Here is a 72089-nt window from a genome sequence, read left to right as displayed (position 1 = left end):
TCAAAGTCTTTAAATGTCTGGTTGTTGCCAAATGTCTATATAAATATATATAATGGTTTATCATTGTGGAGACTTTATTTTTATACAAACCCCGTCTTGGACATGAATAAGAACCTGCATATGAGGACTTTGTACATTCTTGAACAGGGATATAGGCAAAACTTGTAGATGTTGTCTTAAATGGTACCTAGGGATCCAATTACTTCTATGCATTTGTGTGTTCTCAGATGTAACTTGTTCGTTTCATTCTACTGGAAACCACCCCAAGGAAGAACTGTAGTACCCGGGGTCTGATGTATATGTTTGTTTATGTGGGAAAAAAACTGTTTTATGTCTTATTTATTCTGTCTGATAATGATGATGATGATGATTCCTAATTAAATGGCAGGACTTTAATAAATTTGTCACCTAAATCAAAATGGGATTCAGTCCTTTTTGGTTGCTGTACAAAACAGTGCACCATACCTTATGAGACAACGAGAGTAATGAGCGCTCATAAAAGTAATTGAGTAAAGTGTTCAAAGAGGTTATTTGGAAGAAAACTGAAGATGAAATTTTATTGTTACATTTTAGGTTATTTTTAGCACTTGAAAAGTTATTGTTAAAACAGGGAAACAAAAACCAACAAACAACGCAGTCACCCTTTATTCATCTTACCTGCAGCATTTTTTATCTTGCATATCTATAGTACATATCGCCACACTGACTGTGAAACCAGAGCAAGCCTGCAGTTCTGCCTGTGTCTGCAAATTGAGTATCTGGCTAACTACCAACACTGTATCAGGGGTTCAACAGCTCTTTAGTGAAGAAATTTGATGCAGTCAACCCATCAATTCAGAGATTACTGGGTCTTGTTTGCCCAAATGTCCCTATGGGAAAGGAATCTCCAATCCATTATCCAAGAAGGGATCAAGTGCCCCTTGTGAATTTCCTCATTTGTTTAGTTATTCAAAGTCAGATTCAATTAAATAGATTAAACAGTAAATGTGTGCGTGCATGTGAGTGTATATGTGTGCGGTTCTTGTTTATGTGTTTCCTTCTATAAGGGCTTGTGATACATACGCATGGAAACACCTTTGCATCATACAGGTTTTAAATCTTTATGCTTTCTGTAGTTTTTTTTTTTTTTTGTATTGATATTTGTGCTCACTATCTATAAGCCATTAGCGGGTAAAGCCATTTTGCTTTACCTGTTTGAATTTCACTTCAAGCATCCTAAATATGTAGATCAATAAACCACGATGGAAGCAATACACTCATGGACACCTTTGAAAACTTTTTTTTTTTTTCATTTTATTTTTCCATTTTATGCTACATCATGTAGTTTTGCTTAAAACATTGTTATTCGCTACACTAAAAGAGCCAGTGAAAAAGGTTAAACTACCAAGCAGAATGTAAAATATTTGCATTCTGTCCATTTTCGGATAATGCAGTCAAAGTAAATACTGCTGCATGCATAGAGACTGAATCTGAGTCTTGTGCATCGTTGTGCGTGTCTGTATGCAGATTTGTACAATTTGACATGCACGAGGACAACAGCCAGCTGTCTTCATACCCTTCTTTTGTTTTGAAGTATAACCTCCAACTTCCTCCGCCGCTAATGGCTGCCTGATCTGCTCCTCAGGTTCCAACAACAAGGGAAGGAACACCAGAGCTGAATCCTTCCAGCTGAGAGGCAGGTATCATTGTTGCATCCCAGGTGTGTAACCTGACCCAGAGAGTGTTTGGCAAAAAGAGAGTAAGGGGGTGAGAGTGAACAGTCAAAGGCTCGGTCAGTTTACCGGGTTGTTTGCATTTGGGTTAGAAAGGCTTATTTGTTGCAGACTTTGCTTAAACGAAAGGTGTTAATGAGTGCACTAACGTGGCACCTGTGCTATAGCTTCATGCATTTACACTCTAGGAAGTTCTTTGAATTTCTTGGCCCCATCACATTTTCTTCCTTTCTTTCACCTTCACTTCTCAGCTGTCACTCTGCAGGTGTGAGATTTTGGTGACCATGGGGTGAACTCCTCTAAGCAAATAACTGGGATTATATCACCCCACTCTTTCAGATTGAGTTGGAAATTCACTATTTTCTGAGTGAAAAATTAGATTAGGGTCGTTTATGCAATTTGTCAAATGGGTTGTACAGGACTTGCTAAGGAAAGCGTATTCTAATGAGGTGTAACGATTCAACAACTTAAGTTGAATGAAGAGCGTAACACGTAAGTAAATGGTGGGAAAATTCAGAGGAAATAGAAGTAGGTGGGGAAACGTGTAACGTGATACAGTGGAGTGTACAAAGGTTGCACGCAATTTAAGGAAGAATATGACTGAGACAGAAAGAACAATAATTAAATCAAAATTAATTAGGAAAACCAAACTATACTTAATTGTGTGAATCAGTAGGATTGTTGTTGTATTGTACACAATTAAAAGCAGTTGAAGATTGCATGATTTTTGACTTGTGTACAGGATTTCTATAAAAAGCAGCTACATTTTTGCCAAAAAAAAAAGAAGAGAAAGAATAGGGAGGGGAATAAAAGCATCTTAACCCATTTTTATAACAGTTAAAATCTCATCATAAATAACAAATTATTTTATTTCAAAGTCTCCAGGTATGTAAATAATCAACATTTTTAAAAAGTTCTTCTTAAATGTTTCAATTTTTAAGATGAGCATCCAACAAGAAATTAAATGCCCTTCTCATTTCTGTCTGCTGTTGCATATGAAGCTACAAACAGGACACAACTAGTCCAGCATAAAGAATGAAAACCAAAAGACACAGTGCAGTTGGTTTAAAAACATCTGCTATTCACTGCATCTGAAGCTTATTATTGCAGCGTTATGTATGTTTCTTTGTTTTAGGGTTTTTTCTTCATCATACAAAAAAAATGTAAAAACATCAGATTATTGTTTGATGTGGATTTTCTCTTAACCAGTTTCTATGTTAGCCAACTTCAGTTTATGAGACTGTCAATGATGCTTCAGTCTTTTCTTCTAATTTCTGATATCACAGCAAATAGCCCAAATACATCCTTTAATAATGTATATTTTTATCACGTCTGAAAAATAAAATTTATAAAACCAAGACGTAAGTTAATTCTGTAAATTACATTATAACATAATGCACATTATAATTGTTATTTTCATGGCTTTTTCAGTGCTTTACAGAACTTTTTTTTCAGTTACAATGAGTTATAATTACACTTACAAATGAAATTTAGATACCGTTTTATGACTGCCAGTTCACAGTCATAAACAAGAAAAAAAATTATCTAACAACAGATCAAAAGATTATTTGTGCGTTGCTCTTTCTCTAAAGCACTGCAACCACACCTCCACTTTCCGGAGTAAATATCAACAAAATATCAACTCGTTTTCTTCTTTTTTTTCCATTCACCATTTAGTTTATTAAATTGTTCGCACCATTCTCATAATGGAAATTGTTTTTTTAAAATGAGAACATCACACTTGTCTAGTATAAGAGATCATCAGTGAGTGAACCTTCTTTTTTTACCTGATATTCACTGCAGTGGGAAACAGGAAAAAGCAAACAAACAAAAATGTTGCATATAGTATTATATACTATGAAAACCATTTGTGATTGGATGAGTCATGTTTCTCCCAATTTCAGACCTTTTTATTTATTTTATCTCAATTCAAATAAATATAATAAACATTTTTTCACCAATGATTGTTAATTGGAGGAAGAAATAAATTTATAAATATAATGCATTTTCTCTTGAAGCCACCAGTGTTGGCAGCGTAACACTCGTAAAATATAAATTACAAGGTGTAGAATATGAAATCCTGATGAGGTTTAAGGCTGCCCATCGCTTTGTGGTTACTGTTAAACTGTTGCTTTTAACAGTCCTTTCTGTGAAGGACTCTAAGCCTGGCAGAACGCCTGTTGTCTCTCATACACGGCCTCACACACACACACACACAGGCCCCCCAGCCCCATGTCAGATGGTGCTGAGTAAATCAGGGCTGACAATAACACCTCCCCTGGGTCCCACACATCACAACTACAATTCAGACCTAATGGAGCAGCAACGGAGGGCTGGCTGGCTGTGTGTGTGTGTGTGTGTGTGTGTGTGTGTGTGTGTGTGTGTGTGTGTGTGTGTGTGTGTGTGTGTGTGTGTGTGTGTGGATGTATGCATGGGAGAGGCAGTGTGCTCTTTTTCATTTTGGGATCTCAGAAGAGGGGGGAGATGAAGGAGTGAGGGGGAGAGAGGAGGAGCACAGGGGATTATCTGTGGTACAGATATCAATCAATTAAGGCAATGTGTTAATTGAATAAGGTCCTGCAGTGGGAAGGGCTCTTTAGTTTTGAGGAGGCAGAAAATAGGAAAGGAAAAAGTGCTGGGAAATAAACGGTAGGTAAGGAATGAAATTAAAAAGGATTTTTTTTTTCAATATAATACTTTTAACTATATTTGTCAAATTAAAATATGCACTATCCCCAAATAACAGGCACACAAAAAAACTTTGTGTTTGACTGGATAGTATAAAAAAATAGAAAGTGTCTCCATGATGGTAGACACACACACAAGCAAACAAACTGCAAGCACAGCACAGACCAGCATGATACTTTTGTTTATACTGCAGATTAATGGCACCAGCAGCAGCATTAGAGCAATGTAACTAATCAACACAGTCATTAGCGTGTGTTTTCTCTGACAACTTTAATCAAATCCATCACTGCTCCACCTCCCCATTACCCGCAAGCTGCATAATTATTTCTTCATTTTATTATTAGACAGGATTGCAATATCTAGTAATCTGTCTGCAATGGCTGACTGAAATGCATTCAGGAGCGTTCATATTAGAAATGTATTGGCTAATGTATCACTCAGCTCTTCCTCTCAGTGCTGGCATATAGGTATTTGTCATCTTTAATGCAATCATCAAAGCACTTCATACAGGCATTAACCCGGGAGCGTGTGCATGAGATACATACTGATTTTCATGTGTTGTGTTTGTTAACGCATCATCCTTCACGCTGGTTTTACAGCTGCATATGAATGCAGTGATATTTAACATCAACCAATAAAAGGCCATCTTGTTTCAGAATAGAATCACAGGTCGGTCTTTTTGTTTTTCAGTATTAAGTATTAAGTTGCAGCTCAGAGTGGACCAAAAAAGTCAGAATTAATAAGAAATAGTTGAAGTATTTAAAAAGACAAACAAACTGTTTGTGATTTATGGAAAAAAAATAAATAATTATCAAACGTAGATGGAATTCATTTTCTGTGCATCAGCTGTGTAATAATTTCAGCATTAATTGTTTTCCTGGGTAATAAATTTTCCATCTGCAAGTATCCTAGTCAAATTCTCCCAGTTGAACAGGGATAATTTAGCCCATGAAAAACTTTGTTTGCAAACTGGAAATAGTGATGCTTTAACCATATTTCTGCTGGGTTTTGCCTCATTAGTACTGTTGTCAGGATTCATCGCAGCACGTGCTTATATGATTATCACAGTGGGATAATCACCTTCTTTCTCATTAGGAGCTTTGGCTCTGCAAAGGGCATACTCCGAGCCTTTTGGCTTCTATGAGGTGTTAACAGCTCCCTAGGGGAGGCTGTCTGGCTCTCACATAACCCTCGACCTCCCCACCCACGAGTGCAACACGTACCAAAACCACTCAGACTCACAGATGGTCGCTACACCAGCAGCCAGCCATCACACTTTTCAATTATTGCTTCGCCCGCGAAAGGCCATTGCTCAGCTGTCACCTCTTAGTGGCACTGCAGATAGGAGAGAAGCCAGCCAGGGATGGGAGACATACAATTCCTGCATAGAGAACATGGAAAGCCCAAAGATGACAGAAAAACAGCCGCAACATGTCTACAACAGCCATGACAGAGGATCTTTTCAGTACAGATGTTTTCAGAGCCTGCTCGCTCGCTGTATAAGGTGACAAATCACTTAGTATAATTGTTGATTTTGAAGCCAGCATTTAAAGTGGCAAATGAGAGAGAGGGTAGCTGAACCACTTAAGTCTTACACAGTTTTAGTTGCCTGCATGAAAAGAAGGGAGGGGTGAAGAGACAAGGAGGGCAAGCCCTGAATGTTTGCTCTTTAGTGTTTTAATATTGAGCTGCAAAGAGGGGTGGTGGGGTGGGGGGAGAGAGATTAAAAACATCATGATTTGTTTCACCAAAAATAAGAATATACACTTGTGCGTTCAAACAGAAATAAGTCTCTTGTCTTAAAGCTACGGCCAGGAGATGGCTCCTCGGTTCAGGGAAAGTGTCTGCCTGGTTCTATCTGAAGAATATAAAGTTTTTCTATTATTTATTTGATTCATATGTCACTCAAAGTATAAAAAATATGTAAAGAAATACTGCAGCATGTAACTCTCAATTAAACTCTTTATGTGTTTATACATGTGGAGAGCTATGCTACAGATACAGCTTGACCCTGCTGCAAACATACACACAAAGACTATATGAGGCAAAAACAGAAGTGTGTGAACTTCGAACAAGCCTGAAAGTATTTGGTATAACCACCTTCAGGAATAATTCTCCAGGCTTCTTGAAGGCATTCAAAGCACTTCTATAAATGTTGGCTTCCTTTTTTTTCTTTCTGTTCTCTGTCAAAAAGGTTCCCACGCTGCTTCAATAATGTTGAGGTCTGAGCACTGGGGAGGCCAAGTTTTTCTATTCAGGTACTGTATGCCTTTACTCCACTGACAGTGTGTTTGTGCAAAAAATGAATCCAAATACTTTCCACTGCGTACTGCATGGTGGATCAAAATCCAATTTATAATTTCATCATATTAATGACGTACACACTGATGAAGATTTGAACCAAATATTTAAAATCTGGATGCATTGCTCCATACGACCTGTTGCCACTGTTTTTTTCAGTTCTTGAGAAATTTGACATACCTCAGCCTTTTCTCCCTGTTCCTCTCCTCATGAATAGCTTGTTGACAGCCACCCTTCCACTAAGATCATTTCTGATGATGCTTAACGTAGATGGATGAAGGGCCAGATCCATCTCTCAGGTCCCGTGTCAGGTCATGTCATCTGTTAAATATTGACAGCACAAATTCATCCTTTGAGTTCAATGCCTTTTTTATGCTCGAATGATTCACTGGTTAGTTTTAAGTGTCTTACCAAACAAAAATTGCACAACAAAAATTGCACTTTCAAAAAGATTTAAAAGTCTGGCTCCTTGGAAAAGAAATGAAGGGTAGCTCAAGACTTTTGCACAATATTCTAGTTTATACTTTTTGTTTTGTTAATCTCTCATTTTTTCCTGCAGCATGAATAAAACTTAATTCCTTCATTATTACCATCTACAGACAGACTGGTCCTGACCAATCAGTTCCTTTAATGTCACTGCAGTTGACAGTTGCAGAGTGAATAAAGAGCAAATTTGCTAAATCGATGTTATTTTTCTCACTTTTTTAGAGAATTTCTAATCCAAACTATAATTAACAGTCACCTAACTCACCATGCCCATTTATGTTAAGTGCTTCATCAGGTAATCAATGTGGCCAGAATTGCAATGCAGGAGTCGTGTCTTCCCTCATTAAGCCTAACTGCTAAGAAATATTCATCACAAGATAAAGCAATAACAGGTTGTTCATAATCATTCTAGCAAAAAGAAGTACTGTTTAGTGGTGGTTTTACACATTAGAGGTAAGGCTCTCTTTTTTATTTCTAATATCATATAGCATACATGTTGTAACCATCTGAAAATTTTACTTATTGCGTGCCAAGGTTTCTATTTGAGCACGTCTCCAGCTATGCTATTTGTCTTTCCCAGAGGGAAGAAGTAATCCCACTTGAGCCTGGCGACCCCCTCCAAGGTCGCTGCCATCATTCGCCCAATAGTCAATCCAGGTTGGAACATTTGTTCCAGCTCCTGTCTCTCTCTCTCTTTCTCTCAGCCCTTGGCTGTTGTTTTTCTTTTCCTTTTTTTTCATAATTCATGTCAAAGGATCTCTGGAGAGATGAGTGAGGGTGGTGTGTGCTGGGGTGGAGGGGGTGGCGCGGGGTGATGGAGGGTGGGTGGAGAGGACAAGGGGGTGGAGAGGGCATACACTTAATCCTTGGGTCAAGATGTATTTATTGAAGATTAATAACCAAGCAGCAATCTCATCATGCTCTCGATGATTTTATAATTTGGTTTCTGGGGGTAGGGAGGGAGGGGAGAGATCAGGGACAAAGACAAGAGGGAGAACTATTGTTAATACAGGAGCAGAATACAGTGTGGCGTACAACTCTTCATGTCGTCCTTTCTGAAACGTCTAGGTTTTTGTTTTACGGGGTGAAAGTTGGAAAGTAATGAAAAGTATACGTGCAAGGAGCTTTTATGTTGTTATATATTGTCTTATAATGTTACTTTAACCACCTTCACAGATTGCAGATTTTACCGCATCTATAATGTCGATGTTGGGAGGACTTAGGTTATTATACATATAAACACTGTATGTGTTATAATGGCATTGAAGAAGACTATAAAAGCTTTAGGTTTGTGGTGTTTTAGGTATAAGTTTGTTTGTTTTTTTTGTCAATGTATGATGTTATTAGACTCATTAACATTTATTACAACTGGAAATTCAAATGCTCAAAGTAATTAGGCACATTAAGTATTGCAAATTTTGCTGAAAAAAATCTACTAAGCTAAATATTTAGCATTCCTCTGAGCTTTTATTTATATACTCCATACAACACATGGACATGCTTTCTTAATCTTTTTGGAAACAAATTTGATGAGCCATGGGTCGAGCTGACTGAGAAACAAAGGGAAACTGCATGTAACTTGTCAGGTGGAAGGTAATTCCACTTAAAGCATATTCTCCTTATTTATATACACACGATGTTATTCACAAAATGAACATCATGATATATTCAGTCGATATATTCAGATGTGAAGCCAGTGACTGATAATATGACCTCATCAGAAAAGTGTTCATCAAGTTCGTGGCACTTCTATACCAACCTGGTTTGTGATAAACAGTGTTTAACAAATTTATTCAACTATCAACCAAGGTTTATGCTACATCTGCCTTAAATTAACACTATTTATTTTTGGTAAAACAGTCTCTCACCCCAATCGGTCATGGCAGATGGCCGCCCCTCCCTGAGCCTGGTACTACCGGAGGTTTCTTCCTGTTAAAAGGGAGTTTTTCCTTCCCACTGGCGCCAAAGTGCTTGCTCATAGGGGTCATATGATTGTTGGTTTTCTCTGTATGTATTAATGTAGGGTCTACATTGCAATATAAAGCGCCTTGAGGTGTCTGTTGCTGTGATTTGGTGCTGTATAAATAAAATAAATTTGAATTGAATTGAACTGAATTATTGGTAATTATCAAAACCAATTTTATATGTTTCTGCAAAGGTTAATCCACCAATATGCAAAAGCTCTTTAATTGAAGATATTTTTTATCGTAAAATAATAAATAAGTAAATACATACATACATACATAAATAAGTATCATTATTGCTTTTATGATTGATTTAAATTCATAAATTTTCAAATGTACCGTTTTACAAAAATAAGCAGAATTAATAGCAAAAAACATTATTATTTTTGTGATTAAGATACCACATTACATATGTTCATTTGAAAAATTAGTTTTAGTGGTTGAATGTTATGTCTGATTAATTTCTGACTTCTCAGAATAGTCCAGGGTGCACGCTCAAATTTGGGTAGAAAAATCCTATGTTTTCTTCTTTTTTGTGACAGATGGAATAATACATTTGATAAGCACTGTAGTTTTGACCTTTTATTCTATTAATTTGTCTATTAATTTGAGTGTACAGACCGACTGTCTGTACAGTTTGCAACCAGTTTTGCTGGTTACAGGAATGATTCCAGGTGTAAGGCACCATCTACTACAGCCATCTTTTATATACAGTCTGTTGTTCTTCTTTTTTTTGTATTATTTTGGGGGCTGTTTTTTATAATTTAAATTCAGATTATAGCAGACACACTTGCACCTAAAAGGGCAAAGGTGTAAACAAAAAGTTCCAGGACCAGGCCTTTAAAAATCAAAAAGCTTAACTGATTTAAATTTGGCTGATCACCCCTTCACGGTCATTCTCTTGGCCTAGTTTAGACAGTTTCCAGCATGCTATATTTCGCTGTAAGTCCTGTTCTCGGTACTTGCACTGCTGCTCTGTTGCTGGCTACAACCAAGCAATTTTTACATCCTGGGGAAAAAAACAGGAAGTAAGATGATGAGCCAGATTTGCTCAGACTCATCATTTTTTCAATATTCACGTGCTGTGCACTGTGACTTCATCCACCAGGATGAAACTTTTGGTGGAGTTTTATCATAATGTCCTGAGTTTGAAACAGTAAAATTCCCTAATTTTAGCGGACCATTCCTGTAACCTTTTGATAAAATACTTTGTAGTGTTTCGTATGCAGGCCTTTTGGGAAAGCTAGTGTGTTGCATCTGCAAATGATAAGTTATTATGTTGAGTTCAGTTAAGTTGAACTCAACATAATAACAGTTAAGTTGCCCAAGTTGTTACATTAACCTAAATTTTAAAATAATTGTGACAACATGAGTGCAGTGGGTTGCTGAATTGTTGATGAATACTGCAGTTTCATAAAAAACAAATAAACAATGAGATAGATAGTTGTATTATTTAATTTGGGTAAGTGATAGCTGCTCAAATATTGGAATTACAGTTCTACACTGTTAGGTTACATTGCTATTAGTTATACTATAAATAAACACAAGTCAAAAAGTACATCTAGCACAAAATCCAAACACTTATGTTTTGGAGATAATTGTTTATTTACGATTCATCAGCTTAGACAAATAAAAACAGCTTTATTTTTTAGGTTCTGTCAACTTATTTAGGTTTAGAGTAAATTACATATACATATATATATATATATATATATATATATATATTCATATTCATATATATACATAATTTATTTTTATTTTTTAATTCTAGTCTAAAAACATTACCTTTGAATATTGCATATGCAGAGTTGGAGTATTCATCTCATTCAGCTAATGGATTTGTTGCCAATGTGGAGCAGAGACCACAGAATACTGGGAGATAAAGAGGCTGAGGAAAAGACACCTTTCATCACCAAGCAACAGGGAAAAACGGTGGAAAGATAAATTTCAGCCGAGGGTAAGGGTTCAAAGTTCAAGGAGCAGTCTTCCAAGCAAATTTATTTATACCACTAATAATAATGAGTGGATTGAATAGATTGTTTGTCCCTGACCTTGGTCATCAGGAAAACCTTATGCCACTATATCAAAGCGGACAGGCACACACGTCTGTGCAGTGTGACGGCTGCCACCAAGGTAGGGTGTAGGGAAGGAAGAAAAGGGAGATGGAAGGAGAAAAGCATGTAGAGCAGCGAGATGAGAGGTGAAAGGGCATCTTCTTTGCATTTTGCATAGAATAAGAAGGATGCCTAAGGATGTCTGAAGGACACATGCTTGTGTTTGTTTGTCTATATCCATCTGCATAGACTTCTGTGATGGTTTTACACACTGATTTTAAAAAAAAGTGAAAATACTAACAGTACTTTCTTAAATCTATACACCAGTATGTAGTATATAAAACTTAGAGCTCTGGTTTCATTATTCCAAAAATTATATTTGGTTCGTTTTGGTCAATCTTTGGCCAGGATATGGATGAATTGTTATAGGAAATGGTTTTAGTGATTTTAGTCATGGATTTTTTTGCATATCAGTTGAAAAACTAAAAATCTTCTTGTACAAACAGGTTCAAAGAAATAAATAAATAATGCTCATTGTGCAATTGATTCCAGCATCAACCGGCCAAGCTTTCACATCAAATAAACCAAGTCATCACAAAATGACGTACTCAAAAATCTCTTCGGCGGTGCATCCCTCCAGAGAGAAGGCCATCACTTGAATCTTGAGTGTTACCCATCAAACAGCCATCCCCTGCTACATTAAATGTATTTAGATCTTTCAAAGTGCTCCCCCTTGAGTCCATCACTTTTTTAAATGACTTAAGAAGCAAAAAAAGGCAGGAGGGGGGAGAGGCCGGGGTGAACAGGAGAAAAGGGATCTTGGGGATTTACTGTGACAAAATGCCAGGGTCAGGCAGGATGTGTGGCAATAGTATTGATCAGCGAGGCATGCAACGCACACACGGCCTAAACCCTGACCCTTAAATAGCAAATGAATCTCAATCCAATAGACTGAAGTGTCTGGTACAGGTTACACACACAGTAAGAGACGCATAAAACACACACACCCCACAAATATTTATGTACAAATACACTCTTGGTCTCGCTGCCACACAGCGCACTAACCCGGCAACCTCGATCAATACCAGCAGAGCATGATTTCCACATTATAGATTGGCTTTTTATTAATAAAAGAAAAGGTTCAGAACTGATGTTTGTGCGGTGGGTTTTGTCCTTACGCAAGCTGGTGACATTGAAATGGTATTTTTAAATGCCATAATGAAACATAAAGGGCACAAAAGCAGAGTGTTTTTTTTAAAGGTGCAAAATGAGCAGGTTTTAACAAAAACTTTAATCTAACAATGCAAGAAAGGGTTAAACTGCTGTTTCCCCTTCATACTCTAATTCCACTAATTGAATAAAAGGCCGGCGTGTGAGAAGCAGAATAGCATAAAGAGATAATAACATGCACCCACAGGAGCAGGCATGATAAACACCCGTTGGTAAATTCTGAAGGATTCATTAATTGAACTTATCTACGCACAAGTTTTCCTAATTTTTATTAATGACCTTACAAAAGCTTGAATTTCATGCAGCTTTCTTGAAAGCACATTCTTCTTTGGATGCTATGTGCATCTTTGCTTCACTGTGACATTCTGTACATGACAAATAAAAACAAATACAGAGGATTAAACACAGAAAACACATGTATGCGGTGTATGAAATCATTATTAAAGTAAACACAGCCATGTTAAACAAGACTAAAAATATGCCATTCTACAAAACACACAACACTCTGATTGCATGCAGTTCTCTGCATTTCGAAATGGTATTTTTAAATCCCATAACAAAACGTACTTAACAAAATAAACCACATTTCTAATCTTCACTTATGTTTCTCGGAAGGTTTATCGCAGCTGAGGTCATACCACATATTTCACATTACTTAGGGTATTAGAAATTATTGGTGTTTGACCTTTATGATTCGGCCTCATATGTAAATGGGGCGCAAGGAAAAACTCTCCAAACAAAAACCCTGCTTGGATTATTCTAATGCCAATGAAAAGCTCTCCTCTTTATTTAATGCCTCTGTCCACTTTGCATTTCCGAGATCTTGATGCTGACACACATTCACCCTCGACCCTGTAAAGTACGCGCAGGCAGGGCGCAAACAAACATACGGCGTTGCTAATAATCACTTCTTCTTCTAATCCTAAACCTCATCCACACGTCCACATGCGTGCCGCCACACACACACACACTTACACCTCGCTCTCCAACAAACAAAAAACCCTTTTACGTAATGAAATTAAACAGAACCATACGTTACATCGAAGGCGAGAGTTATGGGTAAGTTTTACATAAAATTCACATCGGGGGTTTTGTCCGGGATGCATGTGTGCATACGGATTTACATTTTAGAGGGTATTAAATAAATGAGCAGTGTGCAGTAAAGAACGGGTGGGGGAAAAAAGGCAGAAGGGAAAAAAAATTAAAAAGCACCCCAATTTCCAATTCTATCATCTCAAATCCAGGGAGCCATAAATAACATGAACACACACACACTTTCTCTTTTAAAGACTTACACACACACACGTGCACGAGGAAAGAAATCAAAGACGCATCTGTCTGGTGTGTGTTGACTGTCTCCTTTTATTAATGACATGGGGTACAGAAGGGGTGCATTTGTATTTTGTAGCTAAAATTATGCACATTTTTTGGCCCACAGGAGTTGAACTATAATTAAAGAAATATTTAAAAGACTTTAAATTCGAAGGCCTCACTAGCCTCTCCATCCATCCAGAGGCATGATCACCAGGGGGGCACAGCCCAGACCCTTCTTAATCCAACATGGCTCGCCAGATTCCAACAAGTAAATCTCATATTTCTAAACACAGGATTATGCTTTTTCTTTTATTACTGCTGAAGCTGAAGGAGTGTTTTGGGTTAGGGGGGTGAGGCCGAACTGATGGGATTACCAGAAAAGCCAGCGGACTTAAATTTGGAAGGGAGGGAATAGTAATAGCAATAATAACAAAATATATATACGCGTTCATTAAGATGATGACTGTATGAAAAATCTGAACAAAAGAAAGATCAAAAATAGTGATGGAAGGTAAAAGTAGGTCTGGCACAATAATAATCCAAAGATAAGCTCAAAAGCAGTTCAGCGGCGACACAGAAGACAGCACCCACAAATGATTACACACACAGAGTGCAGATTTTGCACACACACATGTGGCGTGTGTGTCTCCAGCACTGGACTGTGGATATCAGCTGAACCAAAGGAGGATGGGGGGAGAATCAGACAAGTACACAAACACGGGCACCCAGTTAAACCACTGCTCCAGATAACCTTGTCAATGTGCAGCCCTCTGCCATTGCTCTATGCGTATATTTTCCCCATGTTCACACCTTTATGGGTATAATAACAGCGCCGTGCGTCGCAGTTACCGTGTTAAGAACAGCAACAAGGGGACAGAGAGGGAGATAGACTGCAAAGATCCAGGGTTGCGGGCGGGGAAGGAGATAAAAATGACCTTGCTGGGAATAACAACAGCAGCCCTTAATGTGTTGCATTACAAGATATGTGATAAAACACTTTTATGTAGGGGGCTGTAAATGCTGTGGTCTCATCACACATGGTGCCCACTCAGCGGCCCATCTTGTGCTCCTGTGTGTGTGTGTGTGCGTTTGTGTGTGTGGGACTGGAGAGGGGTTGGTTCCAGTGCCAGAGCCAGTTATCCTAAGCGTGGGGGCAGCAGCACTAGCTAATTGCCTTTTTTCTCACCTTGGTCGTGGATTTTTGGGGGTGTTTTTTGTAAATAATTTTCCTCCCTCTCCTGAGTCATGCAAACACTTCTGCCACACATTAGTCTGTCTGCTTTATACTTAGGGTTTCATGACAAAGATGGGTTTTTAAAATTAACTTAAGGAGGGTTTGTTATGTTGTTGCTTTTTCCTTTCTCTTTTCAGGACTGTGCATGGAGAGCTGATGAGAAACAAAAAAGAATGTGCACTCAGTGTCACCCCCTAATGGAGGAGTGACAGAGCAACAGCACCAATGGATTTGGCATAGGCTGGAGGCTGTTTGGACAATTTAGTTATTCAGTGGGTGGATAAATTGAGCCAACAAAAATGTCAGATTATCACAATACACTGTTGGAGACACCATAGAACACCTTTTTAGATTTACCCAACGCACCAACACCTGAAGATATCAAATCTGCTGTCACAAAAGATAAAGAATGAAAACAAACTGGACCTAAATAAAAGGTTGATGACTTAGTAATCGTTTTATGATTAACCCATTTCGAACTCTTTTACCTCTTAAGTAAAACAATCTGTTATATATTTGGTGTATCAGATCTTTCTTGAAATCTCCCCATCATAACAATTAAGTACACTTCTATCTGGTTGGGGTTTAATCTTTGCAGTTACTGGTATATGTTGTTATGTTCATGTGCAGATTAGTGATTATCTTTATTAACATTAATGATTCTGTTTGACGCCTCCTGGCCATATCAACACGTCTCTTCGATCTACAGGATGTTAAAATTCAAGTTTTCCTTTGGTACTCCCTTTCTGATACACCAGACACTTCAGCTGTCTGAGCTTGCAATTGTTATTTTTATTTCTCCTTTACAACATATATTGGATTGTCATTTACTTTATATTTTTAGTGTTTAAAAAAAAAAAGTCTATACAGCTTCTCACCGTGTTCTTCTTGTCTGGCAGTCTTTCCTTTTATTTTTTTCTTGAGCATTCACCTTTTTCCCCCGTTTGTGGAACCTGACACCCCTCATATCCAGGTAGTGGAGATGTTAGGCCAGGACTTATCGATCAGACTATAAATTATCCATGCATCACCTCTCCTCTCCTCATTGCATGTCTCACAAGCCGTCCAAGGCCTTATAGAGAGAAAAAGAGAGGGGAGGGATGGGGAGTCAAGCAAGGAGGGAGAGAGAGTCTCCAGCAAATTGTTAATTAAATACGAATCAATCCTGTGCCATTTATCAGGACGCGCGTCCACCTCACCTTTAAGAGGGGGGCAGAGGAAAGTGTGGGGGGGGGGTGGAGGGATAAGGAAAATCAATAAGGCAGACTGAGGGGAGGGATAAGTGTTTAATCCAACAATCAAACTATATCATGGCCATTATAGAGAGACAACTGGACATTATGGGGTGAACAGGGTGGGTTCGCAATCTCTCAACATCTTTTAGCCTGCTACGTTATGCTGGGCTGGGGCAGATGAAAGTACTTTTAGTACATTTAGGCTTAAATGTTGTATTTTCATAAAACACTTTTTAAAGTTTATAGGCTAAAATCTCCAACCTAAACTGCTGAGCACATACAGAAAACAAGATTACAAGGGGCCAGGCTTAGACCCAATAGCAAAGGACATGCTTGGTGCAAGGCCTGAAAGTGGTGGAAGTAGCCACCAGTCACATAATCACAGGTTCATCTTAGAAGCAATGAATGCCAGATAACTGAGTTTATGATCATGCAGATTTACTGCAGAGGAATTTGATTAGGTAATTGTTGAAAAAGCACTATTACCAATACTTGTATATGAACACAAGCACTACTATTAGTGTGCATTCCTTCAGAACAGGATCAGGAAGTGAAAAGAGATTAAACATAGGGAGCTACCTGCTGTGGCGACCCCTTGTGGCAAGGAAGAGAAGCTTTAGCTTAAAATTTTAATGAGCACTAAAACCCTGTGTTTTACTTTCCACAATAATTAAATAATTAAATCTGAGTATATAATTTGTTTTTTCATTTAAAGGTTTAAATACATACCCTAAAAGAATTACAGTAAACATATACACGGGTGTATGACTGTGTGTGTTTTGCTTAATAAACACATAAGTGTAACTTACTGCGGAATTTGTGTCTGCATTTGTATGTGCCCTCCCAGTGATGTGTTAATTAAACACTGATCGTAAATCTGTACAGACTTTGAATACCAAGGCATCTAAACCCCCACAAAGAGTGCCAGAGTTAGCAGAGGCAGGAAAACATCCCTGATAGGGTTAGCACATTTACATCGACTAAATGTTTTAACACAGTGGGTCATTCTGTGGTTTAAAAAACAGCCAAGCTGACAAAAAGAATGTTATCAGTTTTTCTGCTTCTCTGTTCTGCCCCTTACACAGATGCTTATATCACTTTTGTCCAGTGAATATGATGTAATGCTTATCCTTTGATGTAACAGCTAACATTAGCATGCTAACGCCCCAAAACTAAAAGCTATGTAGGCGTAAAATACTGAAATATCAACATGCTCTTTCTGTATGTCTTCAGTTTACGTTTGATTAGGCATTGTTAGCCTTTCTAACCTTTTGTCATACTTACATGTTTGACTGGCACAAAGCTATTTTCTTAAGTACTGCTAAACCATAGTCAGCTTTCGCTTCTCCTCTCCTAAGAACCCTGGGAGCTTAACAGTCATCCAACATCTGTCTGGAGCCCAGAGAAAGGCAGAGGCCCAGATGTCAGAGAGATTGGTCTTATAGGCTTCTTGGCCCCTTCACTGGGCAGCCGAGTTAGTGAACTAGGATTAGAGTTATCTTGGAGCCAAAGATAGATGAACTCTAACCTCAGATTTAGGGTATATAAATATAAGTAAACCTAAGCTGTTCTATAATTCTTTACGTCACTGGATTTAAAAAAAAAATGATATACATATGTTTTGTCCTTTTCTTTTTCACAAATAAACTCTATTTTCATGGTTTTCAGTGATTCATTATTGAAGGTAAAATGACCAAAAACGGGGTTCTGAGTACAAACCAGTGATACAAAGAAATAATAAAGCAGATTTATATCGTTCCTAATATGGTGTCTTTGTCTCAAAGCTTTTAGAATAAATTCTTTAAAACAATTTAGAAACTACTACTCCTAAAGCATGTTTTAGTGTGAAGCTTGTATCTCCCAATATCTGTCTGTCTTTTCCCTGTTTTTCCCCGGTTGGGTGGCAGAGCTCGTTCCAGGCAGCTGGATTGTCCTCTATTAGTGCTGCTTCTGTTTCGCCGCCATAATCCTCTCCACCGAAGCCTCGCCTCGCTTCTAATCTGAGTCACAATCTCTCCTGCAGATGGTTCTCTCCTTAAGCACAGAAAAAGAAGTGAGCTCATCCCTATCTCTCCTGTTATTCCCCCGATATCGCTCGACTCCGTCATCCCTTTCTCCCAACATTACACTCTCATTCCTCATCCCGAACACTTGATTTTTTTTTACCAAAGAACTACAAAGTTTAGAGCACTTTCAAACATTGCCCACCGACTGCTGGAATGTTTTGATTTGTTTTTAACATTTTTTTGAACTGAACCCTTAAGAAATAAAAAATAAAGTCTTGTCCACACAGTATGTTGATATAGATTACAGATAATTAATTTCAACCCATACTTAATGACTACCTCTTGTCAATATTTTTTTAAATCTTTATTCAAAAATGTCACATTTGCAAACCATGTAAAGCAATTGCTTTAAGTCATATTTTAAGAAGTTTGTATTCAAGGATTCTGTATAGCATTGCTTTCCCAAACTCTGTGGTTCTTTTACCAACTCAATTAGAGAGTAATCTCTGTCTCTCTGGAGGACTTTTACTTTTTCTTTCATTCCCTCCCAGGAGCTGGAGCAATAGCTCACAACTGATAGTCCACTCTGATCGGTTGGTCTTAATGCTGAGCAAGGAGAGGCACAGCAAAAGAAAGGGATAAAGGATGAGAGGTGTTGAACAATAAACTGAGGCAAGGTTTCTATGGCAACAAGGAAATGAAGGCCAGGTATGCAATGTGAGTGGAAAGCCGGGAAGCCAGGGCTGTGATCAGGTGCTGTCAGAATACTTGGAAACGAGGAGTGAAGCTCGGGGTGTTAGAAATGGATTGCGGGGCATGATTCACTGCAGAGGGAGAAGCCCAGAAGAACGAGAGAGAGAGAGACCAAAGAGGGTGGGGTGTGTGGCTGGGGGTGGGGTGGGCTTGGAGTGGAGTGGAGATGAGAGTTGCGGCACCATTTTTCACAGCAGACAAAAACATTTGCTGGGATATCAATTTGGAGCTGCAAAGCAGTCTTCCCCTCCTGCCCTGCCATCCATCATCTTTTCGTGCTAACCACCACTTGGGCACTCCACCCCACCTATACGCCGCCCTCCACCCACACACATGCACACTTAAACAGCCTCACCCTCTATCTACCTCCAGCACACATTTCAGCACACTTTCTGCAAACTCAGGCAGTTGCACAAAACATACATGTAGGAGCGCAGGGCGCATTTATGTGCAATGCGCATAAAAGCGTGACCCATAGATGCTGCGTGAAAAGAAAATGCAAACTAGAACTAAAAACACAGCACCTCGCTGTAGCTGGGGCTGAAAAGGCGGAGCTGGGCGGTTGCCACAGCGGCCGTCTCTCCTAGTCTTCTCCCATTAACACCAGTAGGGGAGACCCCACCCTCTGGCTGCCCCCTTATTGGCACCTTTGCCTGCACCCCATCACTCATCTCCCAGCCATCATCCATCACCCATTGCGATCAATAGGAGGCCACGCATTCATCAGTCCCTGGGTGCTGATGGGAAAGAGGAGGGTCGGCGGGGGGAAGGGGAGGGGGTGCAGTGAGAGAGCACATGGCATAAAGGAGAGGCGAGAGTACACGAAAGTGAGGAAAAACTGAGGTAAAAAATGAGAAATAAAAGAGGAGGAGGAGTCACGTAGGAGAAAATTTGAGAAGAAGAGCTTCAGCGATAAGCAAAAAGACAGGGGCAGACTGTTATAGCACCGAGACGGCAACAGAATTCTGAGGCATCAACAGAAAAGACATGAACATGGTTGGGTGAATAAGATCTAAAAATATAGAGCCACGCTGAAACGTACAAATAAAAAACAGAATCTTGAGAAAAGATGAGAGTCAACACTGCAGCAGTGAAGGTTTGTTTAATATGGCACAGTCGCATTTTCAGGTGGCAGTAATGAAGGCATCATAATGATGAGTGGCCGTCTTTGCTCTGTGAAGACTGCAGGAAAAACATTAAAAAGATTCTCTGGGGAAAAGGCAGAAATATAACTTTAATTATCGGAAAGCAAGCACACGAATGTGCGCACACACTCATATGCAGAGCGGGGATGATGGTGCAATGTCACTGTCAGTCATTCGGCGGTTGTCACTTTCCGGCAAGGCTCTGCACTTTGTGCTGACAGCCCATAAGTTGTGCCGGCACACATGTTGGCTCAGCGGCCCCCACCCCTTCACCTCGGCTGAAGGTGGACCGGAATAGATCGCACTTTAAGATGATGGATGCTCCCTCTGCCCAGAAAGGTTAGGGACGGGGCAATAAGTTACTGAGCACCGCATTCAGGGCGAGTCGTAGATGTGGCCAACAAATATACAGTAATTCTGATTGCTTGACAGCTGGGACACGAACCTGTGTGAATGCTGAACCACAGCATGGCATACTTAGGTGTAAAATGTTCAAAGGAGGTTTCATTTTGCAATTGCCTGTGAGGATTCATTGATTGTATATTTTATTAGGCCTTTTTTTTTTTTAAGTTTGCTGCATGAAGTAATTTTGGATGTCTGTTGGCATTTACTTGTTATTTATTTGCAAATACAAATCAAACATTGTGTAAGAAAAATACCAAGATGTCCCAACCAGAGCAGACACTTTCGCTTCAGTGCCAGGTGAGAGCATATGCTTATTCCAACCACTACTTCTGCTCCATTTAGTCTTTAACATGGAAACCCAGCAAGGGTCAGGGAGAGTTGTGGGTTAGGTGACATGTCCAGAAGAAACGCCACGGCCACCAACCACCTGAAGACATTTAGTCCCCAGGTCCCCTGTGTGTGTGTGTGTGTGTGTGTTTGTGTGTGTGCATGCGTCGAATGTCACTCTCAGGTTTCGATCCCTAGGTCCCCATCTGCCGGATGCTCTCATTATTCAGGAGAGGCTAAACGCTCTTTGTACCAAGCTGACTGAGACAAAACCCCACCTGGGTAGGATAAGCCACAACAAGCTCTGAAGCAAAGTGCACTATAGTTGCATGAAAACATACAAGGAGAAAGACCTAATTGTCATGTTGGTAAACAGCTCTGAAAATGTGGCTTCTGGAGGCAAAAACTGTGTAGCTCTAACCTTTAATCACAGAGAAGGAGCTGGAGTCTGAGAGTTTTTTTAAGTTGTCTACGTTTAGGAAACTGAAAGTACAAGCTGATAAAAAAAATAAAATGAGAAAATTGATGTTCTTTTCATATTACAATATCTTAATTAGAACAAAACAGTCCAAACAAAAGAATACTATTTTAAAACTTAAACTAGAAAAGAGAAGGCAGTCTTCACAAGACTAGATCCAATCCTGCAAAAAATAGTGAAAAGAAAATCACATGAATTAAGAAGGTACGTAGCAGCAAGAAGCTGTGAATCAAATGCACTTGATTAATAGATCATCAGCAAGTGTGAGCGCCTCTATAGAAACAGACGTTTTGGCAGTTTGCTGGCTGTAGTATATGTTAACACAATGCCAAAGTCTTCTAACAAGTGGTCATCCCAGCAAGGTCAGACTGTATAATGCTCAGAGAAACTGCAAAAACCCCAAACAGCTACATCTCACACTCTCCAGGCCTCAGTTAGCATAACAAATGTTAAAGTTCATGACAGAACAATTAGAAAAAGACTGATAAAGTGTGGTTTGTTTAGAAGCGCTGCCAGGATAAATCTTCCTCACTCTAAAAAGAACACGGCAGCAGAGCTTAAGTTTCCAATGTTACATCTGAACAAACCGCAAGACTTCTGGAACAATTTCATTTGGACAGACAAGACCAAAGCAGAAATGCTTGGCCATAATCCACAGCACCGTGTTTGATGGAAACCAAACACCGCACATCAGCACAAAATCTCATACTAAATGCCAAACAGGGTGGTGGAGGGGTGATGCTTTGGGCTTGTTTTACAGCCACATGACCTGGGCACCTTGCAGTCAATGAGTCAACCATTAACTTCTCTGTATACCAAAGTATTGTACAGTCAAACATGGGGCCATCTGTCCAGCAGCTAAAGCTTGGTCCAAATTGGGTCATGCAACAGAACAATGAATCCAAGTGCAACTGCAAATCTACAACAGAATAGTGTAAAAAGAATCCAGGTGTTGCAAGTCCAAATTTTAGCCTCAATAAAATGCTGTGGAGGGCCCTTAAGAGTGCTGTGCACAAATAAAACCTACAAACTTCAGTGAACTTTACAATATAAAGTATTTTGGGGTGACTACAATTGTGATTTGACACTATATGAATAAAAATGAATTGAACTGAAGCAACATTGTTAAGAAGGGTGGTCCTGAGAGACTGTCATACAGAAATTGATAACTTCAAGTTAGGCTGAAGGTGGATCCACAACCTATTATAGCATCTTAGCACTGTTTTTAGATGCAACAAGTTGGTATTTTCTAGGATAAATAACTAAAACCTAATTGCATGCAAGCAGTTACAGGCCTAATTAGCTATGAACAATATGATTTAGAAGCCAAAGACCAAAAGACTTTCCCAAAGGAGTGGGTGAAGATTTTGGATGAGGGTGTACGGTGACAGAATTACCAAGGTGTACTCATAATTTATAAGCTTAAAGGGCTTCAAAGAAAATTAACCAACCAGAAAACCTCAACATCTAACTTCTTGGTCTTTTTTTTATTACAACATATGGAGTATATCCCACCTTTCACTAAAGTCTTCAAACCCCTAATAATCAGCACTGGATTTGTTTAAGCATATGAGGTTGCTGTGTCTTAAATGAAGTCTAGTCCAATACTGCATACAACTGGCTATCAACAGCTTAGCAAATTAACAAATTAACACAGAAGATGATGACGTCACAGACTTTGTATTTTTAGGTTCAGCTGCTTTTGCGTGGGCCACACAATTCAGAGGCTTAACCAAACCAAACAGGACGTCACATATGCTGTCAGACTGAGACAATCAGAAGATATTGAGAGCTGTGCAGGAGTTAGCTGCAAGATGAGTCAGGCTGCAGGGTATGCTGCTGGAGTCGTGCATGGACTGTTTGGTTTGGCTGCTCATGCTGTCCTGTTTAGTTGCCCATGATGGTGAGTAGCTAGGCCTTTTTTTGGGGGGGGGGGATTCAAATTATAAAAAGCTCAAAAATGTCCTAATAGATTGGTATTCAGGAAACACGTGAATTTGAAAGATGCAATAAAGGTTCAGTGTGAATTCACTACAATTTAAACCACTGTCATCCACAATCAGGCCTAAATTTGTTTACTAATAAATCATGTAGTTAAAAGCTGCCATCAAGTGGAAATTCTCAAAAATAAATGTTTTCTATTTTCCTCTTCTAACCGCGCATAACCACAAAGTTCCACTTTACCTGCCTCGTCTTTTTTCCTCCTCCTCTTCCTCCCGATGATGTTTACCGCAGTCACTTTACAGGCTATGTGTTTCTTTCCCCTAAATATTTTATTTTGAGCACATTCATTGTCTTTCGTTCACATGTACACACCTACACACATGCACATTGCATGACCAAAGAGAACGCATGTGCACATGCGAAGGCACATACTTGTGTGTGCGCACTTGCAGGTGTATCTTGCATGTATGTGTTCCTGTGTAAATGGAGACCAGTTACAGATAATAGATGTCTGTGTTTAATATTGGAGGAGTTTGAGGTAACCGCAAACCTGCAAACCTGGGGTCACCGTGTGTGAGGCTGGACACCTGATCTGCAGCACTGCTGAACAGCTATTGTAAAAACAGCAGACTTGTTGACTGATATCCTTAACCTGATTTTTGTTTCATTTATACTTTTTATGTGTGTTTTATTACCAGTGAGTACTGCTTTTACTCTGTCAGAATTTATTCCTTAGCATATGCTAAGGAATAAAATGCAACGCTGTACCCGTCTTTCAATAAATGGCATACTGTTAAACATGTTTGCGGGAATCCCATAAACACCAACTGACTTTATGAGTCAGCAACTAAAGAAATATGAGGTGCTGCTTACATCTGGAGCAAAAGATGGAGATGGGGGGGGAGGTGTGGACAGCTAAGAAGAACATAAGCAGTTCCAGCCAGGTGGAGGGATTAGTACAGACATATATTATAAACATCTATATTAACAAGCAGCAGCAGCATTTGATTTTTAATGCTAAACCTATAAGAACGTAAAGGTGCCATATACTTGCATCTCACTGGATTTGTTTTATGTTCATGTAGTTTTTACTCTAAACCTATACTACAAGCCTAACTGCATACAGGAAACTGATTTTTAATAGTCAGTGAACCAGATATTTAAGAATGGGTGTAGACAACATGTAGATCAGACTTTGCAGTATTAGGTTGAGGTTAGCTTTAGGTTAGGTCACCTGGTTTCATGACCCTTAACTTTTTGACCCTGGCATCATGTCACTGGGAAAAAGGTGGAGGTATTTCTTTCTGATAGCCCAGGCTTTCTGGGTTTGGCCAGTTAAAGGAAGAGTGGTATCCGAGCTGGGGTACTTTTGTACTTGCTGTATCATTAATGGGCCGCAGATAAAGATACGCAGGACTCCTGGCACTTTGCTACAGGTTAGGAGACGGGCTTAGAAAACTGATGCGTTTATCTTGTCCTTTCTATCTAGGCTTCGTTTTGGTCCAATTCACATGTGGGCCTGGCAGTAACCGATACATCAGTGAAGACGGTTAGAGATAGTTGTATGTTTTGTTTTGTTTTTTAAACCTATCTTAGAAAGCTCACACGTAAAATATAATATTTCTTACTTACTGAGCCTGGTTTTGAAAATCCAGCACAAACACACCATTCCGATGTCACATCTCATGCACTCATATTTTTTCCACTGTGAAATGATTTGCAGCATAAATCTTCTTGCATTAAAATGTTTACACGAGCTGGTCAAGAGGCTTGACAAGGCAGCACAGTCCAAACGTAAATCAGCATAAGTGATCGGATAGATTTTTCTGCAGTAATGTATCGTAGCCTTGGCATGCACAATAACTCAAGAGAAGGGAGAAGGAGCAAGTGTATCCAGCACCCAGCCCTCTGTTTGCCAAGCCAATGTGGTTGGGTCATCAAATCGACAATGTGATTGACCCATCAATTGACCCCGATGACCTCTCAGGCCAATCAAGCTAATGGTGGCTAGTGGTCCGAGCATTACTTTACTAGTTTCCTTTCACTTGAACCATATATTTGTGAGTCTGTTTACACAAAAACATGCAAACACAGGCTGACATCCAGTCAAATCACACATCCTGGGCTTCTAACCCATCTCAGTTTGTCTGTATCGACACACCCTTAACTCAGGGGCTGTCATTAGTGCTGACCTTTTTCTGTTTGCAAGCCTGTTAAAATCAAGAGGCCTTATGGCAGTTTGCTTTATGGCCCAAGACTGTGCCTCTGATTTGAAATCATAATGTTTTTTGGTCTTTTTAACAATTCCCAGGCATATGGGTGTATGTTCATATTAATCATAACAATAATAATGACTCCACACATACAATCCAAGCTACCTCATCTGGATCGATATGTCCCTGTAGACTAAATCTCCATAAATCAATTATATAGTAAAATTCTTAGACTGGGTGTGTCCAAATGTGCTGACTGGAAGTGGGAGCTGTATTGATCTGATCCAGTATGTGGTCACTATATCAGGTTTCCAATTATTTGATGTAATGATAGTGTATGGATTCTTAATTGACAACAGTGTGTACATCAGAGATGCCAATGTGTGGTGGACAGGCTTGGTGATTCAAGTGGGGTAACAAATGGAGACAGTTCTAAAGAGTCAGTATAGATGGCCTGTAGCAAGAGTTTAAAATGACTGTCACCTCTTCACCAGCGCCATATGACTATTTCTGACACTTCTACTCTCCATTCTGGTGCCAGTAAAGCTTCATCCTTGAAGTGCGATCCCCACAGATTAAATAACAGCCATACAGCATGCAGTAAACAGAGTTAAACAGCAGGCAAGGAGGAGGTAGGAGACGTGGCCAGACAGAACCTAGTAGTTTTGAAACAGAAATTCCTCCACAAATAGCGACATAGTTACCTCATCATAGTGATTAGCAGATGATTTTTGTTCATCATTGCAGACTGATAAAGCAGAGCATTGGGAATTTTTCTGTTTATAAATTCGATGACAGTTATTTGCAATCTCTCTGAGATTGTTTGGAGACAGGCTGCCTTCCACTAGTTGACCTGTGCATTTGCCTTAGGGTCAAAGGTCTTTTCCCGGAGTTTAAGGGCACTTTTATGCTCACTGCTCAACCCCGTCACACTGTGGCACGGTGAGGCATTTTGATTTTGTTTCGTCTGGTCATGCACTTATTGATTTTTGTACCCTGGCATGTTGTGCCACTGCTACTGCAGCTGGGTTGAAGACACAAGTGCATGACTGTGTTGGTTTTCACAGCCCTTTTACTGATGTATTATTAGAGAAGCTCAGAGAATCACAGAGAAGGATGTTACAACAGATTGAAAACGTGAGACTGGGAAAAAAAACTTACTTACTAAAAAAACCACTCTGCAATGTGTTCCGGTTTTAACTTTTTTCTTTTTATATATCAGTCCTCAAGTGGTGGCTTTGTCTTAGTGGCAACACATATATTTTAGGAGATTTCTGCAGCAGCTTCCATCTAAGAGCATAAATATAAGTCATTGCGTGATGACGTTGAAGCAGCACGCAAAATGACCAATGCGAAATGTATAATGGCGTCCTAACAGCTTTAACCTCAACCTCAGTCTGCAGCCACACAGCTCTAAGGAAGTGTTGCCCAAAAAAAAAGGTGCAGATGGGTGTGGTAGACACACAGTGTGAAATCTAAGTGTAAATCCCATCAGTTTTCTGGCTAGATTTAAAACACAAAACACATTCTTTGTTTCTTTCCTGTTTTAAACTGTTCTCCTGACTAAAAATAAATTATGATGTAAACAAAGGGACTCAACATATGCTTAAACCAGTGATCTTGTGTTATTTCTGCTTTGTCCACCTTCAGAAGCCAAGGGGGTTCACATAACCATTCCACAGTCAACTGTTGGCTATAAAAACAGGATACATTTCAGTAAAATAATGGCCATCACAAAATCATCATGGATATTGTGGCAAATGAATGTAAAAGCATGTGATAAACTGCCCTATTCTATAGAAAAGCTCCCAGTTTAACGTGCTTTTAAGTAAAAGTAAAGTTCACCCTACCATTTCTAGAGCAGCAACATCTCACTGTCTATGCCAATCAATTCTGTGTCTCTCCCTCCCTCTCTCATATCAGCTGAAATGAACTGCACATCTTTTCCAAACAGAGCAATTTCTCTGCCATCTGTTCTCCAACATAAATCAGGGCTTGTTGATGTAAACCTCCTCCTTCCTCAAACTCTCCCAGTATGAAGTGAAGCGGGCCTAATCCCCCCCAGTCTCCCCGGCTCTCTAAATCATCCATGCATATTTATGTCTGTGTATCACAAGCTAGATAGAAATGTCTCTATATGCAAAACACAAACCCCAAGGACACAGTCTCATTGAAGGTTTGCGATGAGCGAGAACAAAAATAGTTGTTTTTTTTTAATAGATGTGTATGGTGGAAAACTGGTAATATAGTTTGATTTGTAACATGCAAAATTTCAACATTAAAACAGCCTTTTTTTCACTTGGGCTCTTACAGTTATCCAGATGTTTCAAGAAATCTGTTCACACAGCAGCTGTTAGTTCACTCAGCATAACAACACTGGGCTACCACACCACTAAATTTATCTCATAATGTCATCTAAACTAGCTGGTTATCTCATGACAAGATAACAATTAATCTCATGTTAGCTAACGATTCCTTGGTTTCAGCCATTTCATTAGAATCAAATATTATTTATACAATACCTTGAACAACTTGACTAAAACTTTAAAGCATTTGTGTATGTGAAATTATCATTTTTCCTTCAGTTGGACTGTCAGATTGTAAATAAAGGCTGAATGTAGCCACTGTGATGTCTCTACACTAAGAAGCCTTGATCCTACTTTTAGAGCAATGGCATCTAGTTCTTTTAGAGTAAGAAGCATTGACAAAGTGTTGTTAACACAAAACCACAACGAGTACGCAAAATAGAAACAGTGGGAGGGCACATCAAGACCATTTTTAGATTTGAGGATGCAAATTTATCAGCTAATGCTTATTTGGTTAGCAAGATGCATCCATAGATAGCATGTTCATCACACAGTTACAATATAAGAAACTGCGAGAATTATACTCACCTAAACTGTAAAACACACCTCCTTGGATGTGTTATTTGTATTTTCTACAAGGTACCAACATCGCAAATATGGTGGAGTGGTCCAGACTACTTATTTGAATTAGCTGAGGTCATGCATGGGCTAGCAGACAGCTATTAGCTTAAAGTAGCCACCTAAAACAACTACACGACTAATAATGGCAGTGTGTAGTGAGTTAAACCCTACAGTTATTACAAAGAGGGGAAATACTAGAGACAAAATCCATTTTTGCGCCAGTTGTAAACATGTTTATTGCTATTTGGAAAATGGATACATGGGTAATAACATGGACTCTGAACCTAACCTTAGGTGGCTATTTAAGGAATTGCTGTTCTTTGCCCTTGCGGTGAGATATAATTTTGTCAGTAGTGGTGATCAACAACTCCCCTCTCATGGTACATATATATATATTACAAAGTTTTCATTCACACTGTCCTTTTTGTCCCAATATTTAATTAAAGCAGAAGCAATTCTACAGTCTGACTCTCACTTTCCCTCCACACATCACCTGACCTAACTTCTGCTGCTGTTTCACCATGCCCCCTGCAGGTCATCATACATGAGAGAGAGCTCTTTTTTTCTGTCTGAGCGTCCTGACCCTCTCAGTCACCCATACAGATGTTTCCACATCCGCTCATAATCCAGCCTAGTACCCGCATGCCAAGGATTAACACCAGCCTGGACCAATCCAGCCACATGTGTCTGAGGACAGAGAGCAGGACAGGACAACAGAACAGACACGGACACAATCTCAAAGAGAAGCTCAGTAACAACCACAAACTGTAGTAATTTTAACTTTGTTATAAGCTTGCATTATGACGACTGATATAACGCTGGCGTCTACCAATGTTTAAAGGTGTCAACGTTGAACAAAAACACTATTTCTGACACATCAACTTTTCAGTGGTTATGTTTTGGATGTTTGCTCCAGTGGTTACACAACACAACTCGCACAACTTTGAGATACAATAGTTCGAAATAATATCTGGCCAAATAAATCTGTACCGCAACAGGAGCAGGCTTTAATGCTAACAGATGGTTTGACAGGATTATGAAAGACACAAAGGATGCATGCACTTAAGGGACACACATGCACAAGAGATGATGAAACACCGAACAGCCCAGTAGCTCCTTGCTTAATGGTAATAATTCATCTTTATATAGCAAAGGAACTTGGAAGCAGCCGTGTGACCCAGCTGCGTGTGTCATGTTTTATTTTAATTGGTTTAATTGGGTAGTTACTTTTTCTCTCACTCTCTCTCTCTCTCTCGCTGAGGCTTGGCATCCTGTACTGTCCTGGAAGTTGGTCGTTTGTTAGGGCCTTTTATCACATTTTCATTTATTACATTTATTTATTTATTTATGATTTGCATTTTTCTAGAACTAAATGATTACTCAACATAAACACATCCTCAGACCAAGGAACAACTGCACACACATTTTTTCTATAATATGTGGCCAAACTTTCATCTGACAGGCCCAATACATCTTTCTATAGAAGATCCACTGAGCTTCTTCATAACACAGCACAGTGCAAAAAAAAATGGCTTTGATTAAACTTTCACTAATTAAAGTCTTCCTCATCTTATAAGCCCGACTAATTGATTTAATTTGTCTTAGCCCAAACTATTGGCTGTGACCTCTACTTAGTTAATGAATTAATTGATTTAGACCAAGAAGTCAAAGAGGATTTTTGACATGTTGCCCCTTTAATCTTGCTTACTCTGGACACTCTTTGGGTCATAGAGGCAGTGTATTGGTGGAAGGTTTTGAGGGTGGGAGGTGGAGGGCGGATAGCTTCAGCTGTGGATTACAATTTCCACTCCACCAGGATGCAATTACAGAGTAGATTGGGCCTTCTGCAGTTTGTCAGTGAATGAAGGAGTAGCCAGAGCGAGGACATTTTAAAAGCACCATCCCTCAGGTACTTGTAAACTTGTGGGGGGGAGCAGAGTATATTACCCCTGACTAACCTCCACCTTCGTGAAGAAGAGGCAGCGCTCTACCCCTTCTTCATGGTTTGGAAGAGAAAAATATGAGTCAGTAACATTGCCATAATGCATGATTAGAATCAGCAAACATCCATTACAGAGGCTTTTGGATGTCCTAAATCAGTAACATCTACTTTATTGACATCATTTTTCTTGGTAATGGTAAGATACATCGGAGCTTCCTCAGCACACGGGAAGTTATTAACCAGATGCGGGGGGAAGCCAACATCTGAACTTGGCACCATTTGGCGGATGGCATTTGCAGCTGTAATGGCACTAAATGTACTAATTTATGAAAGAAGGCAATAACATAGGAGGTGGATTTTGTTCAGAAGAGCCTCAAGGAGGAAAAGAAGAGATAGCTTAGTGCTGTGCCCTTTAGTCAGACATGCGAGGGGAAACCTGGAGAAATAGCTCCCTCCAGTGGTGGTAAATCAAAATGTTTTCCTTCTTCGGCTGGCATCCAAGCTGAAAAGTCTCATCCAACAAGGAATAAATGTTTCAGAAAATAAAAGTAATAGAATGAATAATGTGACACACATTTATGTAAAATGATCAGAAAAAGTTTCCAACGTAAAACTGTGTTTGCTCTGTTTAATTTGATTTGTAGTTCAAGTGATTGGTATCAATTAAAAATAAATGTAAATTGCATAAGAGTGAGCTGAATAACATTTTGAGAGCTAGTGAATGTGTTTAAGATGCAGTAAACTTGGTTTTCCACTAATGAAAGAGTTTTATTGTTTTCATATTCATCTTATTCTGCTCTTTAGTTTTGAAACATGTCCCTTTATACTGGGCAAGTATTATTTATCCCCAAGAACAGGATCTGTCTCTTTGCTTTCAATACTTTTTTTTCTCTAAATGTTCACAATTTATCTTTTAACCAGAACCAGAGAACCAAAGTCCATTAAAAGTTTAAGTCTCAAGAGGAGTTACAGAGAAAGATAGGCAGGAAAGTTTCTCACCAAGTGGAATCAGTCCAATAACCTGTGCTGCAGGTTTTGTCCCCAAAGAGATCCAAAGACCCATTTCAAAGCTTGGGGGAAAAAGCGTATACAGCTAAAGGCGAACTAATGGATACTTTTATATGACTGGGTTGTGATAAAATTGTCCATGAAGAAAAGTGTGGATTCAGCCTCTATCCCTAATGGGAATAACATGCAGATTTAAGGTTCACATTTCCAGGGGTAACACATTTTTTCTATTAAAAATGAGAATTATCCTTGTTTTTCACCTGAAGCTTGGACAGAGGTTGTCTCTCGCTAACCCAAAGATCAGGTTTATACATTAGCACAAATGATTACATAAGCAAATGATGATGAAATGCAGCATTCAAAGCGTCGCTTCCAATAAGCGCTACAGCAACGACCCTGAGCTTTTAAGAACTCTTTAAGAGAAAACGTTCTCGGTAAATATCTCACTGAAGGAAGCAATATAGGCATCTGTAGGATACAACAATACTGTCTGCATTATATAGAATATAGACGGCTGTTACTGCTGGTGAGTGGGTTTAAAGGCTGCACTCACTTATCTATGCCCAGCACACACTTTTTACCACAGTTGTGATACAGACGGAGATTATACACAACAACTGAAATGCAGGTTGTAATGAGAATAGATTTTATTGTAATTACAGTGTAACTTTTATCAAATATGTGCACCATGGCACCTTGAAGAGTGTGGTATAAAGTGTATGGTGTCGTTTTAGATTTATTAAGTAATACAGAGCAAATTTGGGGGGGAAAGGAGATCGGCGAGAGACAGTTTTTGATTCAAGGAGTGAAGCGAACCACTACAAACTTATAATGGAAAGCGCTCCGATAACATTTTATGCTAGTGAGCACAGAAAATACTCTCCATTTTAATAAATATACAGCTATTAAATTTGTAAGGTCAGAGCTGACTTCAGACTTTGGCTACCACTCAAATTATTATGCTATGGATTTCATTACTAAAATCAATCATAATGCGAAAGAAAAGCACACAGATTCATATATTCAGCCTCGGTGACAGCTTTATGTTTGTTTGATTAAATATTATAGGTTTGTTTTTCTAATGTTGCATAATACACCTTTAAATTCTCAGCAAAGTGACCCAGATCCCTATTAACAACTGTAATAAACGCCTTTAAAAAAATAAAAAAATACCCCTGCATTTATTATGACTTATGGTCACCTGCTGCCATCTGGCTTGCTGACAGATACCAGAGATGTAATCCTTGGGCTCACCAATAAATCTGCCCAGTGAAGGTTACGTGATATACAGAGAGACTTGACCATGTTTATGTGGCACACAGCTTATGAGGACGTGCAAATGGACATGCATAGCAACAATGTGTTTGGTTTGCAGACTGCCCTTTATGGCGTCTTTTTACTAAAACGGCCGCAAGTCACAGGACTCCAATTTGCTGGCTTCTGTAAAACACAGGTTTAATAGGTCAAGGTAAACTAATGCAGTCTAATGCAACAGTCCTAAATGGTAGCTTTTATTGCATTTGGTGTGGTAAACAGCACACCAACCAGATGTTATTGTGATTTTAAATATATATATTATTTAGCAGTATTCAGAAAGGCTGAAAATACTTTTTTAATGCACTAGCAGTGTTCTTGTAGTTTTATATTTTCATTGACATTACTTTACTCACATTGTTATTATTTTGATTATAATAGGGGGGTATTTGTCAAGGGCAAGATTTAAGGAATTCAGAATATTTGTGAACACATCTGATTAATGAGACACCCAGGTGACTGTGAACATACAGTTAGGTATAGCATTTCTTGCAGTTTTGCTCTATAAACCACCACAGTGGATTTCAAATCATACAATATGTGACTGTGATTGAAGTGCAGACTTTACGCGTTAATTCAAGGAGTTTTATGCAAAATTCTGCATGAACTTTTTAGAACTGCAACCAGTTTTGTACGCAGTCCTCCATTTTCAGATGCTCGAATTTAATCGGCCAAACTCACGTCAATGTTTATCTCTTATGGTCATTTTGGTGTTAATTAATCTGGGTTTCATCTGTCCAAAGTTTGCTTGTTTGTTTTTCAGAACTGTGCTGACAAAGTTTCCGACAAATATCTTGATGCATTCTCAATCATCCAGGAAAGTAATTTGCATAATTATGATTAAGGAACTGACCTCACAGCCCATTGTTCCTTCAGTGGGCTGGTTTCAGTCATTATGCAAATGTACTGGTTATAAGGTTTGGGGAAACCTGCAGTCAGCTGAGACTGAAGAAGTCACTTGGATGAGTGACAAAACGTTTCTCCCACAAAACGCTACATCCAGATGAACAGATTCAACTTTTGGAGATTTCCGACAAATACAATCTTCCTTCCTTCCTTCCTAGTCTTGAGTGTAACCAGTGTTTTGCACTTTGCTGCAAACCCTGTATTTCCATTCATGAAGGCATCTCTCGACTTTAGACATCGACAATTATGCGCCTACCTCCTTGTGGGAGTTCTTGACTTGTGCAGTGGTTTTTCTTAACCATGGAAAGAATTCTGTCATCATGCACTGTAGTTACCGTCTGTAATCTTTCACACCTTTTGGCATTGCTGACCATTTCTTGAGGATGTACTAGATTTTTTTTTTTAACTTGGCCACTCCATATATATATTTTATGTAAAAAAAAAAGAAAACAACCTTGAATTAAAACTGAAACACTGCACTTCAATCACATATTATCATTGCTAATTTACAATCCACTGTGATGGTGTACAGAGGCAAAACAACAAAAAAAATGTCTTTTTTTCCAGCAAAAAAAAGAAAGAAAGAAAGAAAAACATAATAAAATGTTTTTTTGATATTTCCTGGACCTTATTTGCACACTGTAAGGACTGTAACATATCCAGGAACTGCGTGCTGCTTTTCTAAACGTTATTCATGCTGAAGAAATGTGGTCTAAAGGCCAAACGGTGGTGAAACTGTGACCCTTGAAGTTAGCTTAAACTAATATGATTCGCCTTCGAGTTGTAGTAGGCCTACACACATATCTGCAGTCGACATATTGCGCAAACCATACGTAATACTTGCTTAATATGTGGTTGCTAAAATAACTGCAAAGCAGCTGAACATTACATACGAGCAAACAAGCACAAATCTAAACCAAGCTCCTTTTCTTGAGGAGCACTTCCCCTTTAAGTCGGCTTCTGCCGTCACAGCAGGATGACTCGTATATTTTGCGACAGGACGTAAACGCACCGGCTCGCTGCCGCCTTCACGGTTTATCTTGAGAAAGAAAAAAATAGGAAAATAAAGCTTGTATGCATGTTGCTGGAAAATTTAAATAATGTGATGCAATCCTCTGGACGTATGCGAGTCAAACAGCCGTGATATTTTGTTTTGTTGTGGAGGAAGACGTCTCGGTGTTTCATGTAAGATTCTGCACTGTTACTTATCTCTAGACCACAATATGAAGAAAGGATGCTTTGGGGTTGCATATACTGTGCTGTGGCTATGGTTTAATCATCCAAGTATGATCACTAGCTTAATTTTTTAAATATACATAGGTCTTTTTCAACGTGCATATCTATGGGTATTGTGTATAAGCTTGCCTTTATTGTAGGTGTGTGTGCCGTTTGAATGTGCATTTAAAAGCATATTAACCATCTAATTTGTTCACAGAGCCTTGTTCCATTTTTAAAGAGAACCCCTGACTGACAGCAGAGGGAAGGGAGCATCCTGGATCGCCTCCCCATGAAGCTAACTGCCTCCCCTGAAGCGGCTTTCACATCTGGATCAAGGACTCCAGTGCACTTTGTTGGGCTCCTGTAGCCCATCCATGCCTGTGATCCCCATCCCACGGCGGGTGCGCAGTTTCCATGGCCCCCACACCACCTGCATGCACTCGGCCTGTGGGTCGGCACACACTTCCAAGCTAGTGCGGACTAAGTACAATAACTTTGACCTGTACCTGCGCTCACGCTGCATGTACAGCTTCCTCCGCTTCCTCCTCTACTTTGGCTGCAGCCTGCTGACCTCTCTGCTCTGGGTGTCGCTTTCTGCGCTCTTCTTCCTGCAGTACATCAGCGTGCGTGTGCTCTTGCGCCTGCAATACAAGCTGTCTGTCATCCTGCTTTTGCTGGGGCACCGGCGACTGGACTTGGGTGTGCTTAATGACCTGATTATATACAGCATGCAGATCACCATGTTTCTGGTGGGGGGACTCGGCTGGTGCTTAATGGTGTTCGTGGATATGTAGCTCTGTCATGAGAAACATGATAAATGTGGCGTGTGATGTGAAAGTTTTGCACTCAGATACTTATATTTGACTCGGCTCTAGTCAGAAAAGGCGCAAAATCTCATTTGGTTTATTGTAGATAAGGTTAAAATCCAATAAGAAGCATCAGAAGCATTGATGCGATCTTTAAACCAGTCTGCGTGGCTTAAACATAGTTGTTCTTTTAAAAAATGTCAGTCCTACATACTTCAGAGAAGTTAGAAATGTCAAAAATGAGAGTGAGACTTGTGACTTTATATGAAGTTATTCTTGTATTTTGTGCCATTTGTAAAACGTCTTAATGGACTTTAAAGGACATCTCATCTAGGAATGTGTTTGTTGCATGGAGGAGTGACTTAACAGATGACTGATGTGCATCGTGACTGTGGATGCAGGTCAGTGATCTGTGTCACAAAAAAGTCATGCTAGAGCACAAAGTGGATGTCATGATACTGTGTATGAATCGGTGCATTTAACTGATGTAGTGTATAAATAAAATTACAATGTAAAATAGAAAGCACAGTTTAAAAAAAAAAAAAAAAAAAAAAAAGAAGTTGACTGACTCCACCTGATAAATAGAAAAAAAAACTTCCCTGGATTCAAATTTGGCCACTGTCTGTCGATTTGGTGCTTGAACCCTTTGCACACTCCTGTGATTTTTAGAATTCTCCTTGGAAGTCTTGTTCCCACCCGAATCTGGGATGTGCACTGGATCTTCTTCACTATGTCAAAACAGTGACGCTTTACTCTGAGTTAGAGTTTAAGGAAGCGTTCAAAGTAATAAAAATCCAAATCTGGTGAGGAGGGCAGACGGAAAGCCACAACTGTGTTGGTATGACCAAAAAAAAACCAGCTTTGAGGTCGCTTGTGCTGAATGTCCTCCCTTAGACAGCTTAAGACATTACAGTACATATTTCTGTTGACAGTCTGACTCCTGGGGGAGGGGAGAGGAGGCGAACTCATGGTGCACAACCTCGTGAGTGACAGGAAATAAGCAACACCTGTGCTCCTAGTTGCAACCAGCCTTCAGGCTTGGTCTCATAGCTAGATGACAGATGATGACACAGGTATTGACGTTCCCTGTCTGCGCGAGTTTAAAGCCCGTGGAGGGAGGCGAGTGTTTAAAACGTAGGACTTCCAGAGAGCAATCTGAAAATAGCAGGAGTCCTGTAAGTGATGGAGAGGTGAACAAGGAGATGGCAGTGGCCAAATTAAAATCAGGTAAGGTGTTTTGGGAGTTTTTTGCCTTGAATGTGCTGCATCAGAAAGTTTTTGTTGTGTTTTTTATATGTTTTGGGCAAAATAGGGCAAAGGGTATAGCCTGAGTCACAAACATTTTTTTTTAAAGCTGTTTAATAAATTCTTTTTTGTCCATGAGCTGGTTTGTGCTTTACAATGCATGGCCAAATGAATGTGTTTACTGTGTAGTCTAACACTCATGACGGCATGCCTCGAGCTGTGTCATAAGAGTGTGTGACAGTTCAAACTGAGAACGGCTTTGGGTCAAGTGTTCAATCAGTCGTTCTTCACATGGTCTCGGAGCTGCTCTGACAGACTTCTCTGTTTAGCTTCCTCCAGCACGCAAACACCAACCACAACTAGATCCTGCTGTTTGTGCCAAGCATAACAATGGAGATGGCTGTGCCCCAATCACCTTATATAGCCTCATTTTCACATGGCATGAAGTATGCCTTACTGGAACTAATGAAGGCACTGAAATGTGCGCTTTAATTCTAAACCTGGGTTTGCTTTGAAGATTTTAACTATTTTTTGTTCTTGTCATGCATAAGCATTAGGTTGGATAGCCATGATTAGGAAAGCATGCAAAAGAGGATGGAAGTACAGAGTACCAACTTTAGATTTGAACTTTCAACACAGTGGCTGGTGGGCTGACTGAGACATGCTTCAGACCCACAAGGCCCCGGGCTATAAATGGCTAATCAGAGCAACAATAAGCTTTTGTTCATTGGATCAACACATCATATGCCTCATGTTCTGAGCCAGGTCAATCTGACAGCCTGAATTACACAGAGAACTAGAGAACATGAATTGTCCCGTGATGCCAACATAGCTCTTTAGGTGGGCTTGATGATTAAGTCAGTCACTGTTCAGTTTCATTTCTTCATTCTTTATGAAAAGCTGAATTTTTTTGCTTAGTCTGAATGACTTGTCAGTTTCACCGACATTTGCGTTTGTTTCCTTTTTTCCAGCTCTTATCTTGAACTTTTAACCCGGCCTTTATGAGAAACGAGAATATGGAAATGCGTACGAAACACAAGATCAGGTTTTGTTGTTGGTGCAGAAAGTAAAATATCGTGTGTCAACATTCAGCTTTGCAAAATGACAGTTTACTGGAGCAAACAGCAAAAGCTGTCATTTAATTAGGCTACACTTAGGGCTTTTACTGGTTTGGCTGGGCTGTAAGCCACAACTGGGAAAAACAAAAGTCCTTGTAAAAATGAATGACAATAGGTGTGTGCTTAAATAATAAAAGATCATTATGACCCTAACTTTAGGAATATTAAAGTGCTACCACAGACTTTTATAACATATATAAACGTATATACGCTTATGCTGAAATAACACAGGACTAAGAGTTATTTGTCATCATGGAATAGGTTAGTATATGTAGCAATGATTGTTGAGGAAACTAATCGAAATACCTTTAAATACTTACACTAACTGTCCTCTTTACTAGCTAAATCTTGCTAGTGCTGGGTTGGGCCCCGTTTTGCCAGCAGAAAATGTAATTCTTTGCAGTACAGATTCAACAAGGTGCTGAAAACATTTCTCCAACTGTCATGAGTACGGTACAGCAGTCATGACTACTGCTGTATTGTACTCATGAAAGTGAGTACAGTAAACTCATTGCCATGTTCAAGAAACCAGTTTCAGATGATTTGTTATAAAGGGGCAGCACGGTGGCACGGTGGTTAGCACTGTTGCCGCACAGCAAGAAGGTCCTGAGTTCAATTCCACCATCAGGCCGGGGTCTTTCTGTGTGGAATTTGCATGTTCTCCCCGTGTTTGCGTGGGTTCCCTCCGGGTACTCCGGCTTCCTCCCACCGTCCAAAGACATGCAGTTTGAGGGGATAGGTTAAATGGATAATCCAAATTGTCACTAGGTGTGAATGTGTGAGTGAATGTGAGCGTGAATGGTTGTCTGTCCCTGTGTGTTGGCCCTGCGACAGACTGGCGACCTGCCCAGGGTGTACCCCGCCTCTCGCCCTATGACAGCTGGGATAGGCTCCAGTGCCCCCCGCGACCCTGGAAAGGATAAGCGGAAGCGAATGGATGGATGTTTTTTAAAGGCGAAAAATCCATTTTTGAGTGCAGCAGTTAGATATCTACACTCGTTCTACTTAGTTTCACAAAGATACATACAATTACTGCATTAATATTTTCTGTTTTTCTCTCTTCTGGCCTCTAAAGATAATCCAGCCACCCTATAAAATTAATTAAGTGGTTTAAGAGGTCACCAGAGGTCACCAGTCATTAGGATACTACTACAACTTAGGAGGCTACTTTTAAAAAAAAATGTGTGAATATGCAAATAAAAAGGGAGAAGAACGACTGACTCGTATATATTTTGTAAGTAAATGTACTTGTAACTGTAAACTCATGTTACATCATACAGCCCTCTTTGCAGGCCAGATCAGTGAAACTAAAGGATGGTGGTTGAATTGAGGAAGGCGAATATGAAAAAGATAGTTCCAAGTGGATTGAGATATTTATTCATGCGGGGGTTATCTCTCTCATGCTACAGAGGAAATACAAAAGACACAGCCTCTCCACATTTACATTTGTACCCGCTGTTGCTCCATACATCTGGTACCACAGAAGGTTATCTCACAGAGAGCCTTCTCTTTGCTGGGATCCTCCTGACCTGTACTCTCCCAGTGATGCTGGTGCCATTACAGAAACAAATATGTCATGTATGCTCACATACAATAACAGCTTTATTACAAAAACCAGTACTATATGTTAACCCTGCAAACATAGATGTGTGTGTGTGTGTGTGTGTTTTATCTAGAATAAAAGGTGAAAGGAAACTCAACCCAACAAAGTGTAATGTTACAGAAAAAGTTCTGGTAGATCATTGCACAGACTAATTATACTATCCTGTAATTATAAATTGAGTATATAAAGTTTTCATTAATTCACAGAAAATGTCCTTGGCAATCAGTGTGGGGGTCTTTATCAATAGGAAAAGCTCTAAAACTTGTGAAAATACAGTTAAAAGTTCAAAATCTATGCAGTCCTTTTACATTTTCTAAAGAAGTCTAGTGGGCCGGATTCTAGTCTTTACATGGCCAGTTCTGGCCCCTGGGCCTTATGCTTGACATCCCTGATATATGTGTGTATGTATGAACTACAGTTAAAATCACTAAAACGCCTGGTAAAATCACTGATTTTAATTGCTATTGCAGTGTATAAATTTACAAGTGAAAAGTAAAAATGTGATTGGACGATCATAAAATAACTCAAGTCAATACGGTAAATATAGTATAACATTGTGAAAAACCTAAATAAACGAATATGGCGATTTCATGTGGTAGACTGGAGGCTCCTGCAGTGATTTATCGTGCTGTGACACCGTGATACAGGCCTGCAGTAAAGAAAAGTTGACTTGAGGTCACACCGCCAGCAGTTGGCGCTTATAATTTAGCAGAACGGCACACATGCGCATCATGACTGTCATCGCATAATGACACGTGAAGTAACCACACATGTAGACGACACCGAATGGGGTCTCATTGAGCCGTGCAACCCTCCCCTGCCCTACTTATAGCCCCCCAAATGTGCTCCCAAGTGTGTTGTCTTTTCAGGAACACGTTAGTGGCGGGGTGGACGCGCGCGAACCTGTCCGGTGAGCTCGTTAAAAAGTGTTCCGCAGCAGTCTACACCTTTAAAGCCCGCAGAGTGCAGCGAGTTCATGTGTCCGTGAAGGCGCACGATATGACCGACCGCTGCTGCCGACAGCCCGTTTGCCGCGTAGACTACAGTAGGACAGAGTACCTACAGTAACCTGGCGGGTCCAAAAATGTCTGTGTCTTTAAAAAGAACTATTTGCCGAGTGCTGCATGATGTCAGGCTGCATGCAGTCCGTATACTGTTCATGTGAGCTGCGTTTACTTCCTGCAAAGGGACAGAAGCGGGCAGAGAAAGAGAGAGTGGGATAGAGATGGGGAACGAGCGGCCGGAGATAAAGTGAAAGAGTGAGCCAGCGGACGAAGGGAAACCGGGGCCTGCTTCTTCTTCTTCTTTTCTTTAGAAAAACTAAAAACAAACGCCTCCCAAACTTTATAGGCTATAAGAAGAGAAAGCCTGCCACATCTGGGCCAGCTGATTTTATGGAATAGCGACGCATCGGGTAAATATATCTCCCCCCCCCCCCCTTCTGTCTCTCTCTATCTCTCTCTTGGCTTGATATTTACTGAGCCTGATTCGTATGACGCATAGGTTTTACCATGCAGTACTCGTTTCTCCCTCTCTCTTCATAGCTTTTTTTTTTTTTTTTTTTTTTTTTTTTTTTTAAATATTATTTATTTATTTTTGCCGGTCGGAATTTCAGTTATTACGGCCACCTAAAACTAAGTTAGCGCCTTAAACTTTACGAAGTCACGTCGGAAAATGTGTAACTGTACCACGCGCCTCTGAAGGAATTTAATCAGGCTGATAGTAGTTGTAGTTTCTCACCCTAACCTCTTCTACCCCCCCCCAACACCCAAAATTTGCAGTCTAATGATAATGTTGGCCATTGCTCTTAACCACAGGAACTGGTGTTGTCATTAGTTTCAACTGTACTGAGTGGTGAAAGTGGCAAGCTATTATCGGTCTTGCGTCACGATGAGGTTAAAAAAAAAAGAAAAAAGAAAAATCTCCACCCATAATGCATCTATTGTAATGCTATAGATTTCAGGTCGGATGGATGGAGGTACTGGTGTTGCAGACATGATTTTATTGGTTGTAGTCGCTAAAAAAGAAAATCTATAGAATATCAGCTTACATTTTCATGACTGTTGTTTCAAGGTTTTTTTTGGGGGGGGGGTTATTTTTCGGCTAGAGTCTGGTTTTAACACTTGGCCTCTTTGGCTGACCCACTGGCTAGGTTAGAAAGGTACATGACTGTTAAAAAAAGTGGGGATGAGGGGGCTCTGAAGTTTATGTTTGGCATATATGGGTTGGAAAAAAATATATGTATATACGTTATTTGTGCATGCTGTTGAGTCAAATCTGTCAGCCATGGTTCCATTTACCTTACTTGAACCCCCAGCAGGAGCCATCTGGCTATACATACAAAACAACAACACCCCCCACCCCCCTCTTCTCTCTCTTCTCCTTGTGTACATGGGTGCAGTGTGTGGCTACCCGGCATGTAGCTTGTGGTAGTTTTCTTCATTTCCTGTCACTTTTCCTCCCCCAGCACACACGCTTTCTCTCTGTCGCTGTAATTATTATTGTCTAGTCCACTGGTGAGTCAATTGTTTGTTTCTTAAGAAGACAAAATGCCTTTTTTTTCTTTAAAAAAATCTTAGACACATTTTGTCTTACTTTTATGATAACGTGGCAAAAAGTTAAGCAATGCAGCCTACTTTATATTAAGCTTCCATGTCCTCAACAGGTGACACTCAGGTGGGGTTATTAGGTGAATGAACCCTTTCAAACTGCAGTGTAACTTTATGTTTTAACACCCATCTGTTTCTGCATATATATAAATATATACCCTGTGGATATAAGAAGGTGTGAAGGTGCATTGCACTAATTTTAAGCTGCCCTTTTAAATCATTATGCATCCATAGGTGTACCTGGTTGCCCTAAGACAACACAGAGACAGATTTTTATGAGGGCAGTTTATCATACCCTCCCTTCATTACGAGGAAATCGGTTCACAGTAATGTTAGCTCACGCTGCCAAGTTTTTATGTCCAGCCTTTAAGATAACATACATGGAAAATGGGAGCCTTTTTTTCCCTCTTTCTCTCTGAACGGAGGCCCTCCGACACCAGTGGTCTTTGATTTGGGCATCTGCCAAAGGGTTCTGATGGCTCTCAACAGCTGTATTTGTCTGTGTGTGTGTGTGTGTGTGTGTGTGTGTGTGTGTATGTGCGCGTGTGTGTGAGAGAGAAAGTGTGTATGCATTTGCGTGTGTCAGTGAGTGGGTTAGTGTACGTATGTGTGTGCCTCTGTGTGTGCTCTAGCTGTGTCCTGGGATGCCCTTCCTCCATAGGCCTCTCTCTATACAGCATTCCACAAGGGGGCCGGGGGCTGTGCGTGTAGGGAGTGTCAAGGAGAGAGCGAGAGAGATTCAATAAATAAAACTGATGTGGACACGCTGACAGAGAAAAGGCCGAAGGAGAGGGGAAACGGTGAGATTCTTTCCTCATCGCTTCTCAGACCTTTAAATTAAAAGGTGCTCTGCAGGAAAATGGACGTTCCCAGTAAATTCCTCTGTAGATGTGCAAGAGATTTGGGGGTGTCGTTAACTTCATCAGTGTGTAAAGCAGTCATAGAAAGCCACCTGGAGGTGATTTCCCCTGTTATTTCTTACACAGCAAATATTTAAGTAGGGTTAATCCCAAATGTAATTTACAGTAGCACGCTGGTTATCAAACCCTGCAGCTGCTGGCTTTAAAGATCATCTTAACTGCAGATTTGTACCCTGGCTTTATTAAAGAAAAACCAAACAAGGGCACTGTCGACTAGATGAAAAATCAGCAACCATCTCTAGCGCTGCTTCATTTACTGTGTGCACGTGCGCATGCGTGTATGCATGTGCGCATGTTCGCCCTCATGCTTGGCGCACTTTCCTCTGTATATGCGTGTAAACTTGTGTGGGGAGTGTGTTTATGTGTCTATGATTTTCCTTTCCTGAGACAAGCATGAGTCATTGCTGATGGTATGCGATACCAACAGTCATACATTGTATTCTCATAGGTTACTTCTGTGCTTTCTTGGTAACACACATGCTACTTGTTCGAGTTAAACCCTGATGGACGAAAAAAACCTGCTCCTACTGGTATGTTCAGGCATGTAGGCTACTGTTCATGGAATTGAGGTTTAAGCAGTTAAGGGTAACTGTGAAGACATGGCATTTCTAGTAAGCGTTCAGGAATTCTGGGAAAGATACGCACTTTTCCTTTAGCTGAATTTATCTACATACACCAGCACATGGTAACGTCTAATTAAATGTGGAGGTAAGCTTGTTCGTGCTCAGACTTTAACATTCATGCATGTATTTGGATCTTTCTGGGGAACATGCAAGTGTTTTTGCCATGTAGTTTCTCCTCTTTGTGGTGTTTCTAAAGAATACTGGAGTATGACTCCTTCCTCCCTAACCCAGTACTGCTAACGCTGTAAAATTGACTTTGGTGTTTCTTGCCAACTACATGTGTATGTAGAGGGTAAGTGAGGAAAATAATGTCCTTATGCTAATAGGAAGTGCTTTAAAATAAGCAGTGCCTCACACTGATTCAGTAAGGGAAAGCAGTGGTCTATTTGAGGGCCGGTTAATCCCCCCTTTTTTGTATTTTGTTCAGATTCCCTATCTGTTTGGTAAGTTTTATCCGTACTTGCTCAGGAAAGGAATCGCCTGTAAAATTGTTGGTAGTTAGATGCATCTTATGTGAGACTCCACCCCTTCCTCAGTGTCTGACTTAAGATTTCACCCTTGATGCTGCCGGACCTTAGCAGGCTTCTGCTTTCAAATGTAAAGCCTCAATTAACGTTGCACACTCCAAATGCAAATTATACCTCAGCTAGGATGACGGCATAAAATGTGCTGTACGGCTAAACAATTTAAATACAGTAGAGGAAACTTAGCATTCTCTGACTTCTGCACAGGCAACTGCCACATGGTAACTCGCTCATTCAATGTGCCATCCCTCTGGGTTTTAGCTTTGCCCTGATACAGCTGTCAGAAGCGGCATGGGCAATTAAGTAAAAGCAAATAATAAAAGTAAGCCTGTCAAAACAGGAATTGGGGAAAGACGTGGAAATTCTAAAAATACAGGCAGGGCATGTATGGTTTTTAAAGCTACGTGTATATGTAGTGTGAACTTTGTTCAGACACGCCGGTGGGATCAGACAAATGCACTGATTGTATTGCCACTCTGGATCAGATGACACCATAAGATGTGAAACTTCCATCAAAGACGTGTAACAGCCTAGCCCGTTTTGACATCACGACCATCTGGAAAACAACACGGCTCATTCACAGGCACTCCCAATCTAAAGGAAAGAAGCACGAGGGACAGGATTTTTTCTCCTCCATAGCTTGTGGGTATGTAAACACATGTGTATGTGACAACTTCTTTTTGCTAAAAAGAAAGCGGGTTACGTTCTCTTTTAGGGATTAAACAGAATGGCAGCACGGCGATGGAGCCAGGGCTTATGTAATGTGCGCAACTAGCGCAGATAGTGAGAGTAAAACGTGCCGTCACAGTCAGCGCAGACTCGAATGACACAAATAAACACTAGAAGTATACATTCTGAGTTCATGAAAAGCAGGTAAATGCTAAGCAAATTTGTTGGCCCCAGTGACCGGGCTTTGTCCGCATACTTCCTCATCGGTAAGAGTGAAGTTGGGAGTTTCATACATTAAGGTGTGTTTGCTGTTAGCTACAAAAGGTGTTTGCTTAAGTTGTTTTACTCGTTAGGTTCGCTCCCAGTGCATGTGAAGACCTTTAGACTTCATGCTAAAGTCGGCACAAGAAGGTTCACATTTCTTGTCTTGCTTCACCGCTGCTGTTTTACAGCTCAGCTATTAGAGTGGCACACGTTTGCAGCACAAAAGGTATTTGCCAAACCCACTAAACAGGGTTGGGCAGTTCCTCGAATCTCCTGCTCATTTCATATGTAATGAGGCCAAGTTTTTTTCTTGGAAAACACCAGTAGGTTTGGCAGCCTTCCTGCCTCTCGAGGAAAACAGATTGACGGATAAGATATATCTTCTGGAGGTATGTGTGGCGTTTTTCTTTCTTTTGTTTTTCTTTAGTACTGTACAAATTTTATTTTGGTATTCCAAAAGCGCACACAGAAATAATAATGCAGCTATGAAAATTTTTCGACACCTATTGTCATTTCCTGTGAACTTACACAACATGCATGTTAGCACAGGACGAAATAATGCGGGACCAAATGAGAGGGAGAGAGGATCAGCGAAAGCCATTAGGAATCTTGAAATGTTAGTGATTTGGGCCGCTCTGGCTCACTAACTGCTTTTCAGGAAGCCTTCCAAGAATTTAGACAATGAACAGTAAACATGGCATGTTCCTTAGAACAATTCCACATTAGATCTCAGAGATCACGTGTCTGGTTTTTTCTCAGAATCGACTGCCCCCACACCGCACTACACTTGCAGATAACTGTAGCAGCTAAATCTCCTGCTCCCTGTGTATGCACTGTACTTACACTTGACAAGGAGCTCTCACAAACTGACAAATGTGCACAATTTCTCCCTCTCTCTGTGTCTCAGAGATTTCTTGTAAGTGACATGTTTGGCCGTTGGCATAATGCCTAGCAAGATCACATGGCATGAATGTCGTGCTTGTGTTGTGTATATGTGTGTGTGATTGTGTGTGTGTGAGAGAGAGACTGTGCATGTGTGTGTGCATTTGTTCTTGAGTAGAGAAAAAAAAAAAACGAAAGGGAGCATGTGCACATTTGATTGTTCCAAGTATTTTCAGCATGAATAGAAGCACGTAGCCATGGCAGAGAATTACAGAGTACCAAGAAGTATGACGAGGATGTGTTTCTGAAACGGTCATGGGATCACATTCTCAAACAGGATGGAGAATCTGATTTTTTTTCCTTGATGGTACTTCATAGTGGATGCACTTTTTTCACTTCACTTGTGGCGTTGGGCCGTTCAAAATTCATTAAAGCTGCGTAGCCTTGTAAGGAGGCTTGTGTGGCGAGACCACTTGGATCTTTTCGCTTACAGTATCTCAAACTTTTTTGAGCCACCCCCCACCCCCACCCCCAAACCTCTGACCCTAAATTCTCTTGGAAAGTGCTTGATTATAACTGGAGACAGTAGCAAAAAAAAAACAAGGATTGAAAAGGATTAGAGCAATTTTGTCAGATTCTCAGACTCCCACTGAGGGTACATTAGACTTGCTGTGAAAGTTGAACCTGTAATTCAGAGGATGACGCGCACGCGCACAGTCGCATGCATAAACCCAACAGAATCACACACTCGCACAGGAGTAGACCAGACTGAGAGAGGGAGAGCCAGCGAGAGAGCACCGTGGATGGCATTTATCCTCGCAGCCCCCCCCCACACACACACACACACACACACACACACACACACACACACACACACACACAATTTTCCATGCTCTTTCACTGTGTGCTGCGCATAATTAAATTGCTGCAAACTTCAAGCCTCTCTCAAGACTCCTGCCTGTAAACAAAGCTCGCTAATTAGAGCGCAAGGTAATAAGCGAGGGGGAAAGCACCCCCCTCCTCTGTAGTGATGACCTGTCCCGCATGTGCTCTTCATGTCTTAACAGCCGGGACCGAATGCTGGGAGGGGCCAGTGGAAAAAGACAGCAATCCGAGGCGGGTCGTTTTCACAACACAGCCCACCCTCACTCCCTCCCTTTTCCAAAGATAACATGTGCTAGCAATTACTGCTAAATCACAACTTGACTTACCTGATGATTTCACGACCGTTGGGCAAGATGTAGAAACCCACTTTGATTTCTTGACTTTTTCTTAGGGTTTCAGCTCAATTCAGTTAGATTGTATTTATATAGCGCCAAATCGAAAAAGTAGTCACCTCAAGGTGCTTAATATTGTAAAGTAAAGATGCTACAGTAATACAGTGAAAACCCTAATAATCAAATTACCCCCTTTGAGCAAGCACTGGGCGACAGTAGGAAGGAAAAACTCCCTTTTAACGGGAAGAAACCTCCAGCAGAACCAGGCTTAGGGAGGGGCAGGCATCTGCTGGGACCGGTTGAGGGTGAGGGGATGATTGTGTCAATTCTAGGAATTCTTCTTGGCTTGTGACTGTAACGATTAGCCAGTGTTGGGAAACGGAGTGTTAGAAATAGCTGGCTTCATTTTAAAAGTCCAAAAGAAAAATCTATCCCTTTGCATCCGTAAAGGCCAATCATCATCATGCTTAGCTTGTTTTCTGTTCATACAAAACATGGGGCCATCATCCAGCATATTAGCTGAGATGTGTTTAAAAGCTTGACTTTTTTTTTTCCAAAGTTCATTGAGTCAAGGTGACCATTACCTCATCTTCGGCCTAGCCAAGCAAGACTCTGGCATGTATAGCCTTGACCTACCAGAGTGGTTTCACTGATTCTTATCTAAACCTCAGCAAAAAGCAAATGCTGTAAGCCCATTGGTTCTCACAGCGTGCTCTCTTAAAGCTGCTGCTGGTCGGCTGCAAGACATCATTTGCAGCAAATGCATAAAACGGTTTAAGATAAAAGTTACAATCAAATATAACTGATACAGTTGTTTCTTTCAGAACTAATAAAACAAAGGCGTGGGGTTTTTAGTTACACATTATCCGTCATTGCTCTCGTGTGATCTACAAGTATGTGTGTGCATTGTGTGAGTATTGACAGGGAAAGAGCTCAAAATGGGGGCTATAATAAGGGAAGAGGAAAGCTGCTAATGAAGAATCGCTCTCGACAAGCAAGTCAGTTAAAGATCAAACTAAAACTGCTAAAACGCAACTAGTCTGGTGGGTTTATTGAGATTTCTAACTGGACTGCAGGATTCTGAAGTTTGAGAAAGGCTGATCTAAGGAGGACAAAAACTCTCTACTCATTAACAATCCTCATGTCCATTAGCAATGTGACTAACCTGGCAGACAGAAAAAGTATTTTGAAAAAAACAAAATTCCAAAAGTGATTTTTCTTTTTCTTAACGCTGTCTCGAGGAATTATATAACAGCATGGCAAAGGACCCATGCATCAAAAGGCAGATCAAACTGATCGGTTCCTGGAAACCTTACATGATGTAAGTGCATTTCCTATATCTGCGTGGCCAACACCTATGCTTCTACACACATTATGTAAACTCCAGGGGATTTTCATGATGTGCGATGGTTATTTCAACGTTCTTTACTCATTTCTTGCCTGAGACAGAGATAAACAAGCGTAGGATCAGCCACAGCCCACTTCAGTGCTTTACCAGTGCGATGAGGTTACCCAAGGTTAAATGCTATTTGAGCACATGTGTGCTAGGCTTGGTATGGTGCTCACTGGAAGGTTCTTAGGTCACAGGAAAGTGTGTGTGTGTGTGTGTGTGTGTGTGTGTGTGTGTGAGAGAGAGAGATGTTCGGTTGGGGAAAGGGTGGATGGGGGGGGGTTGCGTATAAGGTCTCAAAATAAACGTGTGCTGCTGCTAGACCAAACCATCTTTTGTGATACACTTTTTTTTTGGCATGACCTGTGGCCTGTGCTTGGCTTTTCTGATTCTGATATCAAATGCATTTCAGTCCCCTGCTGCTTTATATATTTATTTTTGCCTCTTGTTTGTTTTTTGGTTTTCTTGTTGTTGTTTTTTTTAAAGTTATCATTCGGTCTGCTCTAATTGAGAAATGTACTTGGGGCACTCACTCGTTGCAGGGACCGCTTTCTCTGTATGCCTTTGTCTGCGTGGGTGTGTTTGCGTGTGCATGTGTGAGTTTGTATACTCCTGTGTGTAGACAGTGGGGCACTGATGCTGAAAGATGCGTCCTCATTTTTGCATTGCACTGGGCTCCTCTGGCAGCCATGGCTTCTCTGATGTCACACATGTGCCACTGTAGAGCAGTCAGCTCAGACACAGCAGAGCAGTGTGATCAAGACGCTGTGTTTTTTTTTTTTGTTTTTTTTTTTCTCTCCATTTTCTCCAACCCTCTGTCTACCTTTGTGTCGCTCTGTGACTCGCTGGTTTGCTGGGAACTTTTTTTCTTTTTTTTTTTTTTTTTTTGTCATCGAAGATCCCTCGTAGATTGCAATTTTTTATGTAAATTTAAAAAAAAAAAGTGGTGGTTTTACTAGGTAGGAGTTTTTTTTGTTTTTTAAAAAACAACCGCTTTTACACTTGAAGGTGTGAAGAGCCTTCCAGAGACCTGATCGCGTGTGTTTTAAATTTCTCTCACTTTGCATGCCCCTGTTTGATTGACACCCTCGACGCAGCTGTTATCCACAGTTTTTTTTCTTAATATGTGCAGAACCTTTTCACTGAAATTGTCTTATGCAATATGTCGCTTGTTTCCAGCAAGTTAAAAACCTCTGAAAAGAACATTTATTTGGACCCTTGGAGACACGTTCACATTTGAAATCTGGAACTGGTCCTCAACCCTTAAATTAGAGTCTGGATAGCAAGATGTAATGTCAATAGCAGACCCTAAATATGTCCACGTTGCTTCTCATTTATCTTCAGACGATCTCGGTGTTCAGCAAGGCTTGGATCAAAGATTCATTGATTCTGTTGCGTTAGTTCAAACATTGTATTTGTATCTGTTACTACGCTGAAGGCCAAAAAAAAGGATCATAGTCAGTAGAACCAAAAGGAGTTCCTTGAACTAAAACAACAAATACACCTCCTTTTTAAACCATTTGGCTTTGCTGACTAAGAATATTTGGAGACAAAGATGATAATAATAATATATATGTGGGTTTTTTTAAAAAATTTATTTAGTCAGTTTTGTCAGTGAGACGTTGACTTTTATCAAGAATTACTGTTAGAAAACAAGATAAACGCCTACAGACTGAATATGAACAGACACCGAAAAATAACATCTGCAAGTGACGTACCCTCACAGGCCACTTTATTAGGTACACACTAACTCCTAATAATAGGTTGGACACCCCACCACCACCTCCCCACCTTTTTTCTCTACAGAACAACCTTAATTCTTTGTCTCATAGTTTCAGCAAGGTGCTGGAAACATTCCTCTGAGATTTTGGTTTGTGCTGACATGAAAGCATCACACAGTTACTTCAGATTTATCAGCTTTACTTCCTGTGAATCTTTTTTTTTTTTTTTTTATGTCATATCCCGAAGGTGCTCTATTGGATTGAGATCTGGTGACTGTTGAGGTCATTTGAGTACAGTGAACTCATTATGATTTTCAAGGAAATTGTTTGAGATGATTTGAGCTTTGAGACATGGTGCGTTATCTTACTGTTATCAGAAGATTGGTATAGTGTGGTCATAAAAGGATGGGCATTGTCACCAACAATACTTGGGTAGGCTGGGGTTGCGTTAAAGTTAATGTGTGCCAAAGTTTGCCAAGAAAATATCCCCCACACCATTACGCACCACCACCTGTCTCTACTGTTGATACAAAGCAGGATGGAGCCATGCTTTCATGTTGTTGACACCAAATTCTGGCTTCAACGTCTTAGCTGATTGGAGAGCCACCTGGTGTGGTCTTCTGCTGCTCTAGGCTATCTGCTTTAAGGTGTGTTGCTTTCCTATCTGCTCAAAGCTGTCTGAACATTCTCCTCTGACTTGTCGCCTTTTCACTAAAAGATATTCACGGGATATTTTCTCTTTTTTGGGTAATTCTGTTTAAACCTTATAAACTGCTGTGTCTTCTGTCCTGTTTCCCTTTTCTTTTGCTTTTTGTTTCTTGTTTACCCTCACCCGCAACCGGTTGCGGCAGATAGCTGCCGCTCCCACAGCCTTGTCCCACTGGAAATTTCTTCCTTTTAGCAGGAAGAAACTTCCTTTGATCACCTTGTGTAGAACGATCGTCTATCGTCTAACTGCAACAAGGCCTTGAGGTGACTTTTGTTGTGACTTTTTTGTCAAAATTTCTCTGAATTGAATTGTAAGAACAACCATGTCCCATAAATGACCTTTCTTTCCCACTCTGATGCTCAGTTTGGTCTTCAGCAGGTTGTCTTAACCATGTCTAATGCACTGCGTTGCTGCCACGTGACTGGCTGAATAAATATTTGTGTTAAGGAGCAGTTGAAATAGAGTACCTAATAAAGTGGCAAGTGTGTGTACATCAGAGTTGCACATGTATGCTAATTTTGCTTGCAGTATATGCGGTGAGTAAAGGAGTACCAATCAGTCATCAGTCAAAAGAGATACTTTTTTTAGCTACAGATACATTTTTTAAAAAACTAATAAGGAAAAAAAATTAGCATCATTACCCTTATTACAAAATGTGGAAACAAACCGGAAATAAAAATATCTCTCATCCCTTCATTCAGGATCTTTTTCAAAATGTTCAGGATCGCCAGTCATGATCTTTCATGTCCTGCTGTTTCATTTCACTATCTCACACAGCATGGAAATCAAATCATGCCCTGGAACAAATGCATAGGCAAGATACGCATACACTCACAAACATACAGACTTCCTGTGAAATCTAACCTAATAATAGAGCTTGTGTGACAGATGGTGACACTCAGCAGGACATCTTATGGCCAGTGTATCCCCAGACAATGGTCAAGAGAATATCCAAAGAGTATCTAAGGCAAGACAGCTGGCCAGGTAGGCAAAAGGGAATTATGCTGCTTCTTAAATAAAAGCTGGCATAATAGGTTCCCTCTAAAAAGTCCTGAAGATGTCCTTAATATTAATTATTAACAAATATATTAACATTTGTGATTTTGAAACGAGATATGTTTGATATTGATGACTGAATACTAAATGTGTGTTGGCGTATAAAAATTTATCCCATGCCACCTCTAAAGTAGAACGTATTGGTTTCGGGATATATGAGGAAATACCGAAACTATCCTCAGGAGGTATGACAATAACCACAAGTCTTCTGGTCAGCTGGACAACAAAAGAAAAAGCTCAATAACTTCACATGCTCCGGAGGGGGATGGGGCTGCCTTTTTTAACTAACTTAAGGGCAATTGCATAAATCCAGTGTACTCGATTATCTGGTGCCTTGTAGCCAGAAGTGCTAGCACAGCAACGGTGGCAAACCTGATTTGTAATTGCACTTGTAAGAATAAATTATCAAAGCGCTCTCGATGCAGGGATCAGCTATAAAACCAATTAGGTCCTTCAGCCGGTACACTCCCTGCCATGGCACAGTTATAGTTTGTAAATGAGCACATTAGAGATGCCACAAACGCTTGTCCCGAGAGTGAACTGATGTCCTTGTCAAAGCAGAGTCACATGGCAGGGCTACAACATCCCTACTGCGAGGCCAAGGACAAATTGTGTTTCTTTTATTTGGTATTCACTTCTTTGGGTTTGAGCAGCAACACACGCATCTACCTTGATACGCTGAAAAAAAAAAAAGTATTTTTCAATCTGCTGCTTCCCTGATAAAGCCAGACTAAGCCATCCACAGATATTGCAAGTTTTAGGAATACTTAAACTTGCAATAATTGTGCTTAAACTCACTCCTAGACCTTTGTGGACCTCGGTATGGTAGCTGCCCGGCGACAGGTCCTCCCTTCATGTGATAACTAACTTTAGAGTTATAACTTCATAAACTTAGAGTTATTGCTTCCCAAAAATTCAGATTACCCTTCCTTCAATCAAAGAAAAAAACCTCTGTTTTTCTGAGCAGTAATTGTCCGATTATCTCTAATGGCATTTTTAAGCTGTAATTGGAGATGATTTGCATTCCACGGTTGACACCAAAGTCACTTTGTTCTCTGTCCATTGACATTTTTCCTGTAACGTCTTGGCAATCGATGAAATCACCAAACAAGACAGGAGAAGGAAGAAAAAAATCTGCCTGAGCCCATCAAACCAGACACTTTGTTGGCAGGAGATCAGTCTGTGCCAATGTGAAATGACGTCGCTCGGGCTCATAGAAAACAGTCCCAACAGTCACACACTGCAGCTCTCAATGTAAAGGGTTTCTATCCCAAAGACAGAGATATCACATGATAGTCATAAGCGCAGTATACTCTAGCGTTTACACATTCAAGTGTTGTGACTTAACAATCTCACACTGAATCATTTCTTGCTTTGTCGCGCCGTCACTGTCTCTCTCTCTTCCCTACCTTCTTCCTGTGCTGCTTACGTAGCTTCCTTTTAAGTTGGAAATTGGGGGAATTTTTGGTCTTGTGTCAGTATTTGTTCAAAATATCTCCTTCTTGCGTGAATATAGTTTCCTTAGCACACTAACGTCACACTTATATGTTGCTCTAAACTGGAACGGCCCGCGGGCTCCTGTGGTTCTCTAATATGAGTTTATTCTGACTGAAAAAAATCCAACCTGCCTGTTTTTCTTCCCTTTCTTTGTCATCTAAGGATTTACCTTGCTAGATGACTGTCTGGGAAGCTTATACCGTGAAGCTGACAGTTTAGAGTGAGTAATGTTGAGCGGAGGTCGGATCTCTTTGGATTGGAACAAAGTGACAGTTTATCCATATGGCCTGGCTTTGTCTGTTGCCCTGCTTGGAAAAATCGGGGACCAAAGCGCATGAAATGAGATTACACAATATGCTAAGTCGTGCTTTATGGCTGTCACAGTTTAAATGGGAATATTAATATTACAGATGATCAAGTCTGCGGTGTTTTTTCCATCTTTTAACTTTTCGTATGCCTTTTCGGGTATTCTGCAGTTTTCTTGTCGACTCAAACACATTCTCTTTTTGAGCTTTAAATTTCTGTCAGTTTAGCTCATTTCCCTATTCCTCTCTTTCCCTGTGACTGTGCTTTGTCAACTTCTCTCTTGTTCTTTTCTATTTGCATCTTTCACACACTCGCTCTATCTCTCCCTCTCTCTCTGTTTCCTCTCCCCTTTTATTCATTTATCCCCCCACCCCCCCGGCCTTTTATCATCTCTTCATCTAAAACACCGTTACGTACCCGTCAGTCTGCCATATCTATCTTTCGAGCACTCCTTTATATATCTATAAGCAGTCAATGCAGTCATGTATATTCAAGGGTATGTGGGTTGATGTTTGGTATACACAGCCGGTCTAGTGTGCTAGTCACCAGAGTTTGGTGTGATGTAGTAGCCACTGCTACTGTTTGTTTGTTTACCTCCCACAGCCACTTGGAGTCCATTAGCAATGCCTTTGCCTCAGGAGGATTACACACACACACACACACACAGATACTGTATATGCTCTCTCTGTCTTTCTTTCCCTCAGTCTGTCTGGTTATCACTGCGACTACAGGCTAAACTTACAGGTACCCCCCCCCGTTACAGGAGTTATTTGTCAAAGCTTTTTCCTTAATACTGTGCTCAACCACTGGGAAATGTAAGCATAAACTTCTTCCCCTGAAGCGATGCACATGATTAAGATATGTACATTTGTGCGAAGGTGTGTCCGTTTTCGTGTTTACCTCCCTTGATGAGAGTCGAATATAATGGATGGAGTTGTACTTATCATAATTGACCCTTTAGCTGTTTGATTCTGGAAGAGAGTAAACAGTATCTACTAAATACAGTAGCAGCCGGGAATGCAGTTGGCAGGCTCGATCCATAGATGCTTTCATTTTCTGTCTTACTGATTTTACCCGTACTTAATTTTTCAACAAATGCTAGCCACAACAACCCTTTGGGCAGTATGTTTTTTTTCTAAAACCTCTACTCTAAACAACTGACAGTTAGAGCCATATTTGTTCGAAAAATTTTGAACACACCGCATTACCTAGAACTCCTGTTGTTCAGTCCAGCTGCTTTGCATTGGCTCTGATCTTTTGGACAGCAGTTGTTAGCATATATTTGTGTTTCCAAAACCCCAGGAGATTCAGAATAGTCTCACCTTTTTGCTTTGAATTTGGTCTCTACCATCACATCTTGTGACAAAACAACATGAGAGGATAAGTGTCTGCATTGTGGTGGAAAGAAGGCGGAAAGATTTTAACTAATTAAGGCCTCACTCACACAGGCTTAGGGACTGGTTGGCAACTCTCTGGCAGCCTCCAGGTGCTGGGGAAAAAATGTGTAAAATGTGCCGACAAGTTGCTGAAGGTTGCTGGGTGAAATTGAAAATGGGGTGCTGGACCAAAAACCTGGTTTTAATTGCTAAGATCATTAGCAGATTGCAGTTTGCATGGAAGACAGCGACTTGTCTGCAGACTAGATGAGCAGCAGGATTTCCAAAAGGCACAACTTTTAATTTGAAGGAAAATGTTTCTTTGCCACTTTGAGAGTAGTTGCAGAGTGTTTGCAGACATGTCAGCATCTTTCACTGGCAACGGCAGAAATGTGCTAGCAAATAAAATAATTATGAGCAGCACCATGTACCACAACTACCAGCAACTATTCCACAGCTGGTCAAGAAATACACTGTTCCCACTGACAAGTCTCTTGGCATCACTGGGGCTTTAGCAATAAGTTTCAGAGCAACTACCATCAAATTCCAGCAACCACTCACCAACTGGTTGGAGAGTACACATATTTCCCTCATGACCAGTTGGCAGATGGTTGCCAACTGGTCTCTAGGCCCTTAGCAGACCAAAAAAAAGACTGCTTTTGTCAAAGCAATGCTGTGAGTAGGGAGAGTGGACTAAATGAATAGTCTGTCTGTCACTAAATCTAATAATGTTGACAGTTATTAGATTTATTTTTCTCTTTTTAGACACATTAGTGCATCTTTACTGTAAGTGACAAAATGTGTGTATACTTCAAATTCTTCCGGTCATGGTACTGTTCAGCAAATCCATTCCAGTGTAAAAGGGAAGTAAATACTTTGAATGCAAAATCACCCAACCAAAAAACAAAACAATGATTATTAAAAAGTACTTTTCTAATATTTAATTTGACCAAACAAGTGTGATATGTAATGTTTATATTTGGTTACATCATCCCACCCTCATATGGCTTGTTCTGTGTGACTTTTTGCTTCATACTATCATTTCTGTGCAGACAACATTTCAGTTAAAAACTGGAATTCACTGCTATTTTCTCCTTCGTCAGACCACAAGTTACGTTATTAGTGCATATTGAGTGAGTACAAGTGGAAAGATACCAGACAATATTCAGCCCACAACAAATCATTTCATATTTGTCTCTTTGTTATGTAACTACATGAATCATGGGGAGATTTTTTTTTTTTTCTTCTTTTTAAGAAAAGATGATTTTGATCCTGACTATGTGCAGACAACTTCACCCAGCGGGGTCTGTACACAGAGAATGATGTTGCATTATAAGCAGTGATAAGCAGCCTCTCTCTTCCTCTCTCTATTTCTCTCGACATCCCATAATGATACTCAGACAGACTCAGGCAGACACCCGCTCATTCCCGATTGGTAGAACTGTTGCCAGGGAGCGTTGCTGTCTCAACGTGGATAGAATCTGTTGTCTGGTACACTTTAAACATGAGAACAACTGCAGGATCTGAATATTTATAACGAGGGGACTGTTCATATTGAGATTGTATAGAGGCAACATAAGCAATGGAGGACGGATGTGCTCCTCCTCGGCTCGTTTCAAAATTTTGATTTGAGTTTCCCCTTTTTTTTTTTTTTTTTTAATGAATTTCTTTACTTCCAAAAACATATTTAGCAATCTTGTTACTTTTCTGTGCCTTGACGATGATGCCGGCTAACCTATTTAAGTGAGGATTTTTGCGACTTGCATCATGTGACACCAACTTCACTTTAAGCTTAAACTGTTCCACAAAGTAATAAACGGTTAGTGCATTCAGGGTTGTTTGTGACTTTGATGGTTTTAGGTTTGAATCTTACAGCATTGTCATTTGGTAGACAGCTCTAGTATAAGTAGTAGTTAAAATCGGCGTGTGTGTGTGCGTGTTTGTTTGCCATCTGGCGAATCGTCTCATTTCTTCATATTATTCAAATATGCCTGGACCTGCTGCTACAGTTAATAACACTGTGCGTAGGTATGAATTCTTGATTAAAATGGATGTAACACATTCCAACAAAAAACAGACAAGAGCCATCAGAACAGCATTCGAATCTCATATCTAAACTCACAAACTGTGCCTCACACTTACACACACAGACACACATGCGCCTGATATGAAGTGCCAAAAGTCACAGTCGGATATATTATGATGATTATAAAAACACGCCTTGGTATGCAGGAAACTTTGACATGGAAATGCAAACATACGGTAGCAAATGAGGACACAGTGTACGGAGAAGCGCGCACACACACACACACACACACACATATAGAGTGACTCGTTTGGCGAACAAGTTGAGGGAGTCGGTGCCTTATATTTTTCATCAGTGATGTGCAAAGTCTATATATAAAGCAGCCATCAGGAGGTTGGAATTTGCATGCATGTTTGTATGCGTGTGTGTGTGTGTGCATTTGCATTTCTGCATACTTTTGGGCTTGTATGTGTATGTGTGCCTTTTGTTTCATATTCATTCGTGCATACATTTCCACAGACATGCGGCTGTGTATATGTGCAGTGTGGCACTCCACCGTCCTGTCTGCCTGACTCAACATATTCTCCGCTCACTCTCTCGTCCCCCTCCCCATACTCACCCACCCACTTACCCGCCCTCCCTCTTCCTCTTTTCCCTCACTCTCACCCCCTCCTCTCCATCCCGCTCTGCCTGGCTGGCACGTACATGCATGTCTGTAGACTCTGTACTGTGCTTGCTGCCGTGGCACGCGCCAACCTCACTGCAATGCAGCCCTGTGTGCATTAATTGGCAGAGAGACAGTGGGTACGTGGTATGCAGGGCGGGAAGGATAGAGAAGAGAAAGAAGGGGGATGGGGGTGCGGGGGGGACGCAAGAGGCGATGTAAGGACACAGTAGTTACAATAACCGGTGGATGGATGGGCCCGTGGACAAGCAGTCTGGCAGGTTCACAGAGGGACAGACAGACAAACAAACAGAATGTGTATTGCTGAGTGTGCACAGGGAGATTACCTGTATGTGTGTGCAAGAAAGCAGGAGAGTGTTTGCAGATTTGTTTCTCCTGCGTTTCACTGTGCTCTTTTTGTGTGTGCTCACTCATGTGTGCCTATATGTGCCGTGCAGATATCACACCGCTGGGCCAAAGCTCTCTAAACCAAAGTCTGACTCACTGCATTCAACGCTTTGTGATATCCTCCCTTTCATATTTCCGCTGCAACTGAAGAGTAAAAGTTTGCTCAGTTTAGCGCAACTTTCTCCACTTGAGGTTTCTTTGGCAAAGAATTGAGCACAATGTGCCTTGATAGTTTTTGTGTGTGTGGGGGGGGGAGACGTGCTCACTTTCAGAAAACCTCAGCATCAGCTTGATGTTTTTTTGTTTTTTGTTTTTTTTTTTTTAAGATAAGCGACATGCATTGAAAGGATGTCTTCATGTCTCGTCACCTGTAACACAGCACGCCACTCCGAGAGAGCTGTCTCCTTAATGTTATTTGTTGTTTTTTTTACATTTTTTACTCTGACATGTGAAAATTACACAGCATTCGTGCGTATGCGTGTTTATATGCACACACGTACTGTAAAAAAAAAAAACCATTCTCTTACTCATCCGTTATGCATTTATACCCTCCCACACACATCTTTCTGGAACTTATCCTCTCTGGTAGCTGTTGTCCTTCTTTTAGCGGTTGTCCTGTCGCAGGCAGCGACATCTGGCTCCTGTCCTCCTTCATCCAGATCAAGTAACATTTAGGGAAGCGTTCTATGGGCTGGCCAAAAAAAGTACCCAAGAGAAAGCAGAGAAATGTCACCTGAACAAGCCGAGCCACCGAAGCGGAGGCGTAAATTAATCATTTAATTCATCAATTCATGTAGAAATACAAAATAGTCTTGCGTGAAGACAGCACTTCTCTCTGTTTATGTGTAGGTGTTTGGCAGAGATGTCCTTGCATGATTCAGAGAAAATACACAACACTTGCTCAAAAGTAAAGCCTCTCTTTTCTTTTCTTTTTTTTAACTATTGTCTTACAAAGATGGTACGAATAATGGGAAATACCTTGACACGGGTGATTGTTTTTCGATCATTCTTTTCAGTTCTACATTTAGAAGGATTTAAGGATTCGCTGCATTGTGCACGCGATAGTTCGAGTTTAATAAAGCTCTGCTTTACCGAGATGTGACGCATTCTTTCCAGACTTGCGTCAAACTGGGCTCTCACAAGTTTCGCTATTCGATGTCTCCTTAATTAATGGTGGATATGACCCCTGTATGTGCTTCTCGTTTCTCTTTTTTTTTCGTCTTAGTCATTCTCCCCCTCATTCTGTTAGACTGTATATACATGTCTGTGTCCAAGTAGCAGAAGTTGCTTCAACCTAATTGTCTTTCTCTACTCGTACTGTCCTCAAATGACTTTCTCTCTGTCTCAACTCTCCCCTCCCGCCCTCCCTCTCTTGATTCTCTCTAGCTCTGCCCAGTCTCTGTCTCCGTCTGTAACTGTAGCCTGTGTTTTTCTCTCCCTCCCACTCCCTGCGACGTATAGATACTGCATTGATCAGACACACGCGCGCAGACACATGCACGCGCGTGCGCTCGCGCACACACTGAGCCTCCCACTCCTTTCATCATTGATTCGCTCTGCTCTGCTCTGTTCTGCTCTGCTCTGCTCTGGCCTCTCTTTCTCTCCCCCCCATTGTCTTTCTCCCTCTCTCTCCCCCCCTTCTCTCTCTCTCTCACTCACACACTCCCCCTATCTACAGCGGCACTTGTTGAATTCAACCCTTGGAGAACAGGGAGAGGGGGAGAGAAACACAGGGAGAGCGAGATAATGACAAGGAGGCAGAGGGAGGCTTTGAGACAGTGCTAGAGCAGACAGTTAGCAGGGAGAATAGGGCTTTGGAGGGTATAGAGATTGGAGATAGGCCGAGAGAAAACAGACAGAGAAAAGTCAGTCAGCAGAGAGAATCATCTTTGAGACACTAGGAATGACACTTTAAGTGAGAGAGAGTCGACCAGACGGAGTACATCTGAGTGCTCTCCCTCCGTCTCTTAACTGCTCCTCTTCTGTCCTGGTCCTGACTGCTGCTGGCGTGTTTTGTGTGTGTGTGTGTGTCAAGGCTCCATGGTGTGCTTTAACCAGAAGACTGGCTTACTCAGGTCAGAACTGTCTGGGATAACAGAGTGAGCACTCTTTTTGTGCATTTGTGCATGTGTGAGAGACTGTTAGCAGAGGAAAAGGCATGTTCTTGTTTCTCCAGGTGAGTGCTTGCGTGCCAGAGTACACAGTAATTTCCCTATGCAGTTTTTACTGCATGTGCGTGTGTGTCTTCATGCATGCAGGCTTTTATGTAAGTAAGCCACAGTGCATGCCTTTCTGTATGGAGTGCATGAAGTGGGAGAGTGTGTGTGTGTGAGAGAGAGAGAGAGAGAGAGAGAGAGGCGGTGACATCTTTTTCAGTTTGTATTCCTGGAAACTGTTCTGCAGCATTGCTCAATAATGAAACTAGTGCGTATATGTACGTATGTGTGGGTTGGTGGGAAGACAAAGGCAATTTTAAAAGGTTCAGGGCTGGAATGAAGGTGCAAATATATCTGGAGAGTGTTACTGAAAAGGACTTTTTATTTGTTTTCTTTTTTTAAGTTGTCTTTCTTTGGATTGTTGTCTAGCTACATCTGAGAAAGAGGACAACTGCCACGGTGTCAGTGAAATCCAGGAAAATCTATGACATGAAAAACAGGTTGCATTCAGTGTGGGGTTTATTTCTGAGAAAAGTTAAGGCGTACAGGCTGTCAAAGTCCATGCTGTGGGTAAATTGTTTTGGATGCATTAAGAGCAATACGTGGAAGCAGTACAAGGTTCTTGGAATTTAAGTAATGTAAAACAACATAGCCTAAAGGTATTTCACAACCTTCTATGCACAGTAGGCGCAGCATTGTTTTTTTTGTTTTTTTTCTCTGTGGAGTGACTCCTCCTTTCTCTCTCCTGCCTCGACTCTCTCACCCACTATCTCTGCATATCCATCTTTCTTTCGCACACCTCTCACTTCTCCCTCAACTGTATGCGTGTTCTCACTTCATCTCAACTCTATTTTCATTCTTACTCTTTGCTTTTTCTAAGATCCTCTCAGGTTGTTTCTCTCTCTCTCTCTTCTCGCCCCTCTGCCTCCCTCTGGCATGTCTTTTCATCTTTCACGCGTTTGCTTTTTGCTCCTTCATTTGTCAGTGCGTTTCTCCTCTCCAACGCATTTACCATACCTTTTTTTTGGGATTTCTTCCGCTTTGTTATTACAGATGCCTCTCTCGGCGGCAGAGTCTGCAGTGAATATCTGAAGCCCCATCTTCCTTCCACTTTGTGGCCATCATGTCCCAGCTGCTCCATGTGGAGATCCCAAACTTTGGAGCTACGGTTCTGGGTTCCCTTAATGAGCAGCGCTTGCTGGGACACTACTGTGATGTATCCATACTGGTTAAAGGTCAGTCGGCAGAAAAATCTTAATGTTGCTCTGTTAATCACAGACTGTTTTCGTCAATGGTCTCAACTTCTTTTTCCCTCAACCAGGCCAGGCTTTCAAAGCCCACCGGGCTGTTTTGGCTGCCAGCAGCCTCTACTTTCGTGACCTCTTCAGCAGCTCCACCAAGACCCAGTTTGAGTTGCCTTCCTCAGTCACACCTGCTTGCTTTGAGCAGATCCTCACTTTCTGCTACACAGGGAAGCTAACAATGGCAGCTAGTGAACAGCTGGTGGTCATGTACACAGCTGGCTACCTCCAAATTCAGCATATAGTTGAAAAAGGCATGGACCTAATGTTTAAGGCAAACTCACCTCACTGTGACTCGCAGACAATGGGGTCCTTAGAAGAAACGGTATCTGAGCCACAGAGTCCTTGTAATAATGGCAACGGCCTGGCAGTGGCTGCCCTTCTGGGGACTCCGGGATGGTCTTCCTCTCTGCTCATACCGCAGCGTAAGATTAAAATTGAAGGTGGTGAGCCCCTGCCCCTGACTGTACCTTCAACACCAAGTAAGACTTCGCCTTCGGAGCTTGGGAGTAGACTGGGGAGGGCCGGCTCACTGTTCTACACAACAGCTGGAGGGACCCCTATCCCTGGCATGCCTACTTTCAGCCTCCAGGGGACTAGTGGCAGTGGAGCTGGAGGAGGAGGAGCAGCCGGCGGTGACAGGTCCAGCCCCGGAGCATCCAGTCTGCCCACAACCGACAGTCCCACGTCCTACCAGAACGAGGACGAGGAGTTTGAGGAGGAGCCCTACGATGGGATCACCGAGGAGACTTACAGTCATCTTTATGGACGTTCAGCCAACCCCTACGGGAGTGAGTATTGTGTTAGATGTTTCTAAAGTCCTTAACAATGCTTATTAGTACATGAAACAAAGGTGGCATGCCATAAGGAGCTGTGTTTACAACACACCCCCTGATTTTACAGCACTTCGATGCTTAAAGCAAGTACTATCAAAGTCCAGGACTCTGATAAAGTCTCAATGGCAACTTTAAATTTGTAGTCATGTCAAATCTGATTTGGTGCATTACTTTCTCAACTGCCCTCGGCTCATCTGGAGGAAATTAATTTGATAACAGAGCGATCTCAAAGTAAAACTCGAGAGGACTTGGAAAAAGTATAAATGTGGGGTTTATCCAGACCTCTTATCTATTACGTGTTGTGCAAAAACAAAAAAAAAACAAAAAAAAAAAACAAGAACCTGATGCACATTCATTTCATCCCAGTTACCTTATTTAATCTTTTATGCATCATGTGTCCTGCGCATCTTTGAAAAGCAGGTTGTTGTACTTCCAGTGTGTGTGTTTGTGTGTGTGTGTGCGTGTGGGGGTTCTCTCAGCTTAAAGATAGCTTTATGGAGTTATGATTGAAGTGCTTCGTGACCAACAACATCTTCCTTATCGCAGCTACAACAGCCGGACTGTACCGCTTTTCATTATGGCTTTCTGCCACAATTTTCACACTGGTGTAGATTTTTTCAATACATGCAGGTGTAAATGGTTTGCATTCACATAAACACACAGAGGGGGTACCTATGCATAGTGATAAACTCACACATGTGTACACCCACACAGAGAGATTCTGCTCTCCTTCATTTTTCACATCCTGCAGCTCAAAGGGAGGTTTGTCAAATTCTAGGGTTTCACATATTTATGAAATCCACTCTATCTGCAATCAGTCAGAGCACCCCAGGGTGACATTGTAGGATATTTGAGAACCATGCACAACTTTCCTCTGTGTGTGTGTGTGTGTGCGTGTGCGTGTGCGTGTGTGTGTGTGTGTGTGTGTGCGTGTGCGTGTGTGTGTGTGTGTGTGTGTGCGTGCACGAGTGTAGATGTGTCTGCACATACAAATGGATTAATCTACACCTTTCGCTGTGTGCATGTGTGTGGCAATTATTGGATTAATTTCTTCTGTTTCGTGTGTGTGTGTGTGCGTGCAGGACGAGTGTGCACGTGTATACACTCACAAGCTGTCTTAGAGGTTTTGGGGTGTAAAAAAAGAGTTTGTGAATAAGAACCCAACCCTCAGCTCTGGATATGCACCCCCCCCCCCCCTCCAAAACTAAAGATGCTGATGCTGCACAGTGACTTATCTAGGATGCATCTGCAATGCTCTAAAACATTCATGAAACACAACAAACTTGTATGAGATTACCCCAACCTGCTTTACTAATTAAATTTTATAGCTTCCATTTTGGTGTGGATACACAGGGGTAGGCGTGGAAAATAACTTTGTTTAGGGTGTTTTTATTCCAGTAAACTGACGGATACCAATGTGTTTTTATGATGTGAGGTTTTAAATAAAGTTTGCATTTCGATTCTTTGTCTCTTTTTTTTAGTCCAAGACAAGCCGGAGATGGCGTCGATGCCCTTGTCCTTGGAGAACCGCAACTGCGTGCTGATCCGCAGGGACCTTGTGGCGCTGCCTGCAAGCCTCATAAGCCAGATAGGCTACCGCTGCCATCCTAAGCTCTACACTGAGGGGGACCCTGGAGAGAAGCTGGAGCTGGTGGCGGGTAGGCACACGCGAAGCAATCACGAGTCCACTCACAGCACATTTAGATGCTAACATTTTACCCCAGCAGAATTTTCCTAGGATGTGCTTACACACCAAGTGAGTTTGGAAGGTATCGAAATTGGATTTAAAAATGAATTTAACTAAATGAATTTAAAGTCATAAATTCAGGAGGATAGAGAGCTCATTGTCAGAGTTTAAAGTTTCCGAAATCTTTTTAATGAGGCTTGGGCAAAGAGCATCATCCATTAGAGAATTTACCCACAGCCCTGTGACCTTCATTCATAGTGAATGTAAGGGTCAACTGCATGTAATCAGCCCTCTTTGTCCAATATGAGACTCCTACCAGAGAATTACTGCTCATTCACAGCAACTTGACTATGCATAATGCTAAAGAATTTGATTAAGACAGTTTAGTTAAATTATGTTTACAACTCATTGCCGTTTAATTGAATTCATATTCCTAATTAAAAGGCTGTTTGGGAAAACATTGTCTGACCCATGTTAATCCACGGATCAGGCAAGGGTCAGGAAGCCGGCGCCACGTCTCTGTCCGTCAGACTGAAAGTGCTAAAATAAAGCTGCAAGTTTCTTTGCAGAGATTTAAGGCCGAGACAGAAGGACCATCTCTGCACCCATCCAACCATCTCTGCAGATATCATCAGTCTTTATGGAAGAGTAGCTAGACAGAAGTCACTCTGGAGTAAAAAGCATAAGAATGCCTGTCGGGAGTTTGCCAAATGGTCCTTACAGAGCTCTGAGAGTATGAGGGAAAAGTTCTTTTTTTTTTTCTTTTTTTTTGGTACGATGAGACAAAAATTGAACTCTTTGGTCTGGCTCCCACATTATGCTCTTGGCACTCAGTCCAGAGACTTTCAAAGAGAACAGGTACAACTCACCGTGTAGGTAATACAGCTTCCACAAAGGAACGTGACAGAAAACCTTAAATCGATTCGGTGCCGAATCTCTCCAGACAAAAGAACGACATCTGAGTACTTCCCAACGTAATTCACAGACAGCTGAGCACAATAATGCGCAAGTCGTGGTGAATAATACAAAACTCGATTGGTATAAGGGCTCATGCACTGCTGAGGAAGGGATGACGCTGGAAAGAAAGCAAAACCGAGTAATTTAATAGTGTGCTGCTTTTGTCACCTTCTGTTCCTCTTCTCTAATTTCTCACTCCATTTTGTTTAAATCCATTAAAGATCTCCCTAAACGTCGACTTCAAATGTAGAAAAAGCCTACAAAGTGGACCGGTAATAGGAACAAAGAGAGGAGGGCCTTCAAAGATAAAGAAAAATGGCTGTAATGTCAGCGTGTTTCACACAAGATTCTTTCTTTTTTTTTCTTTGTTTCCCACGCAGGTACACAAGTGTTCATGACTCGAGGCCAGCTGATGAATTGTCATCTGTGTGCCGGCATCAAACACAAAGTCTTGCTCCGCCGTCTCTTAGCCACATTCTTTGACAGGTGAGCAGAAAAATGTGCAAATACTGAACAAACTGTTTAAGTATTCGACTCTTAGGCTTGACTTCTGTGTATGACTCCAACACTACTGCTGTTGTCACAAACCAACTTTCACACTCCATCTGTGGCCATGTTGTGCAATGCGGTTTGTTATGTGTGCTCCCATGTTTATCTACTGTATGTGCCTGTTGCTGACTCTGCCCCCTGGTGTTGACTTTGCATCCCTGCAGAAACACTTTAGCCAATAGCTGTGGGACGGGCATTCGCTCTTCTACTAGTGATCCCAGCAGGAAACCCCTGGACAGCAGGGTCCTCAATGCTGTCAAACGTAGGTTTATTGTCCAAACCATCTCATACTTGATAGAAGTAATGGAAGTTTCAAAGAGGGGCAGTTTGTTCCACGCTGACTTTTGCTGTATTCTTTCTTTTTTTTACAGTCTACTGTCAAAATTTCAACCCTAACTTCAAGGAGAGTGAAATGAATGTGATTGCTGCTGACATGTGCACAAACGCAAGGCGGGTCCGCAAGCGATGGTTGCCCAAGATTAAGTCCATGCTGCCCGATGGCATGGATGTGTACCGTGCAGGAATGGGCATGAGCGCTGCTATAGGTCTGGGTCTGACGCTGGGTGCCCCTCAGTCGGGGTTACCCCTCACTTTCGAGGCCGACTTCAAGACCTTAGAGCAAAGGTTGTATCATGATCGTAAGGACCCTCTCAGGACTCACCCACCCCTGACAGAAGGCAGTCCCGGGTCTGGGGCGGCTGGAGCGGAAGCTGAAGATGAAGGAGAAGGAGTAGTCCAAGAGGAACAGGAGGAAGAGGAGGATGAAGCAAGGTTAGAGGGTGTAGACAGATCACTGGGGGCGATCCCAGGAGCCGAGGCGGGCAACTGTGGCGACACGCCAGCTGAGCAGGAAGCAGAGAATTTTGGACAAAGTGCGAGGGTGAACGGACAGTGAATGTCCTTTTTAGGCTGTCTCTTACATTGTGAAATCACAGCGTTTTCTTTTTGCTTGCTCTTTTACAACAGCTCGTCCGCCACTCTTCCTCCTCCTCTGTGCTTCCTCAACGGGAATTTCGCTCAGCACAAGAAGCCGCACTCACTGATCTTACTATACAGGAATCTGTCGCACATGCATGCGCACACATGTGCTTGCGTGCTCCCATAATTGCCGCTAGTGGAAGCAGAACACTGTTCTTAGAAGTAGACACAGGCATGGCATTAGCACTTTGAGAAAGTCGACTCTTTCTGCTCCGCCCGTTTCTTGGTACACTCAGTATGTACTCAGTGTTTTGGCATCTGCAGCATTATTACAAAGGCCTGGTAGCAGAACAAATGGCTGTAATGATTCATCATTCAAGTGCAATACAAAAGCAACAGCTGCTTTGCCGGTGTGGTACACTGATTTGTAAAATGATTCCATTTTCTTGGAAAGCTGCATCAGAAACTAACCCGTGTAACCTTGGGGAAAACAGATCTGGAAAGAGCAATGTTGACCGCTTTATGTTACTTTACTGTATTTTGAATGTGTATGAATGTATAACAACAACAGTTTTGCAATTTAAGGCCATGTACTGTGGTAGCTCCATTAAACAAATCGGTTTTCTCCCTATTAAATCAGCCCATCATTTATATGATCAAATTTTCTTTTAAACAGTCATGTCTATAGTCCACAGTCTAAAAACAACTCTATCACACGGAGTTGTTTATTCGCGCATATTTGCCCATGACATGTTGAATTAGGTTGTCAATGTGATGCCTGTGTCTGCTCCAGACCACTCCTCCCCAACCACACATGCATACAGATAAGACATATTTCCTAACCCGTGGATAATAGCCTTGAATATCTGCGCCAATGTATTCAGAATACATGGTCTAAAAAAACAGTGCTTTTTAACTTTGGGTAAAAATCATTCTCTTGTGGAGATACAGAGAGAGACTTGAACATGAACATGCACTAAAAAAAAGAGAGAGAGAGAGAGAGAGAGAGAAAGAAAAAATCCGAGCTTGCATGCATTCATACAAACAGTGGATACAAAGAATTCTCGGAAAAAAAACACCAACAAAGCCACAAACCTGCATTGAAATAAGATAACAGCTGGCGTTGCCTCGAGATATGCTGTTAACGCTCAAAGAGGACTCTCTCCGTTTCCCGCTGGACCTGACCGCAGTCTGACGCATGTTAGAACTGATCGAGCTGTGACCCAGGATTTACACAGTAACAGTTGGAATGTCTTTCTTTTTGTTGTTGTTGTTTTATTTGTTTTTTGTTTGTTTTTGTTTTTTTAAAACTAAAGAGTGTGCTGTGCCCATGAGCAGAGGAGACTGGATATATGGAGTAGTAAAGAAGTGCACTACACTGGGCGGTAGAAGAACGAATGTTAGAGAGAAGCACTGTTCCACCTCGATGATGTAGTGGTGGTGGTGTGATATGCACCGATACTACGCAGTCCTGCTTCCTACCTGGCTGTTTGTTTGTTTTACTGTTTGTTCTTTTTTTCTTTGGGTGGGTGGGTAAATTATTGAATCAAACTTATAAGAGCAATTTATGCTGGCTTATTGCATTTGCACTCAAAAGAAGGTAAAGGGCCGAGAAGCTGAGGGAGGTAACGTGGACCTTTTTAATTGAGAGGCTGTAACGACAACACCTGAAACGAGTCTCTCTGACAATGACTGTTTCTACGTTTTGGAGAGGGGGTGGGGGGAGCAAAGCAATGTCCAACAGGGACTTTAAACCTGCATTCGTCATACCTGATTTCTTCTTTTTGATATCTGTTTTTTGCCACACAGCCTTTCTTCGTTGTGCCATGCATAGATCTTCCCTATCTCTTTTTTTTCTCCCTATCAGCAAACGAAAGCACAGAGATTCATTTAAGTGAAAGAGAAGCCGCCAACATTTTGGGGAAAGTGGGTTTCTGCTACAGAGAGTGAGAGGTTAAGTTAAGAACTGACAGGCTTAGTACTAATACTATTCTCCAAATATATGCTTTGCCACTTCATGAGCGGGGCCAGACTAGTCTCTGTCTGTGCTCTTGTTTCAGGGTCTGTTAGGGGAAGTTTTAAGATGGCCCTGCACAAGAAACACAGGGTTATAATTGCACTAGGTAGTAACAAAAAGGTTTATAGTGTTTATTTTCTTTGGGAATAAATGCGATCTGCCGTAGATAAAACAAGACTGTGACACGATGGCTGGGATGATGGATGAATGTAATCTGTAGCACTGCTGTGGTGAGGGTCCAAGCTTTGATTTGAGTATAGTAAATTCTACAAAATATGCCATAATATAAAATTAATGTGAGGCTGGGTGGTGTTTAAACCTAAAGCTTTATTGATATAGTGATTTTTTTTTTTTCTTTTTTCAAACCACGAACAGGTCTTCCAGTGTAGTGAACATCGTTATGTGCAAAACTGAGCAAGGTTCACATGCAGTGCAGACTTTTTCCCTCTGTTTATTTGATCTTTTTTTTTAACACAGAGATTTTGCAAATTGTACCTTCATATCATTTTTCGTTTATTATTCTTACAGGTTTTTCTTGCAGGGAAAAAAAGAAAACAATATTCAGTTGTCTATTTGAGCCACTTAAATGTCTGATCACTTCTGGTTATGCCAGTCAGAGTAACAGACTTGAGAAATGGATATGTGTAGCCTTTATTTTGGAAAATATAGAAAGTAGCTGTTATAGCTTCAGAAAAAAAGAGAGAGAAACCTTTCTACTCAGTTGGTAAACTGGGCAATGAGTGTGATATGCTTTGTATTTAATATTTCTCTCTGTGTGTTTTTGTGTAAAATAAATCTTTGATTTTGATCTTTTTGAATAGGCGGACTTTCGCAGAGATACTAAATACATGGGGAATATGAAATCAGCTGCAATTAAAATAAAGCAGTAAATAATAACGGGTGGGAAACATGGATATGTTCCACTGTAGTATTAAAGGGGTGTGGAGCAGTGCCTTAGACTGTGAATGTGTGGGTGTGGATGTGTGCCATTACTTTGTGCTCAGAAGCAAACAAGACCAAGGATCTACTAAATATAGCCAGATAACACTTTTTTTGGGCCATTTTCGAGTTTAAAATTCCAAACTAGTAATTTTTAATCTAATAAATGATATTAATAATGTAGTCATTTATTCACCTTACATTCTTGCTTTATGTTTTCCATCATGTTGGCTCACCAGCCCAGTATTACATATTTACAGCACACCTCTTAAGGAATCTGGTTGAACACCCTTGGAAGAAATTCAAATGAAATCTCATTCGTAGTATAGTCAAGTATAGTCAAACCTGTTCATCAGTTAATCACATTTAAGGTGTGGCGGGCTTTTGTTGTTGTTGTTTGGGGCGGGGGGGTTTTCTTTCTTTTTTTACGCACGGTTTCCTTATCATGCGCCGGTTTTGACCAGCTCATTCACCTTTTCTGCCCCGCTGCAAAACAAAGCCATCAAAAAAAAAAAACAAAGCAGAAAAATAATCCTTTAACAGCACTTGGGGTTTGATCCTTTTCTTGTGCAGGGTAAATGAACGATGTTGCACTATAAATGGAGAATATCATGGTTAACCCTTGGGAAGATTGACGTGGCCAAAAGAGAAAAGTCCAGTTACACGTATGTTATGTATCTGACGTGTTTCTCATTTATATCAAACTTTTAGTTTTTCTTGGATGGTTATTGAATAGAGGGTATTTTATTGCAAATAACTTCTTCCTCACTTTGCATCGGGCTCTGCTCACCCCCACACGGACACTGTAGTTTTTTGTTCCAGTGACTGGCTCATCATGAAAAACAATACATTTATATGCAAAGAGACACTTGTACCATAAAATGCATGCCATTCGCACACTCACCGCAACCCAATGAAACCTCTGATCTTTATGCACCATGTATTTTATGCTGAATAACTCTTGTCACTGTTAGTAAACAAAGATTGAGGTGTCCTGTGGTGAGCAGGGCTGGATTTTTTTATTATACAACCTGGCCTTTCGCTGAATGTTTGCATAAAGCTGAATTTCTTGTATTAATGACAGCAAAGTAGTGACAAAGAGTGGAATACAGAGACCAAGTACACAGTTCAGTGTGTTCACAGCTCAGCACACTCGGAAGAAAATGCACTGAAGGTTTGTATGTGTATTTACGTGTCCTTGTACATAACGCCAGCACTTTAGAACTACTTGGAAAGGTGAAAGGAAAAACACTGAGAGCAACTGGGTGTTAGGCAAATGAGGGGTAAATGCAACTTTTAAAGCCATGTGTTCAGAGCGCTGACAATCAGAATAGGACGAGACCCAAAGTGCACTATGGGAGATACGGTATGACTTGCTATGTGCTCTTGCTGTTTGCTTTGTCTTTCTTCAGCTTGCTTCAGTCTGTGCTAGCTTCCTTTCCAGAGTGGAGGGACATGGTGATGTTATCTCCAGCCTTCTTGGTTATAAGTGTGTGTCTTTACAACCAGGACTGAGTCAAACTTTGGTGCTTTGCAAACAGAGCTGTCCCCATGTTGACATGGACCATATCTGTCATGCTCTGGTAAGCATGTTCTGGAGGTGGTCCTGAGCCCTTTGATGGACAACAACCCTACACCGATCATGGTAATGTTCTTCACTATCAGCTGGGCTTGGATCAGGCAAACTGGGATGGGACAATTTCAGTGTTGATGCCGCTTTATGTTTCAAATGAAAAAGATGTTTATGCGCCTTCTGACTCAAGCATCAATAATATATACAACAGAAATGCAAGTTGCCACTTTTGATGTAATCTACCTTTCATTCCCATCATATTTGCCATCACCAGTTTTAAGTTGTATAGTCCAAGAGTACCCAATTTCTTTAAATGCAATACAGAAAAATCTGCTTTCTAATAAAAGTCCTTACTTCACCATATACTGTCTTTTGTCTCTCTTTGCGTTTGCCAAAGTACCTACAAAAGGATGCACTTGAAATATATTTTTCTCTGGAAGTTGCAATTTATTGTAGCTCTGCATGGCTTCAAACATGTAAGTAATGAGATTCCAGCAGAAAGAAGACAAATTAGTGACAATAATAATTCTCACTGTCTGTGCCACTGAGCTGTGAAATGCTTGTGTCATTAAAATGGTGTTAAATTTTGCTGGATGAGTCACTGGAGTCCCTTCAAAGATGAATGTAACATACAGTATACAGCCAGTTTTATTTCATAAAGGCACAGGTTTAGAATTGCAGGCAACACTGGATCGATCCAAATCAACCATCTTAACCTA

General features: G+C 40.8%; 3 protein-coding genes across 9 annotated transcripts in view; all 3 read left to right on the top strand.

Moving 5' to 3' along the window:
• The window catches only part of lhx3 (LIM homeobox 3), an 11172-nt gene extending 10753 nt beyond the window's left edge, over positions 1–419 (top strand). For both annotated transcript variants that reach the window (XM_003454965.4, XM_005459481.3), the window contains exon 6: positions 1–419. This exon is cut by the window's left edge and continues 880 nt beyond it. The gene's annotated coding sequence lies outside the window, so the exon portion shown is untranslated.
• A 34141-nt stretch (positions 420–34560) lies between these two features.
• Positions 34561–36993, top strand: tmem250 (transmembrane protein 250). Its single transcript, XM_005459480.4, has 2 exons — positions 34561–34771; positions 35022–36993. Exon 2 carries the CDS (start codon positions 35179–35181, stop codon positions 35596–35598), a length of 420 nt encoding a protein of 139 aa, XP_005459537.1. The 5' UTR covers positions 34561–34771; positions 35022–35178; the 3' UTR covers positions 35599–36993.
• On the top strand, positions 36704–71733 carry nacc2 (NACC family member 2). 6 transcript variants are annotated; one of them, XM_019361035.2, is made up of 7 exons: positions 36704–36837; positions 61647–61828; positions 61915–62685; positions 64212–64388; positions 65755–65860; positions 66088–66185; positions 66295–71733. In XM_019361035.2, exons 2-7 carry the CDS (start codon positions 61717–61719, stop codon positions 66816–66818), a joined length of 1788 nt encoding a protein of 595 aa, XP_019216580.1. In that variant the 5' UTR covers positions 36704–36837; positions 61647–61716; the 3' UTR covers positions 66819–71733. The 6 variants fall into 6 exon arrangements, with proteins under 6 accessions (XP_019216580.1, XP_005459532.1, XP_005459534.1 ...); XM_005459475.4 differs by lacking the exon at positions 36704–36837 and adding an exon at positions 40468–40990; XM_005459477.4 differs by lacking the exon at positions 36704–36837 and adding an exon at positions 44654–44898.
• Positions 71734–72089: the final 356 nt, after the last annotated feature.

This window comes from Oreochromis niloticus, linkage group LG7, assembly GCF_001858045.2.
Source record: "Oreochromis niloticus isolate F11D_XX linkage group LG7, O_niloticus_UMD_NMBU, whole genome shotgun sequence".
NCBI classification, from domain to species: Eukaryota; Metazoa; Chordata; class Actinopteri; order Cichliformes; family Cichlidae; genus Oreochromis; species Oreochromis niloticus.
Note: the sequence above shows the minus strand (reverse complement) of the source record. Positions and strands in the feature narration are given on the sequence as shown.

Coding starts and splice junctions, on each gene's coding strand:
- tmem250 (XM_005459480.4), top strand. CDS start 35,179: ATGCCTGTGATCCCCATCCCACGGCGGGTGCGCAGTTTCCATGGCCCC.
- nacc2 (XM_019361035.2), top strand. CDS start 61,717: ATGTCCCAGCTGCTCCATGTGGAGATCCCAAACTTTGGAGCTACGGTT. Junction 61,829..61,914: donor TGTATCCATACTGGTTAAAG/GTCAGTCGGCAG, acceptor TCCCTCAACCAG/GCCAGGCTTTCAAAGCCCAC. Junction 66,186..66,294: donor GGTCCTCAATGCTGTCAAAC/GTAGGTTTATTG, acceptor TTTTTTTTACAG/TCTACTGTCAAAATTTCAAC.